This window comes from Mustela nigripes, chromosome 5 (genome assembly GCF_022355385.1).
Source record: "Mustela nigripes isolate SB6536 chromosome 5, MUSNIG.SB6536, whole genome shotgun sequence".
NCBI lineage: Eukaryota > Metazoa > Chordata > Mammalia > Carnivora > Mustelidae > Mustela > Mustela nigripes.
The window spans coordinates 26,925,154-26,985,716 of NC_081561.1; the positions used below are offsets into that span (position 1 = coordinate 26,925,154).

The 60,563-nt window shown below is 43.5% G+C and overlaps 2 protein-coding genes across 15 annotated transcripts; both read left to right on the forward strand.

The window, feature by feature from the left end:
• Nucleotides 1-26,578: 26,578 nt before the first annotated feature.
• Nucleotides 26,579-41,925, forward strand: TRIM39 (tripartite motif containing 39). 10 transcript variants are annotated; one of them, XM_059399717.1, is made up of 9 exons: nt 26,700-26,775; nt 27,424-27,473; nt 28,950-29,409; nt 30,455-30,550; nt 35,881-36,111; nt 37,287-37,309; nt 37,887-38,002; nt 38,698-39,248; nt 41,083-41,383. In XM_059399717.1, exons 3-8 carry the CDS (start codon nt 28,957-28,959, stop codon nt 39,243-39,245), a joined length of 1,467 nt encoding a protein of 488 aa, XP_059255700.1. In that variant the 5' UTR covers nt 26,700-26,775; nt 27,424-27,473; nt 28,950-28,956; the 3' UTR covers nt 39,246-39,248; nt 41,083-41,383. The 10 variants fall into 10 exon arrangements, with proteins under 10 accessions (XP_059255702.1, XP_059255699.1, XP_059255700.1 ...); XM_059399718.1 differs by having other exon boundaries at nt 26,702-26,775; nt 27,429-27,473; XM_059399720.1 differs by lacking the exons at nt 26,700-26,775; nt 27,424-27,473; nt 41,083-41,383 and adding exons at nt 27,069-27,232; nt 41,839-41,925 and having other exon boundaries at nt 38,698-38,882; nt 39,181-39,248.
• RPP21 (ribonuclease P/MRP subunit p21) lies at nt 41,890-59,034 on the forward strand. Of its 5 annotated transcripts, none has more exons than XM_059399726.1 (6): nt 41,890-41,980; nt 42,057-42,157; nt 42,252-42,334; nt 43,083-43,208; nt 45,739-45,816; nt 57,476-59,034. In XM_059399726.1, exons 1-6 carry the CDS (start codon nt 41,924-41,926, stop codon nt 57,616-57,618), a joined length of 588 nt encoding a protein of 195 aa, XP_059255709.1. In that variant the 5' UTR covers nt 41,890-41,923; the 3' UTR covers nt 57,619-59,034. The 5 variants fall into 5 exon arrangements, with proteins under 5 accessions (XP_059255709.1, XP_059255710.1, XP_059255708.1 ...); XM_059399727.1 differs by lacking the exon at nt 57,476-59,034 and adding an exon at nt 47,587-47,821; XM_059399725.1 differs by lacking the exon at nt 57,476-59,034 and adding an exon at nt 46,242-46,429.
• The last annotated feature ends 1,529 nt before the right edge of the window (nt 59,035-60,563 follow it).

Genomic DNA, 60,563 nt, shown 5'->3' on the forward strand with positions numbered 1-60,563 from the left:
GAATTTCTACCTTCACTGTATCTTTGCTATTTTTAAATATACTCACAATTCCCGGGTTTCGGCACCAAGGGTCGCGCTCTCCCTGCCTGCAGAGATGACAACACCAACACACACACAGGTCAATGCACAAGCTCTTGTTTATTCCCTGGTCATCTTTCTCCCTCCCCTGCGGGGAAGTTCCCTTGCCTTATATAGGGCATAACAGCCAATCACAGAGGTGTTCACGTGAACAGGAGGTATCTGGGGATCGTAGGCAGTGGTGGCATGCGGTGTTCATGTGAGGAGCTCGAGATCACGTGTGGCCAGGGTGAATGTTTTTCAGGCTGTCGGTGCTGCTCGGGCTATGTAGTCGGGGCCATCTTAGGGGCGCGACCCCGACAGGGGGAGGGGTCGGGCGAGGTCTCAGCCTCCCCGCACCGGCAGGCTCCCACTCCCTGAGGTATTTGTTCACTGTGGTGTCCCAGCCTGGCCGCAGGGAGCCCCGGTGGGGCTATGTGGACGACATGCAGTTCCCGCTGTTTGACAGAGACTCTGCCAGTCTGAGGATGGAGCCGGGGGCGCCCTGGGTGGAGCAGGAGGGGCTGGAGTATTGGGCCCAGCAGACCCGGGACTCCAGGACGTGCACACAGACACTCTGAGGGAGGCTGCGAGAAGTGGGCAGCTACTGCAACCCGAGCGAGGCCGGTGAGCGACACGGGCAGGAGACAGACCATGACCTCCATTCCCAGGGACCGCCGGATGGCCGGCCGGGGTAGCTCCAAGTCTCCGTGTTGGAGCGACACCCCGATGCTGCGGGGCACCGCCATCCCCCCAGCGGGGAAGAACCCTGGGTACTCTACTGGTTTTGGATTTAATGACAATTGGATTTAATGACAATGGGCCGGGGTCAGGGTTTCACACCTTCCAGAGAGTGATAGGCTGCGACGTGGGGCCTGATGGGCGCTTTCTGCGCGGGTACCTTCATGATGCCTATGATGGCATGGATCACATCGCCCTGAATAAGGACCTGTGCTCCTGGACCAAGGCAGACTCCACCGCACAAATCACTGGTCAGAAGTGGGAGGCGACTGGTGTGACAGAGCAGTACAGGAACTACGTGGAGCACAGATGCGTGGAGTGGCTCCACAGGCACCTGGAGAAGGGGAAGGAGATGCTGCTGCGCACAGGTACTAGGGCCTCCCTGATCTCCCCTCCTCTGGGGCTGGCTTTCCACCAGGAAGGGAAATGGACTCAATATCAGAACACTGCCCTCCCACAGGTGAGGAGAGCGAGATCCACTTGTGTGTTCATTTTCCTACTAAAGAGTGACTCACCCAGAGGACCACTTTTCTCTAAAGGACAATTGAGGAATCCAGTCTCTCCTGGGGGGCAATTGGAGAACATCCCTGAAATGGTCCCCTCCATCCTGGCAATCACCTTGTAATCCATGACTTTCCCTCTCAAGACTTGTACTCCATCTGAGAACATCCTTGGAGGTCTGACTCCAGGTTTTCTGAGTCACTGATGGTCCCCCACAGTCAGGACCATTAGTGTATTCCCCACTTTAGACCTCCACTCTCCTGTCCTGGAATCTCTCCTTGCTTCTAAAACATTATTTCAGATCCCTAAACCAATTGTCTTTTCCATCCTCAGATTGGTGACAAGTGCTGTTTTGTGACCCATGAAGGTAACCCAAAGTGTAGATTTTCTGATTCTTCTTCCCCAGAACCCCCCAACACACATGAGACCCGCCACCCCATCTCGGACCATGATGTCGCCCTGAGGTGCTGAGCCCTGGGCTTCTACCCTGTGGAGATCACTCTGACCTGGCAGCATGCTGAGGAGGATCTGACCCAGGACACAGAGCTTGTAGAGAACAGGCCTGCAGGGGATGGAACCTTCCAGAAGTGGGCGGTGTTAGGGTCCGTAATCAAAGGAGCGAGACTGATACAAAACGAAGGTCAAGCAAAGCTTTATTTTGCGCCAAGCATCGAGAATCAAACTGACCTGTCAGGGCCATCTCTTGCAAAGAGGCGACCCCTCCCTTCTAAACTATAGAAGTAGTTTAGCCAGGCTATACATAGGTGGCCAATGAGACTGCAATGCACAGAGAAAACTGCATGGTCATGTTAGGTCACACACAGGCGGCCAATTGAATTACAATTCACCCTAGATATATGCGTGCCCCACTGATTGGATGCCTCTACCTGGCCTGACCTGCCCTTATATCTAGGCTTAGCTACCTGGGGCTGGTAGCTAGGGAGACAGTATGCACGCCCCACTGATTGGCTGTCTCTATCTGGCCTGACCCGCCCTTGTATCTGGGCTTTGCAAGTAAGTTCCTATGGGAGGGGCAGGGTCAATCTAAGTTTACTGCATAGGGTCAATTTAAGTTTACTGCATAAACAACAAAATGGCTCCCTCTGATTAAGTAGGCCCTTACAGGCGGCTGTAGTGGTGCCTTCTGGAGAGGAGCAGAGATACATCTGCCATGTGCAGCACAAGGGGCTGCCCCAGCCCATCACCTTGAGATGGGGTGAGGAGGGATTTGGGGTTGGAACATCTTCTCCAAGAAAGTAGCTCTTCTGCAAAACATCTTCGAGGTCATGACTCAAACCTGAGGTCTGGGTCCCTCACTTTCCCTTCCCAGAGCCGCCAACTGAGCCTACCATCCCCATCATGGGCACCATTGCTGCCCTGGTTCTTGTGGTCACTGGAGCTGTAGTGGTGGGAACTGTGATGTGGAGGAGGAAGCACTCAAGTAGGGAAGGGAGTGGGAGGGGAATTTGAGTTTTCTTGTCCCACTGAGAGGTTTCAAGCCCCAGGTAGAAATTTGTCCTGCCTTGTTAATGAGAGGTACCATCCACGTACCTGTACTTGCCCACTCTGGAGCCAATTGCTAACATTAACTCTTTAGTAAAGACCTGTGCAAATGAAGGACAAATTTTTCACCTTTATATTAAATAATATTATATTAAATGATATAAATTATTTCACCTTTACATTCCTCCATTGGGGACCTGATCCCTAGCAGTTGAAAGTCAGGGGCAATTCCCTGATGTAGATAGACCTCCAGAAGTTTGGTCCACTGCCCCTACATATCCTTTCTTTGTTTTCCAATACAGCCATGTCTTCAGTTAACAGTTCTTCAGTTAACAGTTCATTTTGGTACAGTACTAGGATATTTCTCTGGATACCATAACCAGTCTTCTTCCTGGCCTCTGACCTGATGTGGAAAAGAAGGGAGCTACTCACAGCTGACTGGAAGTATGGAAGGAGTGATTCTTGAGACCCTGGGATAGTGTAGACAGGACCCCACAGGGAGCTCACCTACCCCATAGCTCCTCCTTTAGTCTCATCTTCTGTGGGCTCTGACCACATCCTGTTTGTTCTGTCCCAATGACAAATTGACCTGTGCTCTCTTCCCTGATCTGCTTTCCTGCTCTAGCAGAGATGGGACTGGGTCATCTCCATCCCTGTCTTTACTTCATGTTTGGCTGAGAAGTAATATTTTACTTCTCTATTGAAAATCTAGATACAGGGGCACCTGGGTGGCTCAGTCATTAGGCATCTGCCTTTGGCTCACGTCATGATCCCAGGATCCTAGGATTGAGCCTCTCATCAGGATCTTTGCTTGGCAGGAAGCCTGCTTCTCCCTCTCCCACTCCTCTTGCTTGTGTTCCTGCTCTTGCTGTCTGTCAAATAAATAAATAAAATCTTTTTTTTAAAGATTAAGAAAAAGAAAATCTGGATATGAATTTGTTTTCTATTCTTGTCATATAGAACTGATATGGTAATAAAGAAGACTCCTAAAGTTGAGACAAGAAATATATGGAAGCAGAGAAACTTCCAGATGCCTGATTGCTGTGCTGTCTGTTGTAGGTGGGACAGGAGAGGCTGAGTAGCCAACTGTGGACAGAACCGTGCCTGGTTAGTACTCAGTGCATTGCGGGCTTTAACATGGTCACTCCTTAGCTAAGTCATCTTTGCTATTCCCTGGTCCCTTCAGTGGAAACTTATTCCACCAGGACCTATGATCACAGGGACTCAGACATCACCTGTCTCTAGGACTACGGGCATCAAAAGCTGCCTTGACCAGGTCAGGCTAGGCTCCAGCTTGGATTAGATCCTCACCCCCCAGTTTTTGGGTGTTGTTTTTTTTTATTTGTTTATATAAAGAATTGAGCCTCTTCTTATTCTTGTGTACAAGTTCTGGTCTCATATTCCTCTGGTATCCCCAGTCTGTGACCATCACAGGGGTCCTATGGCCTCTCATTGTTTCCACAAGGCCCAGTGAGCCCTTACACACAGGAGTCTCTGTGGTATTGCAAGATGAATTTTCAGACCCATCCATCTCTTCTTCTTCTACAGCTATTCTGGATCATTCTGCATCTTCCACCATCTTTTTTAAAAAAGCAGATTCTGGAGTTAGAGATAGGATCTGATCATTTCGCATCCTTATTAAATTTCAGTTTGTCTTCTCTGCTCAGCTACCTAACCCCCTGCCCCTTAGATCTAGTGATCTTCATTCTGTTTCCAATCCTATTTATAAAGTTATAAAGCAATGTCTGATTTGAATTCACATTTCTCTGGAATATATAACCCATAAGCCTAAGTACAATTTTTTTTGAAGATTTTATTTATTTGACAGAGATCACAAGTAGTCAGAGAGGCAGGCAGTGGGGGTGGGGGAAGCAGGCTCCCTGCCAAGCAGAGAACCCAATGTGGGGCTCGATCCCAGGACCCTGGGACCATGACCTGAGCCGAAGGCAGAGACTTTAACCTACTGAGCCACCCAGGTGCCTCTAAGTACAACTTTTCTGAATGGAGAACTGTAATTGTTTCCTGTGCTGTACAGGAGGGATGGTGTGGAATAGAGGCAATGCTGGTGGAGCAGGGAGACCAACAATGGGGAGAAAAGTGGTAGCTGCCATGAATAGCTGTGGCCTGAGGCTCATCTAGAAGAGAGAGGTACTCCATGCAGATCATTCATTCAACTGATAACTGTCAGATACAGGAACATTTTAACATCTAGGACACCTCAGTGAAAAACAGAAAAAATTTGCCCACCTTGTGGGGCATATGTTCTGGAGTAAGGGGCAGACTATATGCTAGTAAACAAGGGAAATGTGTATGTTAGGTATTGGGAAGTAAGTGTAGAAGGCGATCCAGAGAGACACCTATGATGGGAATGGGAAGATGGCTACTTTACTACAGTGATCAGAATGAGCCTCACCAAGGTGCCTTTGAGAGATCTGAAGGACATGAAGGAACTGTGTAAGAGGGTATCTGGGGGGAGTTCTTTTCAGGCAGGGAACCGCCAGTGCACAGGCACTAGGGCAGGAGCATGTCCTGTGTTAAGGAAGGGCAAGGAGGCCACTGTGGCTGGAACAGAGAGCAGCTGAAATAACATCAGATGTCCAGGCCTTAGTGTATTAGAAGGGTTTCAGTTTTCTCTGCATAACGTGCAGTTACAAGATGGTTTTAAAAAGACGACCCACCTAGTACCACCTCTCCTTAGAAGCCTCTGCTTGCTGCTGTGTAGAATTGAGAGGTACAAGGGCAAGCAACCAGTATATAATCTGTAGGAAACTGGTGCAGTGTCCCAGGAGGGGGATGTTAGCTGTATATCTGGGGTGTTAGGAGGGAAGATAGTAGAAATGACTGGGCTCTGGATATATTTAAAGATGGACTTTGCAACATTTCCTCATGGATTAATTCTAGGGAGAAAGAGAATGAGGAATTAAGGACAGCATCCAATATTTCACACTGCAGTGCCTTCAGTGGAAAGGGGGAAGTTTCTGGAAGTAGCACATTTGAGTAAGCAGCATCACAAGCATCCAATTTATGAAATGATTAATCTGAGATGTCTACTAGAAATGCAAGCATGGAGCACCTGGGTGGCTCAGTTGGTTAAGCATCCGACTCTTGATTTTGACTCAAGTCATGATCTTGAGGTCATGCCATTAAGGCCTGCATCAGACACCCTCTCCCGGCTCAGTAGGGAGTCACTTGGGATTCTCTCTCCCTTTCCATCTGCCCCTCCCCTCTGTCTCTAAAATAAATAAATCTTTAAAAAAAAAATGCAAGTGAGATTGACAGGTGGATATAGAGTTCAGGGTAGGAGAAGTATCTGGGTTGGAGAAATAGATGTGAGAGGTCATGCCATATAAACCACATTTAAAGCCTTTACCAGAGATGACATCCTTAAAGGGGTGATGGCCACAGGAAAAAAGAGGAACAGTACAGAACCCTGAACTCCTCAGGGTTAAACAAGCTGATGAGAGTGCACACCCAGAGTTGTACTGCATAGTTTGGTTCTGCACCTAGAAAAGACCAAGGAGGCCCAACCTTTAGTGCACACAAGAATTTCCTGGACTATGAAGAGCTAGACAGGCTGGGGTAGAGTATGAGATTCTAAAATTTATAACAAGGCTGGTGCTGCTCCTGCTATTCTTCAGATCCCACATTGAGTAGTGATCACATGAAGCAGGATTCCTACATGGCTGTGTATCAGCCTCCCCTGTAAGGCTGCTTAAGTAAGTGATTCCTGAGCCCATACCCAACATTCCAAGACGGTAGGTCTGGGGAGAGGCCTGAGTATTTTGTAACAAAAACACAAGCAATTCTGGGGCTTTGCCAGAGAGGGAAGAAGCACTGAAGTCCTTGATGGAGCACTCAGTGTGGGGAAGGGTATTACATATGCATTTTTTTAAAAGATTTTATTTATCTATTTATTTGACAGAGAGGGAGATCACAAGTGGACAGAGAGGCAGACAGAGAGTGCGGGGGGAGCAGGCTCCCTGCTGAGCAGAGAGCCGGATGCGGGGCTTGATTCCAGGACCATGAGATCATGACCTGAGCCGAAGGCAGACGCTTAACCGACTGAGCCACCCAGGCACCCCTTACATACACATTTAAACAGTTTTTTCATAGGAAGAAAAATGCAAGATATGTTGTGAGAAACATGTTTTCTCTCCCATGGAGCAAAACCAGATGAAAGATTTAGGAAGCAGTTATCAGCTCAACATAAAGAAAAACTCATTCATCCCTAAGAGTAGACCTTAAATGTTCCCACCCACCCCCCCCAAAAAGAAGAAGATATAAAAGTTACTGGGTATCATAATGCAGGTGTTAGCCAAGGCTATCATTTGCAGTACATAAATGAATCAACAGGTTGTACACTTAAACCTATGTTACATGTCAATTATTTCTCAATAAAACTGGAAAAAAAAACTGAATCCCTGCTCTCCTGAAAATATTCCTTCATGGATTTCTTGTTCCTTGTTTTGAACAGATTCCAAGTTGCTTTAACTGAAACTACATATATTTATAGAGAAACATATATCTTATATATTATAAATACATAATACAAAAATATAAAGTATGCATAATATATTAAAGCATAACTTAAAATACATGAAATATATAAATTATATAAATAGGAAAATATGTACTATAGATAGAGAGTACTGGGCCTCATTTTATTTCAGGGAAAGCCACAGAAGAGGCCCAAGGCTGCACAGGCAGGAACAGAATCCACCATCGCACCCCAGGTCAAGGCCCAAAGAGGAACCACTGCCTCACTGCTGGGCACAGGTCCCACGGTTCACACCACCGCACCTTGAGGCTAGGACTGCTGTCACTGCTGCTCCTGGCAGCAGGATGACACGACGGCCACTCACACCACCTGTGCCAAATGCCTGCAGCACTGTCCCGTCTTCTCCATCTCCATCCTGAGTCAGAGTCTGACACGTGGTCTGCTAACTGGTGGAGCCTCAGGCCCTGGCCCCCTGCAACTATGTGTGACAACCCGACTCTGATCTGGATTCCTGGGGAGTGATCACCAACATCCTCGGACTTGAGCTCTTCTTTTGGTCTAGTCTCTGCATTCCTAGCCACGGGCCTGTGAAAGGCCACACATTCAGGTGGTTCCCAAAGTCACCCCTGCTGTAGGCAGATCCCAAGATGGCCCCAGTGTTCCCATCCTCCCGTATCATGCCCTTGTGTAATAATACCCACTCTGGGAACAGAAGTTGGACATAGTGACCTGCTGGTGACACACAGAATAGAGTGAAGTCATTCAGTGAGTATCTGGAATCACCAGGACACAAGATATGAGGGGCCTGGGGTCCACAGGCTCAAGGTGGGCCACCAAAGCCAGCCTGAATAAGTGCAGAATCCAATGACAGAATCCAATGACAAATGACCCTGTGTTCCTTTTCCCTCTGAGGGGGTTTCTTCCCTAGATCTCAGCCCCCACAGCCACTGCCCTCAGACAGGAGGGGGAGGAGTAAAGGTCACCACCAGGGATTCTCATCCTGGCTGCAGTCAACAAAGGAATTCTGTAAAAAGTACAGGAAGAGAAGAGAAGAAACACAGCCCTCCAAATGTAACAGCTGATGAGTCCACACATGCCTCCAGGGCAGCCCTATGGCTACAAAGATGAGAAGAAAACAGTTTTCAGTCTCCCTGTGCTGCCCCTGGGGCCTAGTTCTCCCTTCAACACGGACAGTGTCCCAGGGAGCCCCCAGTGCTGCCCCCCCGTGTATCCGTCTCTGCTCATCTCCAGAAGAGACCACCACTGCCACCCCCTCCAGGAAGCCCTCCCCTCTCCATATACATTAGTTCAGTTGTGCACAATAGAAACCCAGCTAACAGTGGTGTTGACCAGACAGCAGCTTGTGTGTGTCCCATGAGTGAGGTGAGACGTCCGGGGCTATAGGGTCACTCTGCACCACGGGGCTGTCCAGACACGCTGGTGACAATGAACCTGGGAAGTTTCCTTATTAGAACTAGGACACCTAGGACCATAGTCCGTGGTCTGTGAGCAGGGCAGGGAGAGCAGAAGAACAGGAAGTTTCCATCCTTTTATGACAACACCTACTACCTCATTCTGCGTCACCATAGCTGGAATGTAGTCACACAAACAAAAGTAGCCTCAGGGGAGGCTGGTGAATGAATCAGGCTATTTTTAATCTGAGTGACAATATGCTCCATGAAACTCCGTCACTATGGAATGACTATGATTTTTGCTTCACTTAAAGTTTTAAAAATTACCAGCAACAGAACAGTCATTATCAAATCTTGAGCCAGATTTCATGTAAATAGTGAGATAGTCTCACAATATAATATTAATTGAGAACAAAAATACAGATAGAATACTTGGTAAAATACCACCTGCTGCAGTTGGTTGGGCATCGGCCTTCAGCTGAGGTCATGATCCTAGGGTCCTGGGATCAAGCCCCACATCTGGCTCCCTGCTCCAGGGAGCTTACTTCTCCCTTTCCCCTGCCCCAATCATGCTCTAGCTCTCTCTCAATAAATAAAATATTTTTTAAAAAAGAAAAACCTGCTAAAATGGAAATCTCTCCCTTTAATACTGTTGAAACTGGTTAACAGCTGTTATGTCCAGGAAGTTTGGAAGAATTATGGATGGGACAGAGGATGAAATTTACTTTTCACTCTATACTTTCATGTTATGTGAATTTTTCAAACATTGTGCATAATTAGTTGAAAAAAACTTTGAATTGCCAAAGAAATTGTCACTTAACTTAACTTTAAAAAAACTTAAATTTTTAAAAAACTTTGAATTGCCACTTCCATTTAGCAGACACATATTGGGCAGTAATAGATGTTAGCTCCCTGCTAGGCTCAGTGAGAGAAACATGAAGGGATTCAGAGTCAGGTATATAACCTGGTAAATGCAACTATTATAATGAGTTTTGGGGAAACAGCCTCCACACAGAAGCTAACTGAGTGCCTACTGTGGGCCAGGTGCTTTAACAAATGCTAGGGACATAAGAAGATACAAGTATACACCTATGTGACCTACCTGTCTCATGCGATGAGGTTCTATACCAACTCCTGACTCTACAGGAATCCTACTACTGTCTTGTCCCTGTGTGGGAAGAAGCTGAGATTGGAAAGAGAACCTTTGCCCATTTGGTCCAAAAATTAGTGGAAAGGTTAAGTTAGAGGACAGTGACTTTTTAATGTAACTGACTCATCAATATAAAAGAAAAATCACTAAGAAATAACCTGGATGAGGGTGCCTGGGTGGCTCAGTGGGTTAAGCCGCTGCCTTCGGCTCAGGTCATGATCTCAGGGTCCTGGGATCGAGTCCCGCATTGGGCTCTCTGCTCAGCAGGGAGCCTGCTTCCTCCTCTCTCTCTCTGCCTGCCTCTCTGCCTACTTGTGATCTCTCTCTGTCAAATAAATAAATAAAATCTTTAAAAAAAAAAAAAGAAAGAAAGAAAGAATCTGGATGAAAGGAAAGAAACCAACAAAGTAGAATCACAAGAAGGGACTGCAGGATATTGAGGAACTGGTAGAAATAATGGGAGATCAGGATTTCCCTGGCAACAGGACACAGAAAAGCAAAAAAAAAAAAAAAAAAAAAAAAATGGTTCCACACTGAACTAGTTATGGTGCTTTCCTAGAGATTTAGAAGGTCTGACAAGGGAAGGTGGAAATACTCAGGGAGGGCGATCTCTCCATAAAGCTGAGACAGACCTTTCCAAGTAACAGCCATGATTCTTGTATCTAGGACCCTGCTTGGATAACACAGCTTAGCTCTGCAAATCATCTGGTCCAAAATCAAACCGAGAGTTGATAATTATCTTGTTCGGTGATTGTGCACCCTGTGTATGAGCATGTGCAGTGCAGAGACCTTGCTACCCTCCATTCCTGTCATCTGTCACCTGGAACATCCCTGCGCAGACAGATTCTATAGTAAGGCCAATGGTCCCCAATTCCTGATCCACATGGCCTTGTGGAATCTCCTCCTACTGAGTGTGGGCAGGACCCGGAATATATTCCAACCAATAAAATGTGGCAGTGGTGATCTTGGAATACATATAATCATGACTTCCATTTTGCCAGCTGACTTTCTACTATCTTCTCTACTTGCAGGCTTTGCTAAAGCAAGTAGCTGTGTTGGAAAGACCAGAAACTAAGCCAGCCTCCTGCCTACATCTAGCAAGACACCGAGCCTCCAGTCTGCCAACTCACAAGGTACTCAGTCCTCCCCATAAGGCAGTCCTTCTCTTTTTTGAGGACAGACATCCTTTTTTTTTTTTCTTTTTATCCATACAAATTCCATTTAGTTAACATACAGTGTATTATTAGTCTCAGGGGTAGAACTTAGTGATTCATTAGTGGCATATAAAACGCAGTGCTCATTACTTCAAGTGCCCTCCTTAAAGCCCATTAACCAGTTATCCCATCCCCCCATCCACCTTCCCTCCAGCTACCCTCAGTTTGTTTCCTATAGTTAAGAATCTCTTATGGTTTGCTCCCTCTGCATTTTTATCTTATTTTTCCTTCCCTTTCCTTTGTCTGTCTGTTTTATTTTCTCTTTACAACATGCAAGTCAAGTTCCTACCATCCTACTTGCTTTCCTCTCACTCCATCAGGGAGACTCCAGGAGGGAGCAAAGGCAGGGTGAGAGGATGTGCCATGAGCAAGAAAGAGGCTAAGCTTTGCCTCACTTCTCACCTTGGAGAACAGGTACAATCAGGAAGTCAGTTGGAAGAATTGCAGGGTGCAAAGAATGTGCATGACTTTGCAGGGTGCAAAACTGTAACTTTTAGAAGTCTGCTACAGTGGTCTAAGTCCCTGACTTAAAGCTGCTCAGGTGGCAAGGTGGGAGGGACAGAATCCCAGGTGTGACAGGGTGTCTCAGGATCCCTGAGGTCACAAGAAGAATGGAGGTGCCTGAGTGTGGCAGGTTCCCAGGAATAAGAATGGGGAAGCCGGCCGAAAACAAGTCTAGGTGCCAGTTTTCTGCTCTGTGTTGCCGTAAACTGTGAACTGCAACACCATCATGCATCCACTCTCTGGGCAGGGGCCCAGCAAAAGGCAGAAACATGGCGAGATCCCCTCCCGTCCCCCGCAGGAAGGAACAGTGCAAGTCCATGTAGCAGGAGTCTGTAAATTTAGTGACTTGAAACAGCGTGCCTGAGATAAAAACACTCTGTCACATGCTGGGTGAATACAGAGTTCTGACAGAAACCAGGGAGACAGGAGTGATTGCTTGCTTTTCTGTTAAGGCTCACTGAAGAGTGGGGGACACAACTCAGCTCAAGGGCTAGGGAAATTCCATAAAGCAAAATAATATCCATGCAAATTGGGTCCCAGAAGATGAGGTGTGGGAGGAAGGGGCAGCTGAAATAGCAACACTTGTATCAAACAAGGTTTTGGGTTTGTTTGTTTTTAAGATTTTATTTATTTACTTATTTGACAGAGAGAGACACAGTGAGAGAGGGAACACAAGCAGGGGGAGTGGGAGAGGGAGAAGCAGGCCTCCCGCCATTTTCATCCTGCACATGGGGGCCAAAAGCCTTCAGGGAGCAAAACAGTGCCACCTAGTGGAATCCGGAGCCACTCAGACTGAGCCCAGCCTCCTGGCAAAAAGAAGCACATTTGCAATAGGGCAAGTACATCTAAGAATCAGCGCCACACAACTGGCTTGCACCATGTTTACGGATCATAGAAGGCTACAAAGATTCAACTCTTGGGGAAAACAGTTGTATAGCATTGTTTTTCTAGCCTTTAGGCTTTCAGTATTATTTTTTCAGTTATGTTACTATTTTTTCCAATTTTTTGTTCTTTTTAAATTTTTATATCACATGATATATATATATATATTCAGTTTTTATTTCCTTTTATTGAATTTTATTTTACTTCATTTTTATGTATATAGAGGTGTTTCTACTTTCCTATCTTGGAATCTCGTTTATTTTAATGAGTAAAACAAAACAACCCGGGATCTAATTTTTTGTTTTGTTTTGTTTTTTGTTGGTTTTTCTTTTGTTTCAGTTTGGTTTGGATTTTGTTGTTTTTTTTTTTCATTGTCATTGTTGTTCTTATTGTTTTTTCTTTCTTTCTTCTTTTCTTTTCCAAATGGCAAGGTGGAAAAACTCACCCCCAGAGAAAGAACAGGAGGTAGTACTTGCTGTCAGGGATTTAATCAATACAGAGGAGTGCTTGCTTCGGCAGCACATATAATCAATACAGATGTAAGTAACTAAGATAACTGAACTAGAATTTAAAACAATGAGTATAAAGATACTAGCTGGGTTTGAAAAAAGCATAGAATACACTAGAGAATCTCCTACTGCAGAAATAAAAGAACTAAAATCTAGCCAGATTTAAATTTAAAATGCTATTACCAAGATGCAGTCTCAAGTGGAAACTATAAAAGTTCTGGGATCGAGTCCCGCATCGGGCTCTCTGCTCAGCAGAGAGCCTGCTTCCCTCTCTCTCTCTCTCTGGCTGCCTCTCCATCTACTTGTGATTTCTCTCTGTCAAATTAATAAATAAAATCTTTAAAAAAATAAAAAAATAAAAAATAAAAATAAAAAAATTTAAAAAAGGATGAATGAAGCAGAAGAGCAAATCAGTTATAAGATCAAATGATGAAAAATAAGAAAGCTGAAAAGAGAGAAAGGAAACTATTAGATCACAAAAGGAGATTCAGAAAACTCAGCAATTCCATAAAGTGAAATAATATCCATGTAAATGGGGTCCCAGAAGATGAGGTGTGGAGGAGGGGCAGCATTTTTTTTTTGAAGATTTTATTTATTTATTTGACAGAGAGACACAGCAAGAGAAGGAACACGAGCAGGGGAAGTGGGAGAGGGAGAAGCAGGCCTCCCGCCAAGCAGCCTCGATCCCAGGACCCCCGGATCACAACCGGAGTTGAAGGCAGATGCCCAACGACTGAGCCACCCAGATGCCCCACAAACAAGTTTTTAAACCAAAGACTATAAGAAGAGACAAAGAAGGACACCATCATATTAAAGGGGTCTATCCAACAAAAAGATCTAACAACTGTAAATATTTATGTCCCTAACATGGGGCACCCAAATATAGAAACCAATTAATAACAAACTTAAAGAAACACATTGATGGGGCTATGTGTTAAGTGGGTTAAGCCTTCAGCTCAGGTCATGATCTCAGGGTCCTGGGATCCAGCCCCGCACTGGGCTCTCTGCCCGGTGGGGAGCCTGCTTCCCCCTCTCTCTCTGCCTGCCTCTCTGCCTACTTGTGATCTCTGTGTCAAGTAAATAAATAAAATCTTAAGAAAAAAGAAAAGAAATACATTGATTCTAATACAGTCATAGTAGGGGACTTTAACACCCCACTCACAGCAAAGGACAGATCATCTAAGCAGAAGATTAACAAGGAAATAAAGGCTTTGAATGACACACTGGACCAGATGGACTTCAAATATATATTCAGAGTATTTCATCTTAAAGCAACAGAATACACATTCCTCTCAAGCGCACATGGAACATTCCCCAGAACAGATTACACACTGGGTCACAAATCAGGTCTTCAACCAGTACAAAAAGATTAAGATTATGGCAACTAATGATTCATTGAACATTATATCAAAAACTACTCTCTGCCTGCCTCTCCATCTACTTGTGATCTCTCTCTGTCAAATAAATAAATAAAATCTTAAAAAAAAACAACTACTATAATGTAGCAAATTGAATTTGAATTTTAAAAAGGCTATACCATGCATATTTTCAGACCACAATGCTTTAAAACTCCAATTCAATCACAAGAAAAAATTTGGAAGGACCACAAATACATGGATGATAAAGAGTACCCTACTAAAGAATAAATGGGGGGCGCCTGGGTGGCTCAGTGGGTTAAGGCCTCTGCCTTCAACTTAGGTCATGATCCCGGGATCCTGGGATCGAGCCCCGCATGGGGCTCTCTGCTTGGCAGGGAGCCTGCTTCACTTCCTCTCTCTCTCTGCCTGCCTCTCTGCCTACTTGTGACCTGTCAAATAAATAAAAAATCTTAAAAAAAAAAAAAAAAGAATAAATGGGTCAGGAGGATTTAAGATGGCAGAGGAGTATGGGATCCTAATTTTGTCTGGTCCCTGGATTTCAGCTAGATCGTTGCAAATCATTCTGAACACCTATGAAATCACTTGGAGATCTGAGAAAAGAATTACTGCAATTCTACAAATAGAAAAAGCAACCACTTTTTACAAGGTAGAAAGTGCAGAGATGTGCATCCAGGGAGAGATAAACCAGGGAAAGGAGGGAGCTTAAGGGGTCTACCAGAAAGTATTACAGGCAGTGGAGTACAAAATCCCAAGTTTTAGAAGTCTGCTACACTTGGAGACATCCCTGGCTTTAAGTTGCTCTGGTAGCAAAGTGGGGTGGATTCCAGGTGGGACAACGTTGTTACAAGATACCAGGGGTCGGGGCGCCTGGGTGGCTCAGTGGGTTAAGCCGCTGCCTTCGGCTCGGGTCATGATCTCAGGGTCCTGGGATCGAGTCCCATATCGGGCTCTCTGCTCAGCAGGGAGCCTGCTTCCCTCTCTCTCTGCCTGCCTCTCCATCTACTTGTGATTTCTCTCTGTCAAATAAATAAATAAAATCTTTGAAAAAAAAAAAAAAAAGATACCAGGGGTCAGAAAAAGCCAGGATGTCTGAATGCAGTCGTTTCAGGGAAGCTGGCCGAAACACCAGTCTAGGAATGTTTTTTGTTCCATGTTGCCATAAACCATGAACTGCTGCACAATGGTACAACCACTCTCCAAGCAAGGGCCTTGTAAAACGCAGTAGCCTGGCAAGTCCCTCCTCCCTCAGCCGGGAGGAATGGCACAAGTACACACCACAGGAGTCCGTGAGGTTAGGAGATTGGAAACTTGGTCGTGTGCCTGAGATAAAAAACGTTCAGTCAGAGGCTGGGTGAACACAACACAGAAACCAGGGAGATAAGAGTGATTGAGTGCTTTTCTGTGAGGGCTCACTGAGAGTGGGGATGTGAACTTTCAGCTTGGGCTAGAGATTGGGGTGCTTCCATTTTCATCCGAAATGGTCCTGAAAGCCTTCAGGGAGCAAAACAGTGCCATACAGTGCAATCTGGAGCTGCTTACACTGAGCTGGGAACCCCTGACAAAGGGGCCGACACTTCACTAGGGCAACAACACAGGCCCCACCCCCAGAAGACAAGCAGGAACATCTGGCTAACACCAAATTTACAGATCACAGAGAACTGCAAAAATTCAGCTAGCGGGAAAAACAGTATGTAGCATTAGTGGCTTTTTTATTACTCTGTAATCTCTTAGTTTTTTCTTAAGTAATTTTCTTTATTTATTAATTTTTTTATTCTTTTTTTAGATTTTATTTATTTGGCACAAAGAGAGGACACAAGTAGGTATGACAGCAGGCAGAGGGAGGGGGGATGCAGGGTCTCTGCTGAACAGGGAACCCAATGTAGGGCTCCATCCCAGTACTCTATCCCAGGGATCATGACCTGAGACAAAGACAGTTGTCTAACCGACTGAGCCACCCAGGCACCCCTAATTCTATATATATATATATATATATATATATATATATATATGCATATATATGTATAGAGAAAGAAAGAGAGAAACATATATTTTATGTTTATTCAATTTATATATATATAGAAAATATTTCTTATTTTATATACATATGTAACATTTATGTTTATAAATATACATAATATATATAAAATGTATGTTTCCTACTTTTAGTTTCTTTTCATTTTATTTTAGTATATATAAAAGTTTTTCTTTCTTTCCTCTTTTGGGATCTAGATTGCCTTAACACAAAGACCAAAATACACCCAGGATCTAGTTTATTGTTCTGTTCCATTTTATTTCTTGTTTGATTTTTTTCTTATTTTGTTTTCTTTCTGCTTTTCTTCTAGTTTGTTTAGTTTGTATTTTTCTGGTGTTGTTGTTATTTTTCTATTTTTTCTCTCTTTCATTTATTCTTTTCTGGACATGAGACAGAAAAACACACCCCAAAAGAAAGAACAGGAGGTAGTACTCACTGCCAGAGATTTAATCAATATGGATCTGAGTAAGATGTCAGAACTAGTTTTCAAAACAATTATAAAAGATATTAGCTGGGTTTTAAAAAGCATATAAGACACTAGAGAATCCCTTACTGGAGGAAAAAAAAAAAAAAGACCTAAAATCTAATCAGGCTGAAATTAAAAATTCTATTACTGAGATACAGTAAAAAAAGGGAGGCCCTAACAGCTAGGATTAAACAAGGCAGAAGAGATAATTATAGAAGGCAAAATGATGGAGATTAAGGAGGCTGAGGAAAAGAGAGAAACATACTGGCTCATGAAGGAAAGATTCAAGAAATCAGCGATACCATGAAGCAAAATAGTATTAAAATAATAGGCGTCTCAGGAAAAAAAGGAGAGGGACAAGAGGTTTATCCGAACAGATAGTGGCTGAGAAATTCCCTAACCTGGGGTGGGAAACAGCGAATCAAGTCTGGGAGGCACAGAGAACCCTCCTCAAAATCAATAAAAATAGGTCAACACCTCCACATATTATAGTGAAGCTTGCAAATTCAGAGAAAATCCTGAAAGCTGCTAGGGACAAGAGGTCCATAACCTACAAGGGTAGAAACATCAGACCAACAGGAGACCCATCCACAGAGACCTGGCAGGCCAGAAAGGACTGGCCTCATATACTCACTGTGCAAAGTACGGAAAATATGCAGCCAAGAATACTTTATCTAACAAGGCCGCCATTCAGAACAGAAGGAGGGATAGTTTCTAGGATAAACAAAAACTAAAGGAATTTGTAAACACTAAATCAGCCCTGTAAGAAATATTAAAGGGGATTTCCTGAGAAAGAGAGCATCCAAAAGAAACAAAGCTCAAAAAAGAACAGAGACAATCTACAGTTAACAGTGACTTTACAGGTAATACAATGCCACTAAACTGGTATCTTTCAATAATTACTCAATGTAAATGGACTAAATGCTCCAATCAAAAGACATAGGATATCAGACTGGATACCATCAATATGCTGTTTACAAGAGACTCATTTTAGACCCAAAGACACCTCCAGATTGAAAGTGAGGGTTGGAGAACAATTTCTCATGCTAACGGACATCAAAAGAAAGCAGTGGTAGCAATCCTCACATTGGAGAAATCAGACTTTAAAACAAAGAGTGTAAAGAGATGAAGGAGGACACAGTATCAAAATAAAAGGGTCTATCCACCAAGAAGATCTAACAATTATAAATCTTTATGCCCCTAACTTGGAGCAGCCAAATATATAAACCAATTAATAACAAGCTTAACAAAACACATTAATACTAATACAGTAATAGTAGGGGACTTTAACACCCCACTCACAGCAATGGACAGATCATCTAAGCAGAAGAGAAATAAGGGCTTTGTATGACACACTAGACCAGATAGACTTCAAAGATATATTCAGAGTATTTCATCCTAAAGCAACAGACTACACGTTCCTCTCAAGTGCACATGAAACTTTCTTCAAAATACATCATACACTGGGTCACAAATCTGTTCTCAACCAATACCAAAAGAATGAGGTTATACCATGCATATTTTCAGACTACCCACTTAAAAATTCAATCACAAGAGAAATTCTGGAAGGAACAAATACATGGAGGTTAAGAAGCATCCTACTAACAAATAAATGAGTCAACCAGGAAATTAAAGAAGAATTTAAAAAGCGAACAGAAATAAATGAAAATGAAAACATGACAGTTCAAAACCTGTGGGATACAGCAAAAGAGGTCCTAAGAGGAAATAAGGCAAAGACCCCATCAAAAAGGAGAATTTCAGATCAACATCCCTCATGAATACAGAAGCCAAGATTCACAACAAGATCCTAGCTAAGAGGATCCAACAGTATATTAAAAAGATTATCCACCATGACCAGGTGGGATTTATCCATGGGATGCAAGGGTGCTTCAACATTCACAGATCAATCAATGTGATAGAATAAACCAGTAAGAGAATAGAGTAGAACCACCGGGTCCTCTCAATTGATGCAGAAAAAGCATTTGACAAGATACAGCATCTTTATCTAATTAAAACACTTCAAAGTATAAGGATCAAGGGAACATTCCTCAACTTTATAAAATCTATGAAAAACCCACGAGTATCATCCTTAATGGAGAAAAGCTGACAGCCTTCCCTTTGAGATCAGGAACACGACAAGGATGCCCAATTTCATCACTCTCATTCAACATAGTATTAGAAGTCCTAGCAACAGCAATCAGACAACAAAAAGAAATAAAAGGTATTTGAATTGGCAATGAAGAAGTCAAACTCTCTCACTTTGCAAATGACATGATACTTTCTATGCAAAACCCAAAAGACTCCACCCTCAACTACTAGAACTCATACAGCAATTCAGTAATGAAGCAGTATACAAAATCAATGTACAGAAATCAGTGCTTTCCTATACACTAACAATGAAAATACAGAAAGGGAAATTAGAGAATCGATTCCATTTACTGTAGCACCAAAAACCATAAGATACCTGGGAATAAACCTAACCAAAGAGATAAAGGATCTGTACTCGAGGAACTACAGAACACTCAAAAAAGAAACTGAAGACACAAAAAGATGGAAAAGTAGGCCATGCTCACGGATTGGAAGAATAAACATTGTTAAAATGTCTATACTGCCTAGAGCAATTTATAATTTCAATGCCATTCCAATCAAAATTCCACTGGCATTTTTCAAAGAACTGGAACAAACAATCCTAAAATTTGTAAGGAATCAGAAGAAACCCCGAATTGCTAAGGAAATGTTGAAAAAGAAAAACAAAACTGGGAGCATCACGTTGCCTGATTTCAAGCTTTACTACAAAGCTGTGATCACCAAGACAGCATGGTACTGGCACAAAAACAGACACATAGACCAGTGGAAGAGAGTAGAGAGCCCAGATATGAACCTGCAACTCTAGAGTCAACTAATCCTCCGCAAAGCAGGAAAAACTATCCGTGGAAAAAAGACAGTCTCTCAATAAATTGTGCTGAGAAAATTGGACGGCTATGCATAGAAGAATGAAACTCAACCATTCTCTTACACCACACACAAAGATAAACTCGAAATGGATAAAAGACCTCAATGTGAAGCAGGAATCTATCAAAATCCTAGAGAACATAGGCAGTAACCTCTTTGACATCAACCACAGCAACTTCTTTCAAGATATGTCTCCAAAGGCAAAGGAAACAAAGGGAAAATGAACCTTTGGGACTTCATCAAGATCAAAAGCTTCTGCACAACTAAGGAAAGAGTCAACAAAACAAAGAGGCAACCCACAGAATGGGAGAAGATATCTGCAAATGACACTACAGACAAAGGGCTGATATCCAAGATCTAATAAAGAACTCCCCAAACTCAACACACACAAAACAGATAATCACATCAAAAAATGGGCAGAAGACATGAACAGACACTTCTCCAATGAAGACATACAAATGGCTAACAGACACGTGAAAAAATGTTCATCATCATTAGCCATCACGGAGATTCAAATCAAAACCACACTGAAATACCACCTTACACCAGTTAGAATGGCCAAAATGAACAAGACAATAAACAACGTGTGTTGGAGAGAATGTGGAGAAAGGGGAACCCTCTTACACTGTTGGTGGGAATGCAAGTTAGTACAGCCACTTTGAAAAACAGTGTGGAGATTCCTTAAGAAATTAAAAATAGAGCTTCCCTATGACCCTGCAATTGCACTACTGGGTATTTATCCCAAAGATACAGATGTAGTGAAAAGAAGAGCCATCTGTACCCCAATGTTCATAGCAGCAATGGTGACAGTCGCCAAACTGTGGAAAGAACCAAGATGTCCTGCAACGGACAAATGGATAAGGAAGATGTTGTCCATATATACTACGGAGTATTACGCCTCCATCAGAAAGGATGAATACCCCACGTTTGTATCAACATGGACAGGACTGGAAGAGATTATGCTGAGTGAAATAAGTCAAGCAGAGAGAGTCAATTATCATATGGTTTCACTTATTTGTGGAGCCTAAGAAATAACATGGAGGACATGGGGAGATGGAGAAGAGAAGGGAGTTGGGGGAAATTGGAGGGGGAGACGAACCATGAGAAACTGTGGACTCTGAAAAACAAACTGAGGGTTTTGGAGGAGTGGGGGGTGGAAGGTTGGGTGAGCCTGGTGGTCGGTATTATGGAGGGCATGTATTGCATGGAACACTGGGTATGGTGCGTAAACAATGAATTCTGGAACACTGAAATTTAAAAAATAAATAAAAATTTTTTAAAAAGAAATTAAACATAGAGCTACTGGGGCGGCAGGGTAGCTCAGTGGGTTAAAGCTTCTGCCTTTGGCTTAGGTCATGGTCCCAGGGTCCTGGGATCAAGCCCCGAGTCAGGCTCTCTGCTCAGCGGGGAGCCTGCTTCCCCCTCTCTCTCTCTGCCTGCCTCTCTGCCTGCTCATGATTTCAGTCAAATAAATAAATAAAATCTTTTAAAACAACAACAACAACAAAAAAAGCTACCCTATGACCCTGCAATTACACTACTGGATATTCACCCCAAAGATATAGATGTAGTTAAAAGAAGAGCCACCTGTACCCCAATGTTCATAGCAGGAATGGCGAGTTGCCAAACTATGGAAAGAGCCAAGATGCGCTTCAACAGATGAGTAGATAAAGATGTGGTCCATATATACAATGGAGTATTACGCTTCCATCAGAAAGGATGAATACCCAACTTTTGTATCAACATGGACGGGACTGGAGATTATGCTGAGTGAAATAAGTCAAGCAGAGAGAGTCAATTATCATATGGTTTCACTTACTTCTGGAGCATAAGGAAAAACATGGAGGACACTGGGAGCTGGAGAGAAGTGAATTGGGGGAAATCGGAGGTGTTAATGAACCATGAGAGACTGTGGATTCTGAGAAACAAACTGAGGGTTTTGGAGAGGAGGAGGATGGGGGGGGATTGGGTGAGCCTGGTTCTGGGTAGTAAGGAGGGCACATATTGCATGGAGCACTGGGTGCGGTGCATAAACAATGAATCTTGGAATACTGAAACTAAACTAAACTAATAAAATAAATAAAATAAAATAGAATGACATTAAAAAGACAAATATATGATTTCATTCATACCCATGTTAGTGTGTCGCTCTCGCCAGCAAGAACGACCCGGAGACACGGAGTGACAAGCTTGTGAATCTTTATTGTTCTCTCCTTACCCGGATTTTTACCCCTATTTGTATCCCCTCTCCTCCCATCAGCAGACTGGACATGTGAAAGGAAGCCTGATAGCATGATAAAAAGCGCGCAGTGTCCTCGGGCTACCTGTTCTGGGCATAGCCAATCATCTTTCAGGTGGTGCGCAGGTCCTCTGTTTAGCCACAGGCGCAAGCGCCATGTTGTCTGCTATGTACATAGCTGCCCCCGACATTAGTGGAAATATTTAAATTTATGAAATAAAGCAAACATAGGGGAAGGAAAGGAAAAAAAAGTAAGATGGAATCAGAGAGGGAGACAAACCTTAAAGACTCTTAACTCTAGGAAACAAACACAGTTGCTGGAGGGGAAGTAGATGAGGGCAGAGAGTAACTGGGTGATGGGCATTAGGAGGGCATTTGATATAATGAGCCCTGCACGTTATATGCAACTGATGAATCACTAAATTCTACCCCTAGAAATAATAATATACCATATGTTAATTAAATTGGTTTTAAGTTAAAAAAAAAGGGGGGGGGCGCGCCTGGGTGGCTCAGTGGGTTAAAGCCTCTGCTTTCAGCTCAGGTCATGATCTCCCACATCGGGCTCTCTGCTCAGCAGGGAGCCTGCTTCCCTCTCTCTCTCTCTCTCTGCCTGCCTCTCTGCCTACTTGTGATCTCTGTCTAATAAATAAATAAAATCTTTAAAAAAAAAAAAAGCCCAGGGTACCTGGGTGGCTCAGTTGGTTAAGGGTCTGCCTTCAATTCAGATCATGATTCCAGGGTCCTGGGATCAAGTTCACATTGGGCTCCTGGCTCTGTAGGAATCTGCTTCTCCCTCTGCACCCCTCAACCCACTCATGTGTACACTCTCAAAAAAATAAACAAAATCTTAAAAAAAAAAAAAAAAAAAAGCCCAATTTGGCTTTTCACTTATAGAGGGAAAAAAAAAGATGTGTGTTATATACAATATGGAATATTACTCTGCCATCAAAAAGAGTGAAATCTTGCCATTTGCAACAAAATGAATGAAACTAGAGGATATTAGGCTATGCAAAACAAGTCAATCAGAGAAAGACAAATACCATTATGATTTCATTCCTATCTGGAATTTTCTAAACAAAACAGATGAACACAGAGGAAGGGAAAGGAAAACAAGTAAGATACAGAGAAGACAAACCATAAGAGACTCTAAACTACAGGGAACAAACTCAGGGTTGCTGGAGGGGAATTAGTGCAGAATGGGCTAACTGAGGACACTTGATATAATGAGCACTGGGTCTTACATGCAACTGATGAATCACTAAATTCTATCCCTGAAACTAACAATACACTGTATGTTAACTAAATTGAATTTAGGTATAAATTTTTTAAAAATACATTACAATGTGGGATGCCTGGGTGGCTCAGTTGGTTGGACGACTGCCTTCGGCTCAGGTCATGATCCCGGAATCGCAGGATCGAATCCCACATCGGGCTCCCAGCTCCATGGGGAGTCTGCTTCTCCCTCTGACCTTCTCCTCGCTCATGCTCTCTCTCACTGTCTCTCTCTCTCAAATAAATAAATAAAATCTTTAAAAAAAAAATACATTACAATGTATATATTTTTTTATTTTAATTCTCCATGTCATTACTGCAATGCATTTTTGCATACTCCTTTGGTGGAAATGCCTTGATATAAATAAATCAACATTATAACTTAGCATTATTCCGTCCCCTGAACTACAATTCCTTTCAATTCTGAACAAGGAAAACAGTTTGTTTAAAGAATGTTCTTGTAGGGGCACTTGGGTGGCTCAGTGGGTTAAGCCTCTGCCTTCGGCTCAGGTCATGATCTCAGGGTCCTGGGATGGAGCCCCGCATCGGGCTCTCTGCTTGGCAGGGAGCCTGCTTCCTCCTCTCTCTCTCTCTCTGCCTGCCTCTCCATTTACTTGTGATTTCTCTCTGTCAAATAAATAAATAAAATCTTTAAAAAAAAAAAAAGATTTAAGGTTTCCTTTATTATTATTTTATGTAATATTTCACACAGATAGAAATAAGATGTCACAGCATTGTGTGACAATTACTTGTTCACAATTACTCTCTCTTGAAACATCCTGGGTACTTCATTATTGTTCTATATCAGGGGTACCTGTGTTTATACGACCTACAAACTAAAAATGCTTTTTACAGGGACACCTGGGTGGCTCAGTTGGTTAAGCAGCTCCCAGCATCCTGGGATCAAGTCCCCCATCGGGCTCCCTGCTCGGCAGGGAGCCTGCTTCTCCCTCTGCCTCTGCCTGCCACTCTGTCTACCTGTGCTCACTCTCTCTGACAAATAAATAAATAAAATCTTTTTTAAAAAATGGTTTTTACATTTTTAAATGATTAGGGGTTAAATCAAAAGAAAAATAAGTATTTTATGACATATGAAACTCAAATTTCAGTGTCCATACAATAAGTTTTATTGGAACAAAGCAATTCTCATTCATTTAGTACTAACACTGTTTTCACACTACAAATACAGAGGAAGTATGAGACTCAAAGCAGAAAATACAGCTTATTTGGTTCTTTACAGGCAAGATTTGCCAACCCCTATTCTATATCCTAGTACATGCCCTATATAATTTTTTTTAAGATTTTATTTATTTATGTGATAGAGAGAGAGATCACAAGTAGGCAGAAAGGCAGGCAGAGAGAGGGGGAATCAGGCTCCCTGCTGAGCAGAGATGCAGGGCTTGATGCAGGGCTCGATCCCAGGACCCTGAGATCATGATCTGGCCCAAAGGCAGAGGCTTAACCCATTGAGCCACCCAGGCGCGCCGTAATTTTATATTTTTATCTAAACATTCTCTCACCTTTCCTTCCATACTCAGCATAAAATCTTGTTAATAATCAGTCTCCAGGCAAACACATTCTTCACAGACTTTTGAAATACTCTTCCTCCTCGGAATGGTTACCTACAAACGGAAAGCCAGTATGGAATGCTAGCAACACTTTAAAAAGTTACAAATGAACAAATCAAAACCAGAACCTCACCGTCACCACCCTCCCTCCAAAGCAAAGCTAAAGTGGCTGACCCCTCAGTTAGTGGCTTTCAAACTACCCTATCTTAAAACTGAGGTGTTTTGGGCACCCAGGTGGCTGTCAGTTAGCCTTCCCCCAGGATCATGATACCTGGGAGTCCTGGGATGAGTCCCTCAGCAGGCTCCCTGCTCAGCTGGGCCTCCACTTCTCCCTTTCCCTCTGACAGGCTCCTGATCTCTCTCTCTCTCTCGCACATTCTCTCAAATAATTATATAAAATTTCCAAAAAAAGATTGAGGCGTTTTATAAACTGAATTTTACCACAGCTAAAATTCCTAACAGTCAAATAACAATGAGAAAAATAATCTTCCCAAGTCTAATCCTCTTCAAATCATTGGCTACCAGAAAAAAAAGCTCAAGGAGACCAATTATATGCCTGATCCTAAACCCCTATACCTCGCACATTTGATGTTTTCTGCAAGTAAACAGTTTCTGGCTCCCAGGATGTAAGGTTAAATACTACACTGTGTTTGTAAACATCGCAACTTACACAGGAACAAGAGGGGCCCTTCAGCCATTTCCTCCTAGAAATGGGTACACCAAAATTTGCCCATGTCTTTCATTCTGCATGCCACGTATTGGGGGAGAGAAGGTGGGACAAGCTGACTTTCTGATGAACAATATCAGACACTCCTAGCACCAACTCCTCTCCAGTCTCATCACTATTCCACCCTGCACTAGGTCCTCCCCAGCTCCATCACCTCTTTTCAGCATCTCATCCCTAGTTTCAACATACTTCTTTCAGCAGGCTCTTCCTCCAAAGTCACAGGCCTGCAAAGCTTCCAGTAGAAGAGGAAAGCAGGGAGGCTATAATGCAAAGCATCATCTGCTCTTTGGGACAATCTGGAGTCATAGTCTCCAAAGTGGAAAGAATGACCGTTAGGCAGCAACCACTTTAACCGCGGTTTATTGCAAGCTTGCTTGTGGTCAGCCGCCGAGCGAGTTGAAGATAAAAACCCGAGCAGCAGAAAGGCAAGACTTTCACTCCACTGGGGGGGCGGGGGGGTGTTAAACAATGTCTTTAAGCCCGCCTGCAGAGGGTAGAGCGAAGAGCATTTGAAGCCCAAGGCAGGGACAACTTACCTAATCCTGGAAAGGCTAAAACTCAACCAGTCGGAAGTGACGTGCCAGCTGAGACCCGCAGGTCCGCCACGTAACTGGCCGCCGCTTCAGCTCGCCACCTTCTCTGTGGACTGACCTGAAAAGAGGATAAGTGTAGCTCAAAGTCCGCAGCCGCCCTTGCCCTGCCCTCAGGGGCTCCCAGCCCTACCCAGGACCAGCAAGCGTGGCCAGAGCCTGGCCCCGGAGCCTGGCGAACAGCCACCGTCCCGGGATCCGCCGGCGCCCTGCGGGCAATGGGGCTTCAGCGCTCCACCAGGCGCATGCGCGGCCCTCTTTCTCCAGAGGAGTCCTCCGGTCACCTGGACGACCACATTTCAGATACCTGCCCCTCCGGGTCCCTTCTCGTTCCTGACTCCTCCAGCTGGTTCTCACCTCTGGCCCCCCTCCTTTTCCACCTCCCGCAGGCACCGCTAGGCCTTCGCACCGCGGCCAGCCGACACCCCGACTTCCACTGACACGAGCCTCTCGGCGCGGCTTCCGCTTCCGGCGAGTATTGTGTGTCGCGCTGTGGGGCGGGGGCGGGGGGAGGAGGAAGGAGGGAGGCTGCGCTCCGGCGGCTCCGCGCCCCGCACTCCCGGACCTGAAGCCGGGAAGGTAGGTGCTGTCCCGCCGCCGCGCCCGGGCCTTGGGGCCTGCCCCTGCCGGCCGACTCCGCACGCCGCGTCCCAGCGCCCCGCGACTGCGTCACCGGCCCCCCGCACGTAACCACAGCTGCCTCCGCCCGCCTCGGGCCCGGGCGGACGTTTTGCCGCCCCGGCGACGTCAGCGCGTCCGGCGTTGCTTGGCTACCCCGCCGTTCCCCGGTCCCGCTGCCGCTCACTTCCCCGGGTGAAACTCTGACGCCGTCACCGCGGGCCTCGGCTGCGTCATAGCGGCAGGCATCCCACCTTCACGTCACACCTCCTCCTTACCTGGACACGCATTCCTCCTTCCCTGTCAACCACTACGTTTCCTTTCCCCCTCTCCAATCCCCTTATGCTAGATCTGGCGAGAGAAGATGGAGACGAGGGTGGGACTGAGTTGTGGACGACGCTCAGAAAAGGGTCGCAAGGTGGGACCCCAGACAGTGGTAGAAACAAAATAAGGATGTCCCTGAAGTTTGCCCTTCTACTGAGACTCTAGGAATAGAGAGGGAAAGAAATGACCAACCCAGAGACACCTCACTCTGGGTTGTAACTCCAAGTCCTCTCTCTGCTTTCCTAACCTTTTCCCCATTTCTCTTTGACACCACTTATTTGCCAGTCTAGATCCATCCTGGTCCCTAACTCTGCGTACAGTTCAACTCACCCCAGGTGAGGAGGCCGCCTAATTTCTAGAAGAAGGGGGCAGGTTCACTAGTTGAAGTTGGTTACCCTTTGGTAAAGAAGAACCATTTGACTGAACTTCTCTCCTGGTTGAGGGAAGAGTTCAGATCCAAATAAGTTATCAGTTCCTATTCCAAATTAAAACACTTTTCATGTGTGCCATCAGTATATACAATAATCATTGTTAACCCAACTCATTACATGACCACTTTTCTCTTAGCTCTTAGACCTACTAAATTTCCTTTCTTCTGTTGGGTCTCTTGGTGGGGAAGAGGTGGTAGATAGAGAAATCAACTATTTCATGGATAAAAGCGGTGATTTTCAAGGAAGGAGTGGGGGACCAGCCTTCTGCTTTATAAATCCCTTTGATGCATTTCCAATATTTTGAGCCTTCACTTGAGGGAGACTTTGATTGACTCTTTACTTTTCTTTCTCTAATTCCCAACCACTCTAGAACCTATTAGTTGGAGGTACAGTACCTCCAAGGAATTAGTTTTCAGTGGCTGTTTCAAAAGACTACAATCACTGCTGAATTTTAGAAAAGACTTCCTCAGCCTCTTTCCAAGAAGTATATTTTTTCAAGAAGTATGTACTAATATACTCTTTAGTGTAGTTGCCACCTATTTATCACTCTTCAGCAGTTCCAAATATCCAAGTGCACACAAAGATATGGAATGTTGTGTGAATCATTTCACTCCAAGAGGCACACCTTCTCTAGACTAGTCTAATAAAGAATAATTTCAAATTTCCTGAAAAGAAGAGCTTGTTACTCTTGCCTAACTTACTCCTTTTTTCACCCTTTGAAAGAGGGAGAGAACAGTGGCTTATGCTTCAAGGATCTATTGTAATAAAATTCTTCTGTCATATTAAGCCTTAAAATATACTTAAGAAATCTTAAGTAATACTTTGACTTTTATAGCACCTTTCAGTTTCCCAAGCCCCTTTCTCGTCTATTAGAAAAACATGTCAAACCAGGGATACATTGGTCTGGTTTTAAGACACATGTGGGATAAGTCTGGATCAGGAGAAGTATGCTGGGGTAGGGTTGAAGGAAGCCTCTAACGAAAAAGCAGAGGTAAAGACAAAAGAGATGGGTGTTGGGTGTCTGTATTGAGGAGGAAAAAAAAAAATAGATTGGTGGCTGGGAGTCACAGGTTTTGGAAACAAACAAAAAAGAGGGTGAGGGGTGCCTGGATAGCTCAGTCAGTTAGGTGTCCAACTCCTGACCTTGGTTCAGGTTTCAGGGTCCTGCATTCAGGCCCTGTGTTGGACTCCACACTGAGCATGGAGCCTACTTTAAAAAAAAAAAAAAATGTTGAATCTAGTGGAAGGGAAGAGTAAAATACCAAAATAGGACTAACCAGATTTAGGATTTATCATGGGAGTAAATGTCAGGCCAGGGATACCAGAAAACTAAACTTCCAACTAATATTTATCTTTCTCTGCCCCCTTTCCATCCCTAAGTTAAATAATGGCAGAGACAAGTCTATTAGATGCTGGGGCCTCTGCAGCCTCCACAGCTGCAGCGCTGGAGAACTTACAGGTGGAAGCAAGTTGCTCTGTGTGCCTGGAGTATCTGAAGGAGCCTGTCATCATTGAGTGTGGGCACAACTTCTGCAAAGCTTGCATCACCCGCTGGTGGGAGGACCTAGAGAGGGACTTCCCTTGTCCTGTCTGTCGAAAGACATCCCGCTACCGCAGTCTCCGGCCTAATCGACAACTAGGCAGTATGGTGGAAATAGCCAAGCAGCTCCAGGCTGTCAAGCGGAAGATCCGAGATGAAAGCCTCTGCCCCCAGCACCATGAGGCCCTCAGCCTCTTTTGCTATGAGGACCAGGAGGCTGTATGTTTGATATGTGCAATTTCCCACACCCACCGGGCCCATACCGTCGTGCCACTGGATGATGCCACACAGGAGTACAAGGTGGGGAACCAGACACATGACACCAATGTGGGCCAAGAGGGAGGAGTGCAGAGGATGGGAGACTCCCTGGGTAGAGGATCCTAAGCTCCTGAGGGCAAGACTGTATCTGGTCCTTACTCTCTAGTCCCCTCAGAGCTACATACACAGAGGGCACACAGTACATCTGATCAGTTATCCTCAAGCATGACAAGTTTTGAGCAGTGCCTCAAAATTGCTTTCTGACTTTTCCTAACATCATTTGAGTCTTATGTGGAATATTGCTTTGTGTGGTCTTACAATGTATCATTTTTTATAAATGAATGAAACCACTTGGAGATGATGAAATTTAGGAAGAACTAAAAAGTGGTTTGATTTCTTCATTCTGTCCCCCTACTCAGAATGTTCCTTATATTCCCATTGGTAGTGGGAATAGATAACATTCGTTAGGCTGATCCCCCACCAAACTAAGCTGAACTTGTCTGCCATTTGTATCTGCCTAGATAATAGGTAATGTGGTATCTGATTTAATTACTGTTGGGACACAGGGTAAATGTTCATGTAATAAGAACGAAAGATTTTAATATCTTAGCACTGACCAAGTATTTTTTTAATTATGTTAATAAAATCTTGGACACAAGATTTAAAGTAGTTTACAGTATAAGTAATAAAGACTTTATTATATTTGTAGGTGGTTTGAGTTGGATAGCAGGACAAGTGTAAAGAAGGATGCTAGAATACAGAAAGTCACTTTGACCATAAAAGGCAACCACTTGAGTAAGAAAATGATAGGATTGGGGAAAGACACGGAGTTGGTGACAGCTGGACAACTGTGAGATTCAGTGAGAGGAAAGTTTGGTGAGCAAGGAATATGATGGGGACAAGCTGGTGGCAGGAGGAGGGACCAGAAATCGACACCCCAAATGACAGGCAAGGAAGGAAGTGGGATCAAGAGGTGATGAGATGGATAGGAAGCAAATAAATGGGTTTAAAATAAGTGAGTTAACCTCTGAATGTAGGATGTGCCAGCCAACCCCAAATGTCCCCTCTTTCCCACTTCCACCCTCAGGAAAAATTACAGAAGTGCCTGGAGCCCCTAGAGCAGAAGCTGCAGGAGATCACCCGCTGCAAGTCCTCTGAGGAGAAGAAGCCTGGAGAGCTCAAGGTAAAGGCAGGTGATTCCATTTGGGCTGCTCTGCAGGCAGTTAACCATGCATTATTTAATCCACCAGGTCTGATTCATTCAATGTTCTCTCAAAAATAATGGTATTTTATTAGGCTTCTTTGTCATTATACATTGTACTGAAATTATTTTTCATGAATTAAGTATTGAAGAGAAAGATGTAGGTAGTGAAGGAAGGACAGACAGAACATCTTACATGTGGCAAGTTGAGGGAGTTCATGCCCATTGGTCTCCGTTTTTCTTGTAAATCAAGGAGAGAACAGGGTATAGGAGTTTCTTAGAGGGATTGAGGAGAGAAGAATTTGGAAGGTTCTCTGGGGAGAAAGAAGGAAGAAGCAGACAAAGAGCTCCCAGAACTACCCAGTGACTTTAGGACCACATTCTCTTAAGTAAGTTCAGGTATGTTAGATGATGTTAGTTCATTCCTAGACTGTTGCTCTCTCCATCCTACATCTATAGGATCCTATCTATCCTTCAGGTAAGATAAAAGCCACTTCCTATGCAACCTTCCTTGACCCTTCAGAAATTAACTTTCTTTTTTTTTTTTTTTTTAAGATTTTATTTATTTATTTGACAGAGAGAGATCACAAGTAGGCAGAGAAGCAGGCAGAAAGAGAGAGAGGAGGAAGCAGACTCCCTGCTGAGCAGAGAGCCCGATTCGGGACTTGATCCCAGGACCCTGAGATCATGACCTGAGCCGAAGGCAGCGGCTTAACCCACTGAGCCACCCAGGCGCCCAGAAATTAACTTTCTTAATTTGCATATAATTTTGCTTCTTCTTCATAGCATTACCACATTTGTAGCATGATATTTTGCTATCTGTCTTATTTTATTGGACAGTGAACAATTCTTAATAATGGCAGTAATAACTATTTATTGAGTCCCATATATGAATTCATTGGATGCCATGACATTCCAAACTTACAGGGTTGCATTTGATTTTAAGGTTCTGCCCAGGTTAAAGTTTTAAGAGTTCAGGCCAATGAACATGTGGGACTTAGAGGAGCTATAACACAAAGGAAAGGGAGTCCTGAAGGTCATCGTTAGCAAAAATGAACTTAGTAAAGTAGGTATTATTACCCTCAGTTATCACAGGAGGAAACAAAACTTGAATAACTATTTAGTCCAAATCACACAGCCAATATGTGGCAAAATCAGGGATACTAGCTCTGCATGAATCAATAAGTATGTACTAAGCTTCCAGTATAGGCCAAATTCTGACACTGGGGAACAATGATGATCAAAAACAGTCCCTGTCCTGCTTAAGCTTATAGTCAAGTGGAGAAAATATATAATGACATGGCACAAAAAGCACAGTTGCAAATTCATAAGAAGACAACATAGAAATTTGACCTCATTAAAAGCTTCCAGAAAAAATAATGAGTTTTTGGAATTGAGATTCTGGTATCACCAGAAATTAAACGCAAGTTTGAAAATAGTAGAGACACTAATTTTTTAACAATGACAACATTTTGACAGAAAGCAAGTATTATTAAGTATTACTAAGTATTACCTTAGTCCTTTATATATTTGAATAAAGCAAGCATTTGAATTTTTTTTAATTTTAACTAATTTTGATTGCAAAGGTGAACTTTAAAAAAAAGTTCTTTGTTCTTTTGGAGGGCTCCTGAGAAACTTAAAATATGTGAAAACGAAGCTTATTCCCAGTCATTAACTTTCCTGTTCCTGTTGATCACCTTCTTAAAGGTAAAGGATAAAGAGGGGAATAAAAATTTTTTTTGAACGGAACTGTGATGTTTTTGAAAATTCAGTGGTCTCTGAAACTACCACCAACATTCCTTTTGTGACCATTTGAATTCTCCTTCCTACCTCTCCCTCATCCCTACTTCCAGATTCAGGCCCAGTGCCCCTTTTAAACATAAATAATTAGTAATTCATGATGCTGAAGTGAAAGTTAAAGATAAAATAACTTATCTGTGTAATTTTTAAAAGAGACTTATGCCCAAATACATACACACACATACAACATAAAGGAAAGTGATTTGAATAAAATCTGATATATAAGTATTTGGGCACAGCTACCCTGAAAGACACCACAATGTAGTTTTATCCTTGTACCTATATGTGACATCATCAACAATGCCACAAATACAAATTCAGACTGAAATAATTGCATAGTAATGTTGTCAAGCATCACAAGCAGCTTAGCTCTTCGTGACATAATTTTTCAAAATAAGTAACTTTTGGTTAAGTTCTAAAAAAAAATACAGTCTTAGTTTTATTCAGCCATTTCTAAAAAATTCAGGTATATTATACATACTCTGTTTATGTATAAAATGACATTCAAGTCCAGGCTTATGTTTTTAAATATATAGCAGAACATAGAAAATAGTGCAGGACAGTGCATGTTGCAGAGTTATCTCACATACTGGCATGTTAGCAGCCTTACTAGAGTACCCCCAGTTATGGAAAACAAAAAAATGCCCCTTGTTTCCAAAATATCTCTAGTGGGAAGTAACATCCTCATTAAGAACCAGTGCCCTACATATATAGAGTGGGAAAAAAGAGAAGGGATTATGGAATTATATAGAAGACAGCCCTTTGCTTCCTATTTACCACAGGTATGAATCCTAAATTCTACCCATACATCACCTCTCAACATATACTAACACACACATGTGTGCATACACACCAAGAAAAAAGTTGTGTTTTACTTAGGGGTTAAGAAATAAAATTCAGTTATTTTACCTGCATCAATGAGATTATTTAGTAATAGCAGAGAATTGCAATTCAGGACAAGCAAGCTAAGGCAAAACCATAGGCAAGTCTAGAGAACAAAGGAGAGGACCACTCTTCTAAAGAGGAAAGGGGGTATTTAGGAGGGACTCTCATAAATGAAGAGTCCTTGAAGTAAACTGGGAGTTCAGAGTATAGGGACTTTTCATTGACTAGGTTGTGACAGTTTGTCACTGGTTGGGCTTGTTGCCCTGCAAAAAACAAACCTTTCTTCCTCCTCTTGGGGTAGTAAGATATTATGGACTTACAAGGTACATCTCTTCTGGTTGGGTCTACAACTGACCAGCGGTTGAGCTCCCGCTGCTGGCATCCTACCTACATTTTAGTGAGTTTTCCTTTTATAATTTTCACAGGGTAAATGTTTTAAGAGTATATTTTGTTCCACTGTGCACCTGAGGAGCCGCCAGTGAAATGGGAAGCAGCAGCAGCTCCAGAACTGGAGCTAGCCAACTTCTGCTGAGAACTAGCTTGAAATCCAGAAATACTGTGCTTCTAAGACCCACACTGGCTTTGCAGCCCCTCTCTATTCACCCTCAGCCCTGCCTTTCAGTCCCTATCTACTTTTTATTTCCAGAGTCCCTGTCTCTGCTCCTCTTTTACTTCACTCTTGGGTTTACTTTTCTTCATCAATCATATGACACTTGGAGACTACCATCTGGGCAGATCATTAGTTGCAGTGGAAGTACAGAAGGAAGGACATGCTAAGTGATAACTTTCAGAAAGTATTATGGCTGGTGTTTTAGGCCTATATTATCAAATTTCAGGAAGATTAGAAATTTAATTTTGTATGGTAGCTGAGAGAAAACATGTTTCAAATTTCAACAACTAATTCACAAACTCTGGAACCTAATCCTGGGATGGGAACTGTCAGTTCTCTGAAGTGACTTGAAACTATTAAAAGGGTTTGTTGCTGAAATCAATATACAGTTGACCCTTGAACAAGATTAGCATTGCAGAGGAAAATCTGCATATAACTTTCAACTCCCCAAAAACTTAACTCTTTTTTTTAGTTTCAGAAGTAGAATTTAGTGACTCATCAGTTGCATATAACACCCAGTGCTCTTCACATCACATGCCCTCCTTAATGCCCATCACGCAGTTACCCCATCCCCCCACCCACCTCCCTTCCAGCAACCCTCAGTTTATTTCCTATGATTAATAGTCTCTTATGGTTTGTCTTCCTCTCTGGTTTCATCTTGTTTTATTTTTCCTTCCCTTCTCCTATGCTCCTGTTTTGTTTCTTAAATTCCACATATGAATGAAATGATATGATATTTGTCTTTCTCTGACTGACTTATTTCACTTAGCATAATACCCTGTAGTTCCATCCATGTCATTGAAAAACTTAACTCTTAATACCTTACTGTTGACCAGAAGCATTAGAGATGACATAAACAGTGATTAACACCTATTTTATATGTTATTTGTATTATATACTGTATTCTCACAATCAAGTGAGCTAGAAAAAGGAAATGTTATTAAGAAAATCATAAGGGAAAAAAACACCTTTATACAACCTATTTATGGAAAAAAAAATCCGGGTATATATATAATGGACCTTCACAGACTGTTTTGTTTAACAATCAACTGTATATATTTTGTAACAACCCATTACTAAAATCTTACTGATTCTGATACTTTTCCAGTTGGTTCTCTGGTTTTTAGAGGGTAGATGTCTAGCAATATACAAATGATGACCATCTTATCTCTAACTTTCCAATACTTATTTCTTCCCTTTTCTTGATAATTTGTATTAGCTAGAACTTTAGAGTTGGGACTAACAGATATAGCTTGTATCCATAATAGTAGATGCCATTATATTATTGAGTTCTTACATCTTGCTTTTTCTTTTCACTAAACCATAGAAGTACAGCTTTTTTAGAAGTTAATAAAAAAAACTAAATTTTTTAAAAAGATTTTATTTATTTATTTGACACACAGAGAGATCACAAGTAGGCAGAGAGGCAGGCAGAGAAAGAGGGGGAAGCAGGCATCCCACCCAGCAGAGAGCCCAATTCGGGGCTCGATCCCAAGACACTGAGATCATGACCTGATCTGAAGGCAGAGGCTTAATCCACTGAGCCGCCCAGGTGGCCCAAGAAAATTAAAAATTTTTTAAACACTGATTTTTTTTTTAAAGATTTTATTTATTTATTTGACATAGCAAGCGAGATCACAAGTAGGCAGAGGCAGGCAGAGAGACGGGGGAAGCAGGCTCCCCGCCAAGCAGAGAGCCCAACGCAGGGCTCGATCCCAGGACCCTGAGATCATGACCCGAGCCGAGGGCAGAGGCTTTAACCCACTGAGCCATCCAGGCGCCCCTAAACACTGATTTTTTTAAATTTCCCCAGTGGTCTTCATTCCCGAATAATCAGTAAGGGTGACAATGGGGATGGAGCCATTACTTCCAGAAGGAGATTTCAATGGAGAGAAACATGTGTATCCTGTTAAGCTATTTCCAATGACACTGGAAGTCTGTGTTAATTCATACACATGGTGGGTAGGGAAAGGCCCCACTGGTCCTGCTAAATATAACACCTTCCCTCTTTTCTCAGAGACTCGTGGAGTGTCGCCGGCAACAGATCTTAAAGGAATTTGAAGAGCTTCATAGGCGGCTGGATGAAGAGCAACAGATGTTGCTTTCACGACTAGAGGAGGAAGAACAGGACATTCTACAGCGTCTCAGAGAAAATGCTGCTCACCTTGGAGACAAGCGCCGGGACCTGGCCCACTTGGCTGCTGAGGTGGAGGGCAAGTGCTTACAGTCGGGCTTCGAGATGCTTAAGGTTCGACCTTTGCCCCTGCATAGCCCCTCAGGTCAAGTGCAGTATAGCTTTGCACAGGCCATTCTGTCAACCTGGGATGCTCACTCTTCTGCTCTGCTTCTCTAATCCAGTTCTTTATTCCAGACATACTCAAAGGATCTTTTTCTATAGAAAGGCTTCTCTGATTTCTCCCATCCCCTTCTAATCATTTCTGTGTTCTTATGTCTTGTGAACAATTATGTGCTTAATTTGTACCAAAGAAAAAAATTCCCTTTGAAAGAAGGGAAATCAGTTCTGAATTAGTGAAAAAAACTACACATTAAAAATTATGTAAATGTAGTAGCTGCCATTGCTTTAAGGTCCTGGAAATTGATTTACCTACTACTAAAAAAAAATTTCAAACCTAGTTTGAAGGACACTTGAAATTATGTATGAATAATATATTACTTTTGAAATGTAAATAATGCCTCTAAATGTTTGAAATAATTTGTTCTTTTAAGCAGATGAATGGTGTTAGCAAGCCTGTAGGAAATGTCTCTTATTTTAGAGATCAGATTACCAGCATTTGGATCAGTGAGGCCTCGTTGTACATTTATCTGCATGTTATGTATTGCTTGGTACTTACTCTTGTGTCCTTTCATGTATGTGTGTTCTGCCTTCCACATTAAACTGGGAAATCCTCGGGGGGGCAGAGATTTCTCTTCTTTGTCTTCTGGACCCCAAGTATTCACAAATCAGGATTGGCACACAGTTATTAATGTTTATTAATCAGTACCAGATGGGGATAACAAACAACAACAGGAAAGTGTGATTCATTCCTATGCCACCAGTCTGTACTGATCCTCAAGGAGACAGGTGTGTGGTTGGTACTTGGGGGACAGAGTAAAGAGCAGACACAATCCCTGTCCTTTGCATTGAGCTCCCAGTGTCCTTAAGGAGCAAGACAAAGACATAAGAAACCATTTGGAAGTGATATAAATTACCAAGCTTAATGCTAACCAAAAGTTGAAAATGGGGATCAGGTTGCAAGAGATATACTCAGATCCCTCTGGAGCTCTTCCCCTTGCATTGTGATGCTCAGTTTGCCCTATTCTTATGGTACAGATCTAGGACTTTGGGGAAGTGGGGGGAACCTTTTGCCTATAGGACCCTTGACTACCAGGACCAATATTGCTTTCTTTTCTCCTTCCCTCTAGGATGTCAAAAGTACCCTGGAAAAGTAAGTGATTCTTGCATCTCTTTGAGTGAGTTAGGTCTTGGCTTAGAGACCAGGAGTACAGTAAGAAGTTAGGGGAGAAGGAAAGTCACGCAGAGTCCGGGTAGGATGTGGGAGAAGGTTCATTGCATCCATGAAGCCAGTTAGAGAGGAAATCATTGGGAGTAATAGTCCATTACCTTTTCCCTTTTGAACATCAGGACTAACCTGGTAAGGAAAATTCCAAGGGAATGTAGAACCAGATTCTCCCTGTGCCTGTGGGTGGAAATGTGTCCAAACAGGACAGACAAAGGAAGGGGCTGAGAGAGTGGAGAGAGTGATTACTACTTGCATGAAATATAGCCATACCTCCAGAAAGTTCTGAGACTCATTCTTAAAATAAGGCTTTGTCCAGGGGCCATATGGTTCTCCATAGATTGGCAAAAGAAAGCAGTAAGTGAGTACTTGTCTTCAGATAGGAGGGAGAAAGTGGGAGGATGGAGAACTTTAGTTTCTCCCTAAAGAGAATATCTTCATACTCACTCAGATTGAGCTTCCCCTGATCCTGCCCTTTCTTCCCCTATCTCCCTATCCCTCCTAGATGTGAGAAGGTGAAGACCATGGAGGTGACTTCAGTGTCTATAGAGCTGGAAAAGAACTTCAGCAATTTCCCCCGACAGTACTTTGCCCTAAGGAAAATCCTTAAACAGCTAATTGGTGAGTTGTTCCCAAAAGTAAACTAGCAGAGTGAATCAGCAGAGAAGAAAGTCTTTAGATCCCACTTTATCTGGGCTTCACTTATCCCATCTGTCACTTTTTGTGCCCATCCCTTCACCTGGCTTTCAATTTCACTGTGAGTAACAGGGTTAGGTGTCATCTATTCTTAGGCCCACACTTTTCTAAATAGGCACCCAGAGAGGTTAAATAATATGCTAAACTTGTCCCCCCTTGAGAGTGAAAGGGAGTATCATTAATACTTACTCAGAGAAAATAGTCATGAACCAGGACTATTCCAGATAAATGGTCACCCTATCCCTAGACCATAATGCTGTCTTGCTGTTATCCTTCTTAACATTTTCTGTTCTTTCTGGCCCTTAGACTGTGATTTGTGCTTCTTCACATAGTGAGATGATGTCATAGGATGATGGAGAAGGGATCAGGCAGGACCCTAAAATCAGCCCTTGCAGAATCAAGAGATCATTAACTGTTTACTTTAGGGCCAGGGTGAGAAGGGAAGCCATTGTTCCTTCCTCTCCCTTAGGTGACACCATGGATTGAGAAAGTTAACCAAACTATGGTGTTCTGGGGATCTTTAAGGAAGCAGGCTCTGTAAAGGCAGGCTGGAAGAGTGAGGCAGGGGCATTTAGCTATTCCCATCTCATCTAGCTCCCCACTCTGGCTTCTCCCGCCAGCGGATGTGACCCTGGACCCAGAGACTGCTCACCCTAACCTAGTCCTGTCAGAAGATCGTAAGAGCGTCAAGTTTGTGGAGACAAGACTCCGGGATCTCCCTGACACACCACGGCGGTTCACCTTCTACCCTTGTGTCCTGGCTACTGAGGGCTTCACCTCAGGCCGACACTACTGGGAGGTGGAGGTGGGTGATAAGACCCACTGGGCAGTGGGCGTGTGCCGGGACTCCGTGAGCCGAAAGGGCGAGCTGACTCCACTCCCTGAGACTGGCTACTGGCGGGTGCGGCTGTGGAATGGGGACAAATATGCAGCCACCACCACGCCTTTTACCCCTTTGCACATCAAGGTGAAACCCAAGCGGGTGGGCATATTCCTAGACTATGAGGCTGGCACACTGTCTTTTTACAATGTCACAGACCGCTCTCATATCTACACTTTTACTGATACTTTTACTGAGAAACTTTGGCCCCTCTTCTATCCAGGCATCCGGGCTGGTCGGAAGAATGCTGCACCACTTACCATCAGGCCCCCAACAGATTGGGAGTGACAGGTAGGGATGTGGTAATAATTGGGGTGAGTCAGGGTCAAGAGCTATGGGCCTTCCTTCCTGTGACCTGCTGGAACGTCTTTGTGTCTGCCTGGTTCCAGTCCTGCACTGTCTAGGAGAAGCACCTTGGTTTCTAGAATGGTTTATATGGAGGAGTAGATAGGACTGGTCTAGGATGAGAGCACAGTTGCGTCTCCCTTCTCGCAGGGTGGGGAGCTAGTTCCCAGGGGTTGACTTCCCTGAAGTCCATCAGGTTTTCTATTGCACATGTATAGGTTGGGAAGGAAGGAGAGGCGTTTCCGGAAACAGAAAGGCTATGGGAGGGTCTGACTTGCTCAAAACCAGAAGAGGAAACAGAAACCCCTGTACATCCTTTTAGGGGGTTGTTTGACCCAGAATGGTCCTATTTCTTGAGGAAGATCAGAGGGGTCTGTGTACCCCTAGACTAAAATAAAGATGAATAATAGTTGCTCTTATGGGTCTAGAAGTTAAGGAGTTTTGTTTTTTTTGAGGGCAGAGATTGAGCATCAAGATTAGAAAGAAAGTCGGGAAAGGGGCTAAAGGAACAGATTCCTAGCAACTAATGAAGGGGAAAGGGGTTTCCTTGGTCTTCCATTCCCAGAGTAAGTTGCCATTAGGATTGGCCAGAGGTAGGACTGTGGGGAGGAGAGTGTGAGAAGAAAGGAGAGGAGAACTTGGGTCCATGCCTCAGCCTTAAGCAAAGCTGGCTTAGTGCCTGCCTCCTTAGAGTTGGTTGTCTCCAAAATGTCAGTCAGTCACCTTTCTCCTGCAGAGATGAGGAATCTCCCTCAAGACGTATCTACCCTTCACTGCTTTCCCAAGGGAACCTGGAAAGAACAGTCAGGTATTAGAGGAAAGAGAAAGGTTTTTCTATCTAAAGCCCTGGCCTTAAAGAATGTTACTAAGTATAGCTGATCCCTAGTTGTCAACATTACTCCTTGGCTAAGGTGTCCAAGCCAAAAAGGGAGAAAGGAAATGGAGTCTTTCTCACTCTGAGGAAAGGGTAGAAGAGAGGGTATGTAGAGGGAAGGGTCAGATAGGCAACTTCCTTTAGTCTGTGTGCATATGGCCTGGAACTAGTGTTCACAGGAGCCAGTCTTTTGCTTATTTGTTGCCATCCTTCACCTTTTGCCATTTCCCCTATCAGAGAATGTAAATCATTTTAACATTAGGCCAAAATAAACAACTTCTAGGGTACATATGTTGTCAAAAAAGGTTAAAGCAATGCATGCCAAACCAAACTAAAATGATTTGGAATATCTGCTATTTGGGTGATGAAGGGTTCACAGAAGATTGGGACAAGAAACTGCAGTTTATTGAGGGTGTTTCAGTTCCTCCTACCACCTCAACAGGACTTTGTCCAAACTCTCCTCTTACCTTTGTGCCTTGACTGTGGTTCTTTGTGGCAAGATGCTTTGGTTGGTAAAACAGAATATGGAACAAAGGATCCACTGAAGTGATCTCTGTGTTGTGTGGTAATTTGACAATGGCCTTGTGTTGATGCTTAAGAATCACTGGTGTTAAGAATGCATGATCCTGGGGTTTGCCCTCAGTGATTGATCAAGGTCTGGGGTGGGCCTGGATGTCTACATTTTAAACATACTCCTCCTTTGAATTTAGGGATCCTTGTGAAATTAATCCCAGAGGAGGTTTTGGCCATTTTTTCTGAGCTGGAGGCCTGGTTTCCTGCGTGGTCTGACAGGGTTTGAGAAGGGAGAGAGGCCTTACTCTCCTGGCCTAATGCTGCCCTCTCCCTATCCCAAGGTTCATTCATGTTCTGCCACTCCAGCTCACATCCCTCTACTTCTGACTTCAGGAGCTGGTGGTCATTATGAGGCAGAAGTAAACACAGGATGTCAAACAGAACAAACAGGAGACAGAGGTCAGAATAAGGGATGTGAAGTATATGATTGGGATAGGGGAGGTGGGAGAGGGGAGAGTTTCAGGGGCAGGAGATGTCAAAAGTTTCTGTGCTCCAGTACCTAAGATGAGAAGTTAACTAGGATCACCTACTGTGTCTCCAGCACTGCATAATAGGAAGTTTTTTTGTTTTGTTGTTGTTGTTGTAGTTGTTGTTGTTGTTGTTCAGTGGAAAAGAATGGTAATAAGCTCTGCTTCTCTCTCTTGATCACCCTGGTGATCCTTTCCAATTTCACTCCCAGTGGTACCAGTGCTTTCTTTGAATGTTTAACTTCTGTTCCTTCAATCTGTAGATCTTTAAGGCATCTGCCTTTGGCTTCAGGAGAGTAGGGCAGAAGTTCTAGCTGGGTATAAATTGCACATAACCATCTCCCCAACCTATCTGCATAAAGAAACCAGTCTTCTGTCCTAAAAATGTTTTGAAGTTTAAGGTCCTCTCCTGTTCTAGTGAGCAGTGACTTTCCTACCTAGGATAACTGATCATGGGCTTGAGGAAGACTAGAAGGAAGCCAAAACTCAGAAAGGGACCCCGGACTTGGGTTGCAGGGGTGGGTATGGCTTTACGAACAACTGGGGTCGGTGAGGCCGCAGGGTGGCGCCAAAGTAAGGATCGCGGAGAGAGGCTCACCGGCCCAGGAACTACACTTCCCAGGAGGCCGTGCGCGGGCGCCTGAAGCGGGGCTATCGGAAGGGCGGGACCTGCGGACAGTCGTGCGTGAGGCCCTCGCGCGGCGCAGATGGCTGGGCCGGTTAAGGACCGCGAGGCCTTCCAAAGGCTCAGCTTCTTGTACCAGGTGAGTCCGCGTCTGGTGACTTACGGGGAGGCGGTCGGGTGTAGCTGGCCACGAAGTAATGGTTTCCTTCCTCCAGGCCGCCCACTGTGTCCTTGCACAGGACCCCATGAACCAGGCGCTGGCGAGGTTTTATTGTTACACCGAGAGGACCATTGCAAAGCGGCTGGTCTTGCGGCGGTGAGACGCTCAGGGAATCTAGCTGCGGGCGGGACGCGGGAAAAATGGGAGAGGGAGCGCGGGCCTTCGGACCACCATCCCACTCCCTCCGCAGGGACCCCTCGGTGAAGAGGACCCTCTGTCGTGGCTGCTCTTCCCTCCTCATCCCGGGCCTCACCTGCACCCAGCGCCAGAGACGTGAGTGCCCCTAATGGGGATGAATGAGGAGCACCAGTGGGCTCGCTTTAGATGGCGTCTGGCGTGAAATTTAGAGCTGCCGGATTTTTCAAGCTCTGGGTTGAATTGCTGAATTCACTTGGACCAACTAAGGAAAGGCTGGGCAGTAGGGAAATGATGTTGCTGTAAGAGGTAACCCCCCTCCCCATTTTTGCATGGTGGAGGACAGGATTCACATCACCATTCACTGATTTATTTAACAAATATTTTTCTAAGATGTGTCAAGTATTGATCCATTATTCTCACTGAAGTTACAGTCTGATAGGACGGACTAAGAAACAAGATAGTGTAGTAAAATGCTTTGCTTGAGGAACTAAAATGCTAAATTACCTTCCTGATAGGCAAAAGAAGTGAGAAATGGAAATTCAGGCAAGTTTGAGGACTCTGAGACAAGAGAGCTTGTGGTGCTGTCAAGGAGACTAGAGTCCAGGAGCCTGGAGTTTGAGGTAGACAAGGCCAACGTATAAGGCTGGAGAAGGAAACAGGGCAGATCCTCTTCCAAATTAAGGAGTCTGGACTTTATCTTAAGGGATACCAAGAAACTGACAGACTTTAAGCAGGGCTAACACACCTCAAATTTGTATTCAAAGTTGGGGAGTGTTCGAATTCCTACTGAGAAACAGTGGAGGCAAAACTGGATCCAGGAGATCTTTTCTTCTCCTACTAAACCTGGGCACTCCTGCCACACACACACACCCCTTTCTTCCAGGCTGCAGGGGACAGCGCTGGACAGTACAGACTTGCCTAACATGCCAACGCAGCCAGCGTTTCCTCAATGATCCTGATCATCTACTCTGGGGAGACCGGCCTGAGGCCCAGCTGGGGAGCCAGGCAGGTGAGAGGTTTGTAGAGAAAAATTGGGGATGCCCCAGGAAGATAGGGGTGATGGGAGACATAGAGCTAAAAGGACACACAGGTGGATTCTGGATTGCTGTGAGAGGTGCTACAATCTGAAAAAATTCAAATTCTCATCTACCCAGATCTCAAACCACCACAGTCCCTGCCAAACGCAGCCCACCCCATTCCAGCCCACCTCCCTGAGGAGAAAGTGTAGCCTCAGAGCTCTGGTCACCAGTAATGGATTCACCCTATCTTTCAAATAAATAAAAATAGTTCTGTTTCACTTTGTGTGCTTCTGTGAGTATTTCAGCTCTTCATTCTATTTCTCTTACTTCAGTTTGTATTTTTCTGTCACTGGTCTCTGTCTTTATTCTCATATTCCTACCATGCTCATGCTCATGTTCCTACCATTCAGGGAGATCCTGATTTCCATAGACCACTTGACCCCACCAAGCAGCTTCCATTTCCAGGGCCCTGACTCCAGTGCTCCTTCATCCCTGCTTCCTCAGTACAGTGCCACATTTGTAACTCACGATTCAGGGTTGTCTGTAAGAGTTTGAGACTTCATGGAGCATTTTTTATTGAGGTAGCCTTCACTGTTGACTAAAGGGCTAGACCGACTACTGATGCCACTGGCGATATTTTTATTTTTTTTAAGTTCTTTATTAGCAAGAGAGCACAAGTGGGAGTGGGGGACAGGAGCAAGAGGGAGAGGGACAAGCAGACTCCCTGCTGAGCTGGGGAGCCCAACTTGGGGCTCAATCCCAGGACTCTGGGATCATGACTTGAGCTAAGGGCAGATGCTTAACTGCACCACCCAGGTGCCCCTGCTGTTGTTTTTAAACAAGGAAAAAAATTTAGAGGGTCAGAGTGGCTTCATATCCTCCCAGCTCACTCAGCCTTTCCCAATCTCAGTCAGTCGTCTTCTATAAAATCCTACTAAGAGAAATTGTACAAATTTGAACTAACAAGGTCAAAGGTGCTAATGAAAGGACACTGGTGGACACTACACAAGTATGCCCCATAGGTAAACCCTCAGGGTTTTCTTAACAATGAGTAAACAAGAAAATTGTTTTATTATCCCTAGGGAACTTACTCAAAGATAGTTTCAGACTGACTTATTTGCTAGGTTCCAGCTAATCAATTTACCTCAAACATAAAAATAAAATTCACTCTTCCCAGAATGCAGGTTTTTCCCTTCCTTTCTCTTATAAATCCTGTGTTGTACTTAATTTACTGCTGCACAAAGGTCATTGCATAATGTGGCTTCAAAAAACAATGATTCTGTGGACTAAGCTATCTGAGAGCTTTGCTGGGTAGTTTACTCTGTTCCATATGGCATCAGCTGGAATCACTCAGCTGCATTCAGCAAGTGGTTGTGGCACCTGATCTGGAAGACCCAAGAAGTTTCTTTTGCATGTCTGGCACCTCATTGCTTTTCAGTGTGGCCTCACTACATAGCTGGTTTTCAGGTCCTCACAGCATGGCTGTCTCAGGGTGGTTGAACCTCTTACATGCTCTGGCTTCACAAGAGAGCATTTCAAGAGGACAAGCTCCAAGTTACAAGTACTTATCAAGACTCTGTATTCTTCACATTTGCTAATGTCCCCTTGACAAAGCAAGCCATGTAACCCAAGCCCAGATTCTACAGGGAAGGGGCTGCAATGGGACATGAATACTGGGAGATTTCATTCATTCCCTGGGGTCCACTAATGTGGAAATTTACATCTTTATTTTGCCTTCATCCCTGATTCAGTGTCTCCACTGATTGCTTCATATGTTAATAAATTATGTGCAGGGAAAATAGTAATTAGTGCTCAAGTAACTAAATGTTTCTGAGTACTTTATCACTTATTTCTGGAGATAACGTCTACCTGGTTTAGGGTAGACCTGGACCCTTTTTGTTTTCAGCTCATATTCCTTGGCTGCGCCCATGAATCTCATTTCTGAGTTCATTGGCTCTTGAACACTAGGTCTGATTTTTGGCTAAGTTTAAGTGTGCTGTGGTTGCTCATGATTGAACATGCCCACAGTGGGATGATAATAGGGGAACTTGGGAGTTTTTGTTTTGTGGCTGAATCACAGAGTGATACCTCTCATGTGGGAGAATGAGAATAATGTCCCAATTCGGAAAATAGATGAAATAATGTGGAATACAGTTCACTTAGGAGTTTCGGGTTCATTCATCTGTTATGTTTTTATCAGTATAGGTTCCTCTAACTAGAGAGAATATTCCTATTCCTCCTTCTTAACCTCTGTCCTTCATGTTTACTTTTTTTTTTTTTTTTTTAGATTTTTTTATTTTGGGGTTGCCTGGGCAGCACAGTTGGTTAAACGGTTAAGTATCTGCCTTCGACTCACTCAGGTCATGATCCCAGGGTGCTGGGCTTGAGCCCTGGGTTGGATTCCCTGCTCAGTGAGGAGTCTGCCTCTCCGTCTCCCTACCCACCCACACACCCATGCTCTTCCTCAGACTCTGCTCTCTCTCAAAATCTTAAAAAAAATTTTTTTTTTTTATTTTCAAGTAATCTACACAGAACATGGGACTCGAACTTACAACCCCAAGATCAAGAGTCACATGCTGCTCAGGTTGAGCAGGCCAGGTACTTCTCATTTTTACTTATAAAAACTGCTAATATATGCAAAATATATGGACTCCGCATAACAAGCAGGAAATCAAATCCTAGTATGCAACGGCTTTCCTAATGTTTCTAAACAATTTAGTAATTCAAAATGTGTACCCTTTGTGCTGGGTGTTGTATATAAGTGATAAATAACTGAATTCTACTCCTGAAACCAATATTGTGCCCGTAAACTAGAATTTAAATAAAAATGTTCTTAAAAAGCCAAACCAATACAAAGTATATAGCAAATCATTAGTTTCAGAGGTAGAGTTTAGTGATTCATCAGTTGCATGTAAGACCTACTGCTCATTATATCAAGTGCCCCCCTTAATGCCCATCATCCAGTTATCCCATATCCTGCCAACCTCCTCCCACCCCAGCAATTCTCAATTTCTTTCCTATAGTTAAGAGTCTCCTGGGGTGCCTGGTGACTCAGTTGCACATCTGCCTTCTGGTCAGGTCAGGATCCTGGGCTCCTGGGATCAACCGAGCAGGGAGCCTGCTTCTCCCTCCCCACTGCCTGCTACTCCACCTGCTTGTGCTATCTCCCTCTCATAAGTAAATAAACACATGTATTTTTAATATCTTATAATCACATTTGTTAGTATTTTATTCTCTGTTCTGAATGAATCATAATTAGAAAGGTCTTCCCAACCCACAAGTTGTAGATGTTATCAATGTGTTCTTTTAGTACTTATATGGTATCATTATGTTTAAATTTCTGATTTATTGGGGCTTAGTGTAGCGTGTGATGTGAAGTGTGGCTCTAATTTTATCTTTTCCCAGAGGCTATCCAGTTGTTCTAATACCATTAAAAGCCTGTCTTTCCCCCAGAGATTTGAGATGTCATTTTACTGGCATAACATTGATCACAGTGACAAAAGTGCCAAAGTTTGTCAAAGCAGCTGTTAGTAATGTTGTAGAGAAATGGTCCCACCATAGCATTGCTGATTGGAGGGCAAAATGTTTAATAGAATCCCTGTGGAATAGAATTTAGTACCATCTAAGAAAATTACATCTATTAATCACCCTTAGACTCAGAAACTTCATTTCTAATAATCTACTCAGTATATATTTCCACAGTGAACATGCATGAGTGCATTCATTTTGGCATTAGTTGTTGTAACACTGGAAATGACACAATGTCCATCAGTACGAGACCAAATAAACTGGTACATCCAGACAACAACACTGTGCAGCTATAAAAAGAATGAAAAAGACCTGCATGTAGTAATATGGAGCAATCCTCAGGACATATTATTAAATGATAGAAATTGATGTGGGAAACAAAGGTGGAAGAAGAATTATTGAATTTCCTTACTATCTGCAGCCCATTGACAAGTCCTTGAAAATAGGCAGTGACATTCCTCTCGGGACTCAACTGCCTGGATGTTAAAACTTTCCTAAGGGCAAAAAACAATCATAGCCCTGCTCCCCCAAGAATCCTGTAAGTCTACTTTAACATAAAAATTCCTTTGGAAATTTCCTTTATTTCTCCTCCCCAAGATACATATTGGCAATCATTCCCCAAGTATATGGCCCACCGATATACATCTGAAGGGTTTCATGTCTAAGGTTTTATTAAACAATAATAAATGACCTTTTCCCAGTAATAGCTAGCCCCTTCAGAATCCTGGAAACCTTGCTTCCAAAATTCCTTAGAGATTTACTATCCCTAACCCCCTCCCAACTTGAAAGTATATAATGGGTCACTCCTCATGACCCGATCGCTGCTCTTTCTGCCCACAGGTCCCTGTGCTTTAAAAGAACCACCCTTGGGGCACCTGGGTGGCTCAGTGGGTTAAAGCCTCTGCCTTCGGCTCCGGTCATGATCCCAGGGTCCTGGGACGGAGCCCCACGTCGGGCTCTCTGCTCAGCAGGGAGCGTGCTTCCTCCTCTCTCTCTGCCTGCCTCTCTGCCTACTTGTGATCTCTGTCTGTCAAATAAATAAATAAAATCTTTAAAAAAAAATAAAAATAAAAGAACCACCCTTTTGCACCAAAGACATCTCAAGAATTCTTTCTTGGTTATTGGCTCTGGACCCCACCCCACCAAACCTCACCTATATTCCAAAACCACATCAAGGTCATGATCCCAGGGTCCTGAGATTGAGTCCAGCGTCGGACTCCTTGCTCAGCAGGGATCCTAGTTCTCCCTCTGCCTGCTGCTCCCCCTGCTTGTGTTCTTTCTCTCTCTCTCTCTCTTGCTCTTTCAGAAATAAAAATCTTTTCAGAAAAGAAACGAAACCACTTTTTGGAAGGTAGGTGATGGGAGATGTGAATCAGGGACAATATATATGTCAGAGGATACTGCAGAGGGAAGGGGGCCTGCCTAAAGAGTCTACCACAGATTTTTATAAGCAGTGGCATGCAAAATCAGAACTTCTTAAAGTCTGCTGCTGTGGAGGATGTCCCTGGCTCAAAGGTGCTTAGGTAGCAAAGATTTCAGATGGGACAGCATTATCTCAGGATCCCTGGGGTCACAAGAAGAACAGGGGTGCCTGAATGCTACAGGATTCCCAGACATCAGAGCAAGGAAGCAGGCTGAACACAGGGAGTCCAGGTGCCAACTTTCTGCTCAATTTTGCCATAAACCACAAAAGGCTTTACACTTGCACAATTGCACTCCAGGTAGGGGCCTATTACAAGGCAGAAGCCTGGAGAGACTTCCCTCCCTTTCCACCAATCCCCCACCAGGAATGACTCAAGTCCACGTCACAGGAGCCCATAAAGTTTGGAGACTTGAAACTGGGTCACTTTCCTGAGCTAAAAATGGTCAGTCACAGGTGGAGTGAACACAGAGTTCAGATGGAAACCAGGGAGACAAGGGTGACTGACTGCTTTTCTGTGAGGGATCACTAAAGAGTAGGGGGCATGAACTTTCAGTTCCAGTGCTAGAGATCATGGTGCCACCGTTTTCATCTCCCCACTGTGTAAAGGGACAGGAAGGGCTAGGTAGGGAGAGATAGAGGGCTATGCAATCAGGCTCACAGAAATCCCCAAAATGCAGAAGTGGAAGGAAACCAGAGATAAGGGAAAACTCCAGACCACCCTGCCCTAGTGTTCAAGTGCAGAGTCTTATTTATGACAGTTTCCTGTGGTCAACAGAAAATAATCAAACCCTAAAAGGAAGTAAGCCATGAAAGATGTTATCACTAGTCCTTAATCAATGGTGCTGCCAGTAGAGAAGTCAAAAAGATTTTAAGTTCCCTGGTTAGCTTTCAATAAAGGACTGCTTAAAAGACCTTGGTTGCAACCCTGTCTGGACTCCTCTCACTCCTGGGAGCTTTTCCTGTATCCTTGCTTAAAACTCTTATCACTTTACTCACTCTCCTTTATCTGGGAGATTCATTCTTTGACTCCTTGAGACAAGAACCCAGCTCTGAAGCTTCACCATCAGTGCTGAAAGCCTTCAAGGAGCAAAATATCACCCCATAGTGGAATCCAGAGCTTCTGACATTAAGCCTGGCCACTTTGCAAGGGAGACATTTCCACCAGGGCAAAGACACCTGAAAATCGGCACAACCGGCTCCTCCTCCAGAAGATGAGCAGGAACAATTCACTAGCGAAGTTTACTGATCATAGAAAACTGCACAACTTCAGCTCTTGGGGAAAACAGTATATACCATTTGTGGGATTTTTAAAAATTATTCCTTAGTCTTTCAATTTTATTTTTTCCAGCTATTTTTTTTAAGATTTTATTTATTTATTTGACAGCACAAGTAGGCAGAGAGGCAGGCAGAGAGGAGGAAGTAGGCTCCCTGCTGGCAGAGAGCCTGATGTGGGGCTTGATCCCAGGACTGTGGGATCATGACCTGAGCGGAAGGCAGAGGCTTTAACCCACTGAGCCACCCAGGTGCCCCTCTTATTTTTTTTTTAAAGAATTTATTTATTTATTTGACAGACAGAGATCACAAGTAGGCAGAGAGGCAGGCAGAGAGAGAGAGGAAGAAGCAGGCTCCCCGCCAAGCAGAGAGCCTGCTGCGGGACTTGATCCCAGGACCCTGAGATTATGACCTGAGCCGAAGGCAGAGCCTTAACCCACCGAGCCACCCAGGCACCCCTATTTTCTTATTTTTTCAATTATTTTCTTTACTCATTTTTATCTTTATTTTCATATATACATTATATATTTTTTCATTGTACATTTCCTGTCATTGTATTTTATTTTATTTTATTTTTGTATATATATAAATTTTTCTCTTTCCAGTTTTGGGATCTAGTTTCTTTTCACAGACCAAAATACACCCAGGATCTAGTTTATTGTTTTGTTCTGGTTTACTTCTTCTTGGATTTTTTTCTTATTTTGTTTTGTTTTTGTTTTGTTCTGGTTTGTTTTTTTCTGTTGTTATTATTTTCATCTTTTCTCTTTAATCTATTCTGTTCTCAATATATTGATGAGACAGAGGAACTCACCCCCAAAAAAAGAACAGGAGGTAGTACTCACTGACAGGGACTTAATCAATAGGGATAAGTAAGATGTTGGAACTAGTTTTCAAAACAATGATTATAAAGATACTAGGTAGGTTTAAAAATGCTAATACTAAAACAAAACAAAACAAAAAAACTATTACTGAGATGGAGTAAAAAATGGAGGCTCTCACCGCTAGGATAAATGAGGCAGGAGAGAGTCAGCATATAGAAGACAAAATGATGGGAAATAGGGAACCTGGGAAAACAACTACTGGATCACCAAGGGAGACACTGGGAAATCAGAGATACCATAAAGCAAAATAATATCCAGATGATAGGGGCCCCAGAAGATGAAAAGAGAGAGGGGGGCTGAAGGTTTATTTGAACAAATTATACCTGTGAACATTCCTAATCTGGGGAAGGCAATGGGTATTCAAGTACAGGAGGCACAAAGAATGCCCCTCAAAATCAATAAAAATAGGTCAATACCTCCACACATAGTAGTGAAGCTTGCAAATTTCAGAGATAAGGAGAAATTCCTGAAAGAAGCCCTGGGACAAGATGTCCTTAAGCTACAAGGGTAGAAACATAAGGATGGCAGCACACCCATTTGCAGAGACCTGGCAGGCCAGAAAGGACTGGCATGATATACTCACTGTGCTAAATGTGAGAGATAAGCAGCCAAAAATACTTCATCCAGCAAAGCTGTTATTCAGAATGGAAGGAGAAATAAAGAGCTTCCAGGACAAACAAAACAAATTTGTGAACACTAAAACAGCTCTGAAAGAAACAGTAAAGGGATCCTTTGAGCAGAGAGAAAAGCCAAAACTAATAAAAATCAGAAAGAAACAGACAATCTACAATAACAGGGACTTTACAGATAATAGATGGCACTAAATTCATATCTTTCAATAATTACTCCTGAATGTAAATGGCCTAATGCTACAATCAAAAGACATAGGGTCGGGGCGCCTGGGTGGCTCAGAGGGTTAAGGCCTCTGCCTTCAGCTCAGGTCATGATCTCAGGGTCCTGAGATCGAGCCCCGCATCAGGCTCTCCGCTCAGCAGGGAGCCTGCTTCCCTTCCTCTCTCTCTGCCTGCTTCTCTGCCTACTTGTGATCTCTGTCTGTCAAATAAATAAATAAAATCTTTAAAAAAAAAAAAAAAAGACATAGGGTATCACAATGGATTTAAAAAGACAAGACCAGGGGCGCCTGGGTGGCTCAGTGGGTTAAGCCGCTGCCTTCAGCTCAGGTCATGATCTCAGGGTCCTGGGATCGAGCCCCACATTGGGCTCTCTGCTCGGCAGGGAGCCTGCTTCCTCCTCTCTCTGCCTGCCTCTCTGCCTGCTTGTCATCTCTCTCTGTCAAATAAATAAATAAAATCTTTAAAAAAAAAAGACAAGACCAGGGATGCCTGGGTGACTAAGCCAGTTAAGCATCTGTCTTCTGCTTAGGTCATAATCCCAGGGTCTGGGGATTGAGTCCTACATTGGACTCCCTCTCAGTGGGAGCCTGCTTCTCCCTCTACCTGCCACTCACCTGCCTGTGCTCACTCTCTGTTTCTCTCTCTCTCTCTCTCTCTCTCTCTGACAAGTAAGTAAAAAATTTTTAAAAAGAAATAACCAAGATCCATCAATATGATGTCTATTAGAGACTCATTTTGGATACAAAGACACCACCAGATTGGGCGCCTGGGTGGCTCAGTGGGTTAAGCTGCTGCTTTTGGCTCAGGTCATGATCTCAGGGTCCTGGGATCGAGTCCTGCATTGGGCTCTCTGCTCAGCAGGGAGCCTGCTTCCCTTCCTCTCTCTCTGCCTGCCTCTCTGCCTACTTGCGATCTCTCTCTGTCAAATAAATAAATAAAATCTAAAAAAAAAAAAAAAAAAGGGAGGGGGGAAAGAACCATTTATCATGCTAATGGACATAAAAAGAAAGCTGGGGTAGAAATCCGTATATCAGACAAACTAGATTTTAAACCAAACTGTAATAGGAGATGAGAAAAGACACTATATCATAATTAAAGGATCTATCCAACAAGAAGATCTAACAATTGTAAATACTTATGCTGAAAGACCTGCGGATCCCCTTACCCAAGAATTCAACACTGCCACAGGATGCAAACAGCAAGACGTTCTTTATTGTTTCGCAGGCGCCTGCGGGTGGTCAGCGCGCGCCTGCGGGTGGTCAGCAGCTCCTGCTAGCTGAGCACACCAGGCTGGGGTAGTGCAGGATTTTTATGGACAAACAAGTTTCGGGAGGGGCTGAGCTGACTGATTGATAGTTTGAACAGGCATACTTGGCGTCAGTGGAGTGGATCAGAGGACCCATGTGCGAAAGCAGACAAAGCAATCTTACAGAAGCAGAACTGGCCGGTAGTTAGCCCACGCATGCGAATGAAAGCACTATCAGGATATTGAAGGCCTGGTTACTATCAAGCCAAGGCTATTTTCCCTCTAATGAGGCACTAACATAAAGACAATTGGGAGTCTCCTGGTGAAATGTTACATTCCTGCTATCAAACGTAAGGTAACTTCTTTGTTGTAAATCTCAAGGACATTTGCAAACCAAGGGAGACTCCTACCCTGCAGGACTGTGATTTCTGCAAGTTAACTATTTATAATGCTACACATATGGAGGGGAGCGGGTGAGGGGGGGGGGTGCAAGGCGCCAGCTTTTGCTTTGTCCTCAGCCAGCCTCTTGCTCCTTAGAGTTGAGGGTTTAAGCAATTTTTCATTTCTTAGCAGAGCATTAGAAGCATTATTATACAGAAGCCAGAAACAGCTGGGTTAAACACAGATTTTTGCTATTCGTTATCCTGTTATGCTGCTTGCTGACTCCCTTATCTATGGTCAGCTGGCCACAGTTTCTTAGTTAGCATAAGCTGGTTATAAAAAGAATGTTAAAACTTATAGGCTATAGTATAGTTCTGACCTGGCGTCCTTCAATGCCCTTAACATGGAAGCAGCCAATTATATTGACCAATTAATAACAAACACATCAACAATAATACAATAATAGTAGGGGACTTTAACACCTCCCTCACAGCAATGGTCCTCACTCCACTGAACCTCACCTAGGTTCTAGAACTTCATCACAAGCACCTCAAAATTGAAATTAATTTTTTTGAAATTAATTTTGAAAGAAAAATCAAAGTCTAATATTAGAAATTAAAGCAAATAAAACCTATTTATTTAGCAAATTTTAAGGTACCTATTAAAGAAAATAATTATTTCTGGTGACTTTTGAATATAGAACTCTGTACATCCTTTATGGTAAATATTCTAAGGAGTAAGAGAACAACAAATTTATATAAAATTTTATTTAGTAATTTTATTGTTAGGAGTAGTAATTGTTGCAGGGTTTTTTTTAATATTTTATTTTATTTATTTGAGAGAGAGAGAGAATGAGAGAGAGCATGAACAAGAAGGTCAGAGGGAGAAGCAGACTCCCCATGGAGCTGGGAGCCCGATACAGGACTCGATCCCAGGACTCCGGGATCATGACCTGAGCCAAAGGCAGTCGTCCAACCAACTGAACCACCCAGGCGTCCCTAATTGTTGCAGTTTTAAAGCTATTTTATGTATATATGTTTTATGTATATTTTAGTATAAAGCAAATAGGCAAGTATGTCCAGGTTACTAGGAGCCAAGATTTCCAATTTCCCTGGTAAAAGATATAGAATACAGAATCAAGTCCAAGATGGTGAAAGAGGAGGAGACCTTAATTTCGTCTGGTCCCAGGAATTCAGCTAGATAGCTATGAAACCAGACTGAACACCAGCAAACAACCTGAGATCTAATAAAAGAACAGCTGCAACTCTACAAATAGAAAAGCCACCACTTCCTGCAAGGTAGGAGGTTTGTAGAAGAGAATCAGAGGCAATGCTGTGGTTTTGGAATATAGGTGAGATTCAGATGGGATCCAGAGCTGACAACCAAGAAAGAACTCTTGAGATATCTTTGGTGCAAAAAGATGGTTTTATTAAAGCACAGGACTGGTGGGCTGAAAGAGCTGCACTAGGGTTGTGAGCAGAAATTAATCATATACAATGGGGTTGGAGGAAGTAAGGAAAAAGGGAGGTTTCAAAAGGATTTTCACATGTTGAAGACGACCCCAGGAAACTGGAAGTCTAGCCCATTATCAACCTAAGGTTGTTTTTCCCTCTGGTAAAACATTAACATTAGATAGTTGGGAGGGGCACTAAGATGTTCAGTTGTTAAGTATCTGCCTTCAGCTCAGGTCCTGGGATTGAGCCCCACATCAGGCTCCCTTCTAGGCTAGAAGCCTGCTTCTCCCTCTCCCACTCCCCCTGCTTATGTTTCCACTCTCTCTGTCTCTCTCTCTCTCTCTCTCAAATAAGTAAAATCTTTAAAAAATAGTAAGATAGTTGGGAGCTTCCTGGAAGAAAGTCCCACTTATGGGTGGGTGGTGTCACAGAAAATCAGCTTGTATTTTGTCTTTAGCTAGGCTTCTGCTCCCTCATCAGCAATATATGAGTGGGGGGAGGGACGGTGGGGCTCCATCAACCGGCTATCAGCAAGTGATAGAGCAGTGGAGAATAAAATCAGAACTTTTATAAGTCTGCCCTGCTGGAGTGGAACCCTCCCTGGGACAGTGTGGCCACAGAACCCTCAGGGTCACAGAAAGGAGGGGGTGACTGAGCATGGCAGAGCTCCCAGATATCAGAGTGGGGAAGCCACAAAGCTACAAAGATGGAGCCCAGGAGTGGGCTCTCAGCTCGGTGTTGCCATAAACTGTGCTCCATAGCACAGTCGGGCCCCTCACTGCAGGGGCCCAATAAGCAGCAGAACTGGGAGAGACTCCCCTTCCTTCCCTGGGAGAAGCAGCACAGGAGCATGCCACAGGAATCTGCTGGGTTTGAAGACTCATAACAGGACCATGTGCTGGAGAAAGAAATGCTCTGTCACAGGCCAGGTGAGCACAGAGTGTGGCCAGACCAGGGAGACAGGAGTGACTGACTGCTTTTCTCCAAGGGTGCACCGGATGTGGGAAACAGAGGCGGAAGAAAAGTTACTAAGTTTCCTTACCCACTGACAAACCCCTGAAACAGGCAGAGTGACATTCCTCTAGGGACTCAACTGCCTCCACCTTAATACTTTGCTAAGGGACAAAAGGCAATCCTAGCCTGACCAACCCGCCCCAACCAGGATCCTGTGGGTCTACTTTAACATATAAAAATTCCTTTGGAAACTTCTTTTATCTCTAAACCCTCCAAGATACGGGTTGGCAATCATCCCCAAGCATGTAGCTCACCAATATTTATCTGAAAGTTCTCATGACTAAGGTTTTATTAGATAGTAATGATGGGGGAGCAGGAGGCTGACTGAGGACAAAGCAAAAGCTGGCACCTTACATGCCCCCTTCCCCCACACCTCAGTGACCTGTGTGACATTCATCAGGCACTCCTGGCTGCCCAGGGGAAAAAAAAAAATAGTTGTAGAGACCACAATCCTGCAAGACAGGAGTCCCTCAGTTTACAAATGTCCTAGTGATTTACAACCAAGAAGCTACCTTATCAATAGCCTAACTTCCAGAGACAAGTAACTCAGTTCCTAAAGCCCTAACATTGCCCTCCCCTCCATAAAACTGAAGGAGGCTGAGGCAGAAGGAAATGTAAATAAAGTTAAATTTCTTTTAAACCTAAAGCTCATTGACAAGGATGTGTGATAGTGATGAAGTTCTAGAACCTAGGGGAGGTTCGGTGGGCTGAGGTCTGGAGCCGATGACCAAGAAAGAATTCTTGAGACATCTTTGGTGCAAAATGGTGGTTTATTAAAGCATAGGGACAGGACCCTTGGGCAGGAAGAGATGCTGCTGCCGGGGGTTGTGAGAGATGGCAAGGTTATGTACCTTGCAGTTGGGGGAAGGTGAGGGGAAGGGAGGTTTCAATGGAGCTTTCATATGCTAAAGAGGGCCTACAAGGTACCGGGATAACAGAGGTCTTGCAGCTTGATCAGTGTTGTCTTTTGGCAAGCGATTCACATTTTTGCTATCAAGTGTCTTTGTTAGTGAGATTTGGGTTTAGAAGAAATTTAACTTTATTTAGGGCTTGAGGAACTGAGTTATTTGCCTCTGGAAATTGTGCTAATTGATAAGGCAACTTCTTTGTTTGTAGATCTCTATGACATTTGTAAACCAAGATTGTGATTTCTGCAAGTTAACTATTTGTTTTTCCGCTTATGGCAGTCAGGGGTGCCTGAGGAATGTCACACACATTACCTAGGGGAGCGGCTGGAGAGGGGGGTGCAAGGTGCCAGCTTTTGCTTTGTCCTCAGCCAGCCTCCTGCTCCCTCATCAATAGGAGGAATGTGACTTTCCACCAGGAAACTCCCAGCTGTCTTCATGTTAGTGCCTCATTAGAGGGAAAAACAGCCTTGGCTTGACAATAACCAGGCCTCCAGTATCCTGACCGTCTTCTTTACCATGACAGCCCTTCTGAACACCCCCTTTGTCCTCACCTACCCAACTCCTGTGTCTATAAGCAGCCACTCCTCAGGATAGCGGGGCAGCAGCTCTTCCTGCCCATCGGTCCTGTCCCCATGCTCTAATAAACCACACAATTTTGCACCAAAGATGTCTCAAGAATTCTATCTTGCCTCCGGACTCCACCCCACTTAACCTCACCTATATTCTAAAACTTAATCACACGGAGAAGTGGGGCTCCAACTTTTTGTCTTCCAGGCCAGAGATTTGGAGCTACTATTGTAAGGACCTATTTTATATTTTTATTTTAGCCAGAGGCTTCCATTGAGGTTAAACAATAACTTTGTTGTTTAACCCTTAAGCAGTCCCCCAGGGGACTTAAAAACAAGTCCTGGAAACCAGCCTCAGGTAACAAAGCTCAAATACAAGGGTAGGTCAGGCCAGGCGCATACTGTCTCCTAGCTACCAAGGTGATGGGCTAGTTTCCATGGCTACTGTGGGGTGAATTGTAATTCAATTAGCTGCCTGTGTATGGCCAGGCCCAACCACATGGCCTTTGCTCTATAAAAGGTAGCCTGGAAAGCAGAGAGGTGGCTCTGACCAGTCTGTTTGACGATCAGTTTGATTCTGGATGCTTGGCGCAAAATAAAGCTTTGCTTGACCTTCGCTTTGTATCAGTCTCACTCCTTTAATCATGGACCCATTATTGGGGCATCCATTTTTGGGGGGCCTAACACTATTTTCATTTTTTTTTAAAGAATTTACTTATTTATTTGACAGAGATCACAAGTAGGAAGAGAGGAAGGCAGAGAGAGAGAGAGGAGGAAGCAGGCTCCCCGTGGAGCAGAGAGCTGGATGTGCGGCTGGATCCCAGGACCGTGGGATCACGACTGGAGCCCAAGGCAGAGGATTTAAACCACTGAGCCCCCCAGGAGCTCCTGGAGGCTACTATTTTCATTTTCATCCTCTAAAGATGTGAGGAAAGACTTTGGGGAACAAAAGCCACATAGAAGGTGCCGAATGGTTCAGTCAGTTAAGCATCTGTCTTCAGTTCAAGTCATGATCCTGATGAGGGAGCAGGAGGCTGGCTGAGGACAGAGCAGAAGCTGGCGCCTCACACCCCCCCTCTCCACCTGCTCCCCTGCATAATATGTGTAGCATTCCTCAGGCACCCCTGACTGCCATAAAACAATAAATAGTTCACTTGCAGAGATCACAATCCTGCAGGACAGGAATCTCCCTTGCTCTACAGATGTCCTAGAGATCTACAAACAGGGAGGTTACCTTATCAATAGCACAAATTTCCAGAGGCAAATAATTCTCAGTTCCCGAAGCCCTAATGTCTCCCTCCCCACCATAAATGGAACTGGAGGAAGCTGAGGTAGAAGGGAATGTAAATGATAGCAGGATCATAACACCCCACCAAGAATCTCCCAACTATCTTTATGTTAATGGCTGGCCTAAAGATGGCATGGATCAAGCCACAAGGGCAAGACCTCCTCCCAGCACCTTGTAGGCCCTCTTTAACATATGAAAACTCCGTTGAAACCTCCCTTCCCCTCACCTTCCCCCAACCACAAGGTATATAACCTGCTATCCCTCACAACCTGTGGCAGCATCTCTTCCTGCCCAAGGGTCCTGTCCCTATGCTTTAATAAACCACCATTTTGCACCAAAGATGTCTCAAGAATTCTTTCTTGATCATCGGCTCCGGACCTCTGCCCACAGAACCTCACCAAGGTTCTAGAACTTCATCAATCCCATGGTATAGGGATCGAATCCTGCACTGGGTTCCCTGCTCAGTGGGAAGCCTGCTTCTTCCTCCCCCTGTCTCTGCCTGCCCCTGCCCCAGCTTGTGCTCTCTCTCTGTGTCAAATAAATAAGTAAAATCTTTAAAAACAAACAACAACAATAAACAAACAAACAAAAACAAACAGAGCAAACCAGAGCAGATTACCTAGCCCAGTCCCCTGGCAAGGGCAGTACAATTCTGCCTAGGGCATAGACACTTGAGAATCAGTGCAACAGTTCCCTCCCAAAAAGATAAGACCCAGAATAATATCCAGCCTAGACCAAGGTTAGAACTGCGAAACTCCAGCACTAAAACAAAACAAAACAACCTTCCAGCTTAGAGCTCCTGGGTGGCTCGGTGGATTGAGCCTCTGCCTTTAGCTTAGGTCATTATCTCAGGGTCCTTGAATCGAGCCCCGCATCAGGCTCTCTGCTGAGAGGGGAGCCTGCTTCCCTCTCTCTCTGCCTGCTTCTCTACCTACTTGTAATCTCTTTCTGTCAAATAAATAAATAAAATCTTTTAAAAACAAAACAAAACTCCTGCTCTAGGGGGAATACAGCACATAGAATTCATGGCTTTTTCCCCCATGATTCTTTAGTCTTTCAACTTTACTTTTTTTATTTCCTTTTTCAAACAATTTATTTTTTTAACTCTTTTTAAATTTTTTTAAGATTTTATTTATTTATTTGAGAGCAAGAGAATGAGTGAGAGAGAGAACAAGCAAGGGGAATGGCAGAGAAAGAGGGAGAAGCTGGTTCCCCCACAGCAGGGAGCCTGATGCAGGGCTTGATCCCAGGACTCTGAGATCATGACCTGAGCCAAAGGCAGACACTCAACCGACTGAGCCACCCAGATGCACCTTATCAACTCCTTTTTTAAATCCTCTTTAATTTTCATTTTTACGTTATGTTCTATCCCTTCATTGTATATAATCTTATTATAAATATATATATATATATTTTTCTTTCTTTATAATTTTGGGATGCAGTTTCTTCTAACAGACCAAAATACCTCCAAAATCTAGTGTATGGTTCTGTTCTATCAACCTGTCTGATCATATTCAATCTTTTATTTCTTCTTTTTGTTTTTCTTCTTGCTTTATTTTGTTAAAGTCTTTTAAAATTTTCATCTTTACGATTACATTCCATCCTTTCATTGTATTTAATTTTATTTTTGTATTTGTAACTTTTTCTTTCTTGTTTTTTATTTTTTAACTTTTCTTTCTTTACAATTTTGAGATGTAGTTTCTTCTAACAAACTGACCAAAATACACTTGGGAAATAGTGTATTGCTTAGTTTTTTTCACCTGTTTGTATCCCTTCCTTTTCTGTTGTTGTGGCTTTTCTCTCATTCATTTTTTCTTTCTTTTAATTTACATTTTTATAGTTACATTCTATCCTTTCATTGTATTCTACATATGAGTGAAACTGTATGATAATTGTCTTTCTCTGCTTATTTCCCTTAGTGTAATTCCCTCCACTTCCATCCATGTCAGTGCAAATAAACAGTAGATGGTCATCCTTTCTGATGGCTGAGTAATATTCCATCGTATATATGAACCACATCTTTATCCATTCATCTGTTGAAAGATATCTTGGACCTACCACAGCTTGGCTATTGTGGACACTGCTGCTATGAACATTGGTCTACCCCCTCACTTTAAATCTGGAGGTGTCTTTGGGTCTAAAATGAGTCTCTTGCAGACAACATATGGATGGGTCTTGCTTTTTTATCCAATCTGATACCCTGTGTCTTTTGATTCGGGTATTTATCCCATACATCTGAATAGCTGTTGAAAGATATGAATTCAGTGCCATCATATTGCCTGTAAATTACAGTGACTTTCTGTATATTGTCTCTGTTCCTTTCTGGTCTGTGTTATTTTGGCTCTCTCTTTGCTTAGAGGACCCTTTTTAATATTTATTGTAGGGCTTATTTGGTAATCACAAATTCTTTTATTTTTTGTTTGTCCTGGCCACTTTTTATCACTCCTTCTATTTTGAATGACATCCTAGCTGGATAAAATATTCTTGGCTGCCTACTTGTGACTTTTGTCTGTCAAATAAATAAATAAAA

Excerpts from the sequence above, each read along its gene's own strand:
- TRIM39 (XM_059399719.1), top strand. The coding sequence starts at position 28,957 with ATGGCAGAGACAAGTCTATTAGATGCTGGGGCCTCTGCAGCCTCCACA. Across the intron at positions 36,112-37,286 it reads CGGGCTTCGAGATGCTTAAG|GATGTCAAAAGTACCCTGGA; the intron begins GTTCGACCTTTG and ends CCTTCCCTCTAG. Across the intron at positions 38,003-38,697 it reads AATCCTTAAACAGCTAATTG|CGGATGTGACCCTGGACCCA; the intron begins GTGAGTTGTTCC and ends TTCTCCCGCCAG.
- RPP21 (XM_059399725.1), top strand. The coding sequence starts at position 41,924 with ATGGCTGGGCCGGTTAAGGACCGCGAGGCCTTCCAAAGGCTCAGCTTC. Across the intron at positions 41,981-42,056 it reads GGCTCAGCTTCTTGTACCAG|GCCGCCCACTGTGTCCTTGC; the intron begins GTGAGTCCGCGT and ends TCCTTCCTCCAG. Across the intron at positions 42,335-43,082 it reads CTGCACCCAGCGCCAGAGAC|GCTGCAGGGGACAGCGCTGG; the intron begins GTGAGTGCCCCT and ends CCTTTCTTCCAG.